The 72,089-nt window shown below is 40.1% G+C and overlaps 2 protein-coding genes across 3 annotated transcripts in view; one reads left to right on the top strand and one right to left on the bottom strand.

Moving 5' to 3' along the window:
• Positions 1–7,367: 7,367 nt before the first annotated feature.
• On the bottom strand, positions 7,368–60,185 carry igdcc3 (immunoglobulin superfamily, DCC subclass, member 3). The gene is made up of 14 exons (XM_068730832.1): positions 60,114–60,185; positions 54,777–55,082; positions 28,095–28,239; positions 27,852–27,982; positions 27,503–27,640; positions 24,933–25,091; positions 20,999–21,164; positions 11,771–12,018; positions 10,368–10,532; positions 9,955–10,143; positions 9,608–9,712; positions 9,016–9,151; positions 8,654–8,861; positions 7,368–7,493 (listed from the first exon to the last, which is right to left on the bottom strand). The coding sequence occupies exons 1-14, from the start codon at positions 60,178–60,180 to the stop codon at positions 7,368–7,370; spliced, it is 2,289 nt and encodes a 762-aa protein (XP_068586933.1). The 5' UTR covers positions 60,181–60,185.
• A 4,763-nt stretch (positions 60,186–64,948) lies between these two features.
• Positions 64,949–72,089, top strand: part of ano5b (anoctamin 5b) — a 22,969-nt gene continuing 15,828 nt past the window's right edge. Inside the window, exons 1-2 of one of the 2 annotated variants that reach the window (XM_068731097.1) lie at positions 64,949–65,231; positions 70,138–70,182. In XM_068731097.1, the coding sequence (XP_068587198.1) occupies positions 65,156–65,231; positions 70,138–70,182 (121 nt within the window). In that variant the 5' untranslated portion in view covers positions 64,949–65,155. The remainder of the gene's footprint in view (positions 65,232–70,137; positions 70,183–72,089) is intronic. The other variant, XM_068731098.1, reaches the window with a different exon arrangement.

Here is a 72,089-nt window from a genome sequence, read left to right on the forward strand (position 1 = left end):
CAATGAACCCTAAAACAATACAAACCACTAAAATGGTCTATTTTGCCTTTTTACACACATACATACACGCATACAGTACACACTGTATATGTGGATATATATACAGATATTATAACTTCAACACCTTGTTCTAGAGAGTGTAAAAACACAACTTTGTGGAAACATACAGTAGTGATCCCTGACAATACTCTGAGATATATGTTAACCTGAATTAAACTGTGGGAGAAACAGTAACAGCATACAGAGGCGGTGACCTCAGCAGATAGACCTAAAAAACAGACAGACACAGTGACTGACAGGCGGATGTGTGATCATGGGCTTGCTGTACAGATTTGTGCTCCCTTTGTTCCATCCAACTGGATCGATCAGTGGATCGAACGCAGGTAACACTACTAATGAGGCTTGTTTTGTCATTAACAAGTAGTCTACACAGCTGATAATGCATATGGTTTTTGGTTTCAGGTTGGCACCACAGTTGAACCCTGTAGGATTTTAAAATAATAATGAAACTGCATTGATAAAATATAAGTTTTACTCGTTTTGTAGTACCAGTAAAAGCAACTCTACTGAGAATAAAATGGCTTACAGTCTTTCCCTTCTCTTGCCCTTTGTTGCGGTTCACATATTCTACTGGAAAAGAAGACAGTGATTATTTCAGTATAAAATCAAGTAAATGTGTCTCAGGAACAGAAAAGACTGAGTGAATAAAAGCCCTTCTTGAAAAGACTTACTACAAGTAACTGGATCCTACGAGAAGACACAATTTCCAGCCAAAGTTAGTTACATTTTTGGTGATTTCACATTAGAGATTTCTGCATTTGTGTTTTAGCTGAAGTCATTGGTTTGAAGTCGGCAGCTGTAGATTTAAAAAAAACAACAACAACAACAACAACAGCTACACAGCCTTGTAGCTGTTGTACCAGCTGCTGTACCATTTTTAATCACCTCCTAACTGGAGATGGTGGAAAGATTCAATCCTTAGCTTGGCCAATTAAACAACATTCAACTGTCAGCTTTAATGATTAAAACTAATCTCACATCAGTTCCTGTTTTATGCATGAGTAAGATTCCTGATGAAAACCAGCAACACTGGGCAAGAGCAGGTCAAATATTATTACGCCTACATGCTTTCATATGGCAACAATATATTGGCATAATTTTCCCTTTAAGACTAAAGACTCTTGACTTCAAGAGTCAAGCTTCGACTGTGAATCACAAATGTAAATGTGGTGCTCTATACAGAGAGATTTTACAATGCATGTTTGCTTAAACTACAATGTTTGTACTGACAAGCTGTTATTGACTTTTTATGTTTGACGCTAACGTCACAGGACAGGTGTGGGGGGGTCGATCAGTAGAATCTACTCTTTTTCTTATTTTAGGGGCCAAATTACGTATGACCGAACGGCTTTAGAGCACGTTGGCGACATCAATACAGAACAAACATTCTCCTCAGGCAAAGATGGTTTGTGAAGGAAAATGAAAACAACTCGTCACTTTTAAAAGGTAACAGGACCTCACCCCGAGTCATTCATGTGAGGATGACTGGTGGGAACAGGATGATGATGAGGTGATCATCAGGCATCAGCGAGGGCAAGACAGATTTGTCAATGGAAAAAGGTCACTCAGCCTATTTTCATCAATAATACACCATAAAAACAGATTGACCGACAATGTGAGACGGGACCATCAATAGCACCATATTGAGATCACAACATTATTTTGCCGTTATTTGGCTAAATATCACAGTGCTACCATCACAAGTCCAATAAAGAATAACTAACACTTTTCATTTCAGCTTAAATAACAGGTTAGCTTTTTGTTTCTCATGCAGATCTACTGTAGGTTTCTCTCTGCCTACTACCTTTGAACACATCAGATTTAGTCTTTCTTGACAGAGGTATATAAAATATAATACTGATCTCAAACATTAAAGTACATTTACATTAAATCACAAATCACCATTTGACAAGAGTATAAATCACTTGGAAAATCCTTAAACTCAGCATTATTTGACATGTACAGTCATCGGGTCTCAGAGCAAAACACCCTGGAGATAAATGCATTGGAAATGTGATCAATTCACAATCATATCGAATGATCATTTGTGCCACAACGATCAACACCACATAATGTGAGGATATTTCAGGCAGAGGCTAGGAGCATCTGGATTTGGATTTTTGGAGAAACCAGAGTGAGAATATCCCAGGTTAGCCAAAACATCCTCGCCATTGAGATCAACCGTTGAGTTACAGCATTGTACTTACATCCATAACAGACACTATACAGAGACAATGTCAATCTAGCCTGTCCAATCTTGTCCTTCAGACTTTTTTCTGGTCACCTGTGTTCAGTTAATGCATAAGACAGAGAACTGCACAGACACATGTAGTCTTAACAGTTAGAACCATATACTGGCAATGTAAAATAAATCCTGCACATGCCCAGTCCAGGACGCCTTCTTTGTAAGAACCTGAGGAGAGTGAGTGGATTACAGCTGCAATGATTATTTACATTTGCTATCAGTGAATCAGCCTATTATTTTCTCAGTTAATCGATTATTAGTTTGGTCCATAAAGTGTCAGAAAAAAAGTGAGAAATAACGATTTTCTAAAGCTCAACACAACTTGTTTGAAACGTTTGTTTTGTCTAAAATTCCCAAAATAGTCAGTTTACCATCACATTTGATATAGAAATCTAAATGATAAGAAACAAATTCTAACAATTTAGCTGTTTGAAATGGGTAATTTTTGGCATTTGTGCTTGAAAAATGACTTAAATGTTGAATAGATTTTTCAGCCAATTGATTGAATAATTGTTTCAGCATTAGAATGAACAGAACTACAGAAGGTTTTTAGTTATCAGATTTCTATAGCGAGACACATTACCTTAGAAGTCGATCACTTCTAAGGTAATCCAGGCAGATTTGTGAAGGATTTAGAGGCTTTAACAGTAATCTTCCACTGAGAAAAAACTAAAGTTTCCTTGTGAATGTGATTTCCCTGAAGTTGTCACAGATTATTTTCCCACTGAAGTTATAACCTCATGTTAATGCATAATCTCTACATCCTTGTTTTCATCACCTTGTAGGACACGAAAAAAGCTGTTGAACTATTTTCTGAGAAATTGCCCCTTGTGTGATGTTTCTAGCAGAGTGGCCACGCAGGGGACACAATGTTAAATATTCATCATCCTGCCAACACTTTCTCTTATTTACATAAATGGCCAACAAAGAAGGCATCCCTGACAGCAAATGTGTCTGAACTGGGCACAAAGCAGAATTCAAAGATAGACCAAGTACGGCCTGCTGATGCACATTTAAGAGGATCAGAGAGTCCCTGAGCACACACTCTCCCTGTCCGAAGGTCAGGATTCTTGGAGAAAGAAAAAAGGAGGCTGGCTAACTGACAGGAGCAGAGTTTGGTGATATAGCACTTTCCAAAGCTGAAAAATATATCAGACAAAGGCCCCTTTTTTTCCACTAACTGTGTTAGCGAAGGGATCATCTGGTCCCTTCTGCTGATGGGAGTTACAGCACCAGTGAGTCAGCGAGAAGAGCTTTGAGGGCTCTGTTAAATCACACAGATTCTTATATTATACAGCAAAACGACAACCTGACCTATCAAAGGCTAATCACGTAAACATGATCGTCACTGCACCACATTATCAGTGAATCAGGTTAAACAGCATGGCACTAAAACCTGTCACATCCACGGGTGAGATGTGGACAATTTCCTGCAGTAGATTAACCCTAAATTACACCGAGGGAGGAAAGGAAGGAAAGAAGGAGGGGAGGGAAAAAAACACCACTTGTTTCCCTTGTGAAATGACTCTCAACAGTAAACACTGATTAGGCTGCAGCAGCCTGGAGAGAAATTATCCCACTGGTAGTTAATAAATATACAAGCAGGAGACATTTAGGTTCAAGCATTTGTTCTGCTATTTTGACAAGTACCAATATTGTAAAATGATATTAACACCAAAGTGTACAATTAAAAACAAAACATGGATGCAAGGAGAAAATCTGCATAAAATTACAGTGGACACTGTATAATGCAGGTTTGCAGAACTAACAAAGATGGAAGTTGATTCTCTGCTGTGGGGACAGAAACAACTCTCACATGGAATATTGTGGACACTCAGAAGATACAATACTGTGAATAGAGCCAAAATAATTGAAATATGCATTTAAAAAACTATTTTCAATTTCCTACATTTTCACTAGTCCTTATGCTGCATTCACGCAGTGTCAGCACAATGGGAAACACTGGTATACATGCAGTTATTCCGACTTCTGCAGTGTTCACGTGTTAGCCCAAGATGCTAACCCCAATGTTAGCCGTGTAGTCACACTATTTAGATCATAGTTTTGTTGTATGAAACCAGATGCATACAAGTAGTGTATAGCTACTTACAAATTAAAAGAATCAATTTCAATCAAAATGTGGGATACAAGTTTAAAAGTTGTTTGCTGACTTTGCAAAATGCAAAGTAACGTTTGTCACTCAAGTGAAGCAGCAGAGGTGTAGCGAAGGGATGGAATAAAGTAAACTATAAAACATATTTCTAATTTATTTGAACTTGATTTTTTGAAAAAGTAAAAGCTCTAGTTTGTTGATTCTTCTGTCTTGTTTTTGCTAAGTGGAAGATGCCAGACCTGTCAGAAATTTTAACTTAATATTTCAACAAGGGTTTTTTCCCCACTCTGCTCATAAAAACACTTTGAACGACGTCACATGAATGCAGCATAGTTGAGGTAACCACGATTCACACTCAGGTTTGGGAGACAGAAAGGCTAATCAATAAATTGTTTGCATATTAAGAGTTGTTACTGCCACCCACTTTCCGTTTCTTTACTTATGCATGGAACAGAGGATATAAAGTCAAACACCAGTGAGAAAAAAATAAAGTTAAAAGCTTGTGATATGAAAAAGAAACATATGATAACCAAAGTTACACATTCACATCCAGTAAAAACTAAGTATGAACTTGAACCCTTTTAATAGTTAGTGCATGAGATAAAGATCCTAAAAAGTTCTCCCTCCATTGTCGTGAACTGTCCCTTACTGTCTGTCCAGCATGTAGCGGCAATTGCAATATATACATTTAGATATGTGGGTGTATCCCTCTACTCCATTGTTCATACTCTGTATGTTTCCTTCATTAAGACCTGAGATCAAGGTTGAAAACAGGGTTGAGGTAGGTAACCATAATTCATCAGAGCAAGTCCTGTACAGTCTGTGACAACACAGAGCAGAGAGCTAGAGAGAGAAGCCCTGTGATAGTAGAGCCACCCAACGCCGTCTATCTCCCTCAGCCAGCTCTCTGTCTGACATAATAAACACGGTGTTCCTGAAGCACTTTAACTAGTCAGTGTTGACAGGAGGGAGAAGGCTGAGCAGCAGTTGTGGTTTTGGGAAGAGACTAACAATAGTCAACCATGATCAGCAACTGTAATGTCTCCTGGGCACCGTACGTCTGAAAGGCTACTACTTTGTTTTATAAAAGAGGCAGGTAATGTGATGTGAAATCAAAATCACTAAGAGCACTGTAGCAAAACATAACATCCAGAATGAGGTTAGAAATACACTGCAGTCAATTTAAATCAAAGGCATAGTTGAACAGAAACACGCTGTCTTGTTTTTTGAGAACATCAACACCACTGTTCCCAGTTTTTATGCTAAGCTAGGCCAACTGTCTGCTGACTGTAGCATCAGAAAGTGTGGAGAAACAGCTTGCCAAAGTTCACAATACCAGCACCTCTATAGCTCACTACTTACATATGCAATGACTCATTTGTTTAATTTAGGGGAAGTTATGTGCTGTGCTGAACATGCTAAGCTAGGCTTACTGCCTACCAGTTATAATGTAGTTTTATAGATAACACAGAGACACAAGATTGGTATCATCTGTCAGCTAAATAGTCAAAAAAGGGTACGTCCCAAAATTTCAAACTATTCCTTTAAGTCATTACACTTGGGACATTTTGATAAGATTTGTGCTTAATTTTCTTCAGTTTTTTACAAACATCACATATGTATGAAAACATCCCTTCAATCAATAAAACATATCTGCACACACAAATATACATAAAATTCAATAATAGTTCATTTTGATTTCCTCTTGTCCAATTGAACATAATGTATCACGTGTCATTGAGCGATAAATAGTCCTGAAAATATCATTAGAAATGCAGTGTATCTCTAACGCTCTATTCATTTAACTGAAGGAAAAAATAAGGTAAGGATCTTTTGTATTTAAAAAAAAGGCTTACAATGGAACAGCATAATTCATCCTCCTAACATACTGTAATTCATGCAACGTGTTATCAGTCTGTCAACTTGCATGAGGTACTGACATTGTATCTACAAACATCATATTCATCAACGGAGGGAAGCCAGGATTTCACAGAGGGGGGAAAAGAGGGTTTTTCATTATGCAATAAACAGACAAACAACAACAACAACAACAGCGACAACAATAACATTGTTATTTTGAGGTAGAACATTAACATCAGCATTTGGAAGTGCTTTATGTTGGATACTCGTTTTTTGTTCGTTTTGCTTCGACGAGAAGAAGAAGAAGAAGAAGAGAGACGATTCCTGACATCTGAGGTAGTGCGGCACCTGATCTTGTAATTTTCAAACCAATCAGTTCCTCCGCATGTAAAGTAATTGTGAGCACAGGGGAAGGTAAAGTCCCTAAAAGCTTCCCGCAAGACATTCATTCCGGCTGAGGTAGGTTTTTGTTGAATCGTAAGGTTGAAACAGCCAAGTCTAGTGCCTGTATGAAGGCCGAGAACTCATAAAAAATGTTGATATCACTGAAACAAAGTCCTGAGACAGAACACATCGAATCCCTGGACAAAGGCTGAGGTCTTCTGTGAGCGAGACGGTAGAATCATTGGTAGGTGAGAACAGGCAGCAGGAGTCTTTGACATCCACAGAAAAGTAGAGATAAGACCAATAACTTATAACCACTATGACATATAAGTGATAAAGATATATAAGTATATATATATATATATATATCTCTATAAACTTAAAAATAAATTCATCATTGTATAAGAAGGACATTCTGGGGAATCTATTCTGTGTGCTGCCCAACACCAGAACATTAACAAAATTGTATAAAAAAAAAAAAAAAAACTGGCCTGCCTGGCCGTCAGAAGAGAGCTCTCCCAGACCTCAAGCCAAAAACACTCCGATATACAGTCCTAGATTCTCTAGAACTTCTTAACTTACCAATAAAAAATCTTTGCACAAAAGGAAAAACTACTTTGAAAGGAAACACTTTTCAACCTGAGTGAGTGAAGAGTCTAAGTGGACACTGTGGACAGTGTCGAGTGAATTGGCCTTCATACACGATTAGCCTTGGTCCTGCTGACCCGCTCCAGCTGTAGGAGGTTCCTGGAACTGCGTCTCTCGCTCCACCGAAAACTTGTCCAGCGGTATCGTAGACAGCTGGGTGTCATTCAGCACGTAGGAGTCAGACTGAAAGCACATGCATAATTAAATAGGGTTACATAGAGTACATTTAAATCATTCATTGGACATTTTGGCCTACAGAGATAGATAGGAACATATGACATACAACAAAGGTCCCTGACCAGAAATCTGCCGTTGTACATGGCAGGATTCCCAGCCAGCAGGATGCCCCGCTTCTTTGTTTTGTGAAGAACAATGTTAGTGCAGTTAGGGCTTTTGTTTATTCTCTGAGTTACTGCTTTTCCTCTACGTAGTTTTTTTAGTGCTTTTATAAGACTATTATGTAGGCATTATAAACTGTAGCTGCAGCTCAGACCTTTACATTATGTTGAACATATTTTATCCTGTTTATTGTATTCTTGTTTTCTACTGTACTGTTATCTTGTGAATAATTTCCTTTCTCCGTTTTTGCCCAATTGTTTGGGTTATAATGGCTAAAAGAAAGAGAGACATTTAGAAGCTGCATTCAAAGAAAGCAAGGCAGGAAAAAAAACAAATCAGAAAGTAGATTAAGTTTTTTTTTAAAATTTAAATATATAAAGCCTGATATTTTCACTGCTGCAAAACTCAGTTTTCATCTTCTCATTCGCACTGTTAGTTTTTCTGATGGAATATGTACGTTTGTTGAGCTGTTTTTTATGCTTATTGAAAATAAATTTGGTAGGAGTGAGAATTAAAGTATTTAACACTTTTATAAAATACACTTATATTATAGCATGGGTTGTATTTTTGCAGGTCCAGGCCTCAATTCTATCGGTTACAATAACACTGCATTCACAAAAATAACGTCAGAACGTAGCAACATTGCTACGTGATCAGATGATCATACCTTTTCAAAAACTCAGACTAGAGAGCACTTCATTTGGAGTCAAAATTCAAAGTGTGTTCATCTGTGATGTTATTAATAAACTCTCAACAAGAAAAAAAAAGAAAAGGAAATTATGCTGTAAGCTGAGGTGGATATTTACAACAGAAAGTTTGGGTTGTAATTTTCCCGGAGACAGCTGAAGACAACAATTATATGTTAATCAATAAATACAACCCAAGCTGAAATAAACCTTTTTTCCCTTTAAAATATCTTTATCTATAACAATTTGTGTTAAAACATGTCACAGTTAACACATAAAGGATTCCAGTTAACTTAATTTCTTATGATCAGGACTCACCATGCATGTATCTTGTGTAGGTTGAGTGAAAAGTCTCTCCAGCTCGTTGCTGTCGGCCACTTTCGTCCTCGCTGCACTGCCATTGACCTCCATCTTTCTCCTGGCAGCCTCGTTCAGCCCAGAGGCCCCCTGGGAAGAGGAAGAGGATTCCAACACTGCGCTGTGCCCCGCCTGGGGGGTGGCCTGAACCGTCTTACACATCATTAACCTGGGGATTACATGAACACACACACATAAAACTCTTGTCAGCTGCACACACATGATAACCACATGACAATTACCTTCAACAAAAATTATTGGCAAGTTATTCCATTGGGACCTTTTGTTGCTGTTGGGCGTTTACACATCATGTTGGTACTGACCTGCCGCGGTAGCTGAAGACGAGGAAGAGCACACAGAAGATGATGCAGGTGACTCCGATGTGAATGCCGATTATGATGCCTGTAGTGGATGTTTTGCTCTGTTCATCTTTCACACAGTCGCACGGGGCGTCCAACACTGAGAAGATACAGAAAACCTCACAGTCAAACCACCACAACAGTTTGTTCAAACTGTTGGAGAGCAGAAGCTTTTATTTTAGTCACACCCAGGTTTCATCTTTCTAATGGTGTTCTAGAAAGTCCCAAACATTCCCACGCAGGACTTTAATTATACATTGAGTCAAACAGGTTATATGTTAAATCACTCAAATCATACTATATTAACACTAGTTCTAATATGTGGATTTCATAGATGTGTGCTTAGAAATGTAATATATTTGACAGTGCGGGCTTTTTGTGATGAATCAAACTCCAACACTATGTCAGGGAGCTGTGTATGTGTGTGACTATGATTGTCAGCTGGAAAGGATGACACATGTGACCCAGTGAGGTACATTAAACTTAGATGCACTGGTGGTGTTGTGGGACAGTGTGTAGCTGTGTGTGGCTCTATTTGGTTTTGTCAGACAATCACCAGATTTCTCCACCGCCTCCCGGAGTGAAACCAATCGCAGGGTGGCGTTGCCATCTCCATGTTCGTTGAATGCGAGAAGCTTTATCTCATAGACCAGTGTAGGATCTGGACAAAAAGACAGAAAAAGATGGTAAGATAATGAATGAAGCACAGCCCTCTTGAGGTCGGAGTGTGTTTTTAGTCCTAGTTCAATCTTCAGCACAGTTCTACAGAGAAATTGTGAGATGCATGTTTACAAGCCCAGATCACATTATCAATAACGACAATTAAGATTATAGAAACAGCTCACTCAGTTCAAAAAAGCTATGACACAATAAGTTGTAGTCCTAAAAAACTACACGTCTCACCCAGCTCAGTGATGTTGTACTGGGTGACGTTGCGAGGGAATGTGATGGGACCAGTGGACAGGGGTGAGTGGGCTCTTCTGTAATACAGTCTGAAGCCTTGATGTTGGCCCATCTTGGAGGAAGGTTCCCACCTTACTTGTATAACACTGCCGTTCACCACCTTGGTGTAGAGGGAAGGAGGTGCTGGCACTGCAACATAAAATACAGACTGTCAACCAAAGCTGTATAACAATATGATAGTAGCAGCACTCACAGCTTTTATTTTGCAGCTTGAGTTATGACACCTCATGTGCAGTAAATATCTTGCATGGTTTCACTCTCAGCGAGCACTGCAAAGCTCCACTGCAAACCTTTCAATCTATGTCTATTATTGGTGAAAAATGTGTTTGTGTGTTGTCGTGCTTCCAGCTCACCCTCCCCATGAGTGCTCTCGGTGACACTGTCCGATGGTTTGCTGGCCCCGTGGGATGTGTAGGCCTTGACGTAGAAGGTGTAACTGGTGGAGGGCTCCAGGTCCCTGATGACTTGCTGCAGCGTCACCTTACTGACGGCCTCCTCATACTCCATTTCTGCTGGGTCTGAAGAAGGAGGAAACATGGAGGAGGTAAAGGAGGATTTAGAATGAAATTAACAGGGAAAGAAAAGCAGGAGCATTAAAGTGATGGACTATGGGATCAAGAGAGGAAACAATAAATACAATCTGTTTCTGTCACTATTTTATGATTATTGCCCATTTCACTGGTTTTATCAGAGGAGCTCTGTTAGGGAAGAGCTAATCTAGTTAGAACTAAATGGTGATGGTTGGCTGAATTGCAGGGGTGGAGTGAGGAGATGAAGGTAGTAAATAGGGGGAGTTGGAAAGGACGTGTTAAAGCATTTTTATCGCTCTCAATCCGGAGACAACCAACCATAACCAATATCCACCTCCAGCCCTCAACCCGTTGGGCCATACCATCTTGGAGGGGTAATTACAGCAGATCCTATTGGTTGGCCCCCGGGGCCCTTAATTATCCATCTGATAGAACTACTGAGGAACAGCAGCTGGTGCTACGAGACCCTCGCCACACACAAAAACACAATCACACACACATCCATACACTTGCCCAAAACCGTAAACAAAAATACTGCATGAGCCTAAACAAGTATGCACATGTGCATGTATGGACACACACAGGGAGCATCGTATCAATAGTATACACATATGGATCTCAAGGTAAAATTTTGTTTTTTAAGTCCTTATTATAGCCGTCTGTATAGTGGAGTGGGGGGGACTTACACTCTTGCACTAAACACACACATTAAGTTGTTTGTTGGGAGGAATGCATTTACCTTCTGCTTTTTCCCAATACTGTAAGTAGCTTTGGACAAAAGCATCTGCCAAATGAAAGTCATGCAAATGTGATGGGAAACACTATAAAAGGTGCATTTATCATAGTTTCTATAATCTGCAACAGAGGCTGTCAACAGGTGTGTGTATATTTGTCTGTGGCCCGTTTCACCAAATTTGCAAGATGCAAAATGCGACTTGCAAAATTTGATCATTTACTTGGGGGTCATTTCGACCACTTCAATTGATCACAAGAAACACCACACTAAGCATGAAAGAGGTGACAATCCTTTGTGAAAAGGGATGCTGGCACCATTTGTGATCTGTATGTAAGCAGTGCTCGCAAATTATTTTCTGTGAATTGGGGCCCTCGCTGTCAATGTCACTGCCATCTATCTTCATCAGCTTTTTGACATAGTCGAATTGTATGGTGACTTATTTTTATGTAATCTAGTGCATATAACTACGTAGATCTTGAGTGCAACCCACCTGAAGTCCTGCGAATGTGGAGCACATAACCGATGATGTCCTGGGTGTTTTGAACAGGCTCCTTCCAGGACACCTGGATGTTGGTGGGTGAGAGGGCCTCGGCCTGCACATGGGTGGGCTCACCGGGCAGTCCATCAGCCCAGAGCACGGTGAGGCGAGCACTGGCCTGTGTGGAGCCAGCGCTGTTCTCAGCGATACACTGGTAGATAGCCTCGTCATCCTGGCTAATACCATATATCGTCAGTGTGCTGTGAGAGGAGCAGGAGAGGAGAGGTGCAAGAAAGAAAGAAAGAAAGAAAGAAAGAAAGAAAGAAAGGAAATTGTGAAGTTTAGTTTCTCGGACATATATACAGTATATATGAAACATGAGTTGACTGTATAAGACTGTATGTGAGAAATCTAAAGTACAAATCCAAAAGGTCGAATAGGTTGAATAGTTCTTTATTGAAAGTACTCGTCATTCAATTTTTCACTTCCCAAAGTAGTAGTAAGAAGTACTCAGTGTGTCACAATGTTACATTATTGTTGCAAAGCTAAATAATGATAATTGTTTCAGATTCTATTTCAACTATAAAGCACTTCATGCTTACCAGCACCAAAGTATAACTTAGAAGTGTATGTCTTATAGTATTGTATTATTGTGTTCTGTATATAGTATTACAGTAAACATTTCAATTCAAATTTATTTAGTTTAGCCCAAAATCAAAAATCACAAATTTGCCTCAGAGGGCTTTACCATCTGTACACATACAGCATCCTCTTCTTAGAACCCTCACATCAGTACAGGAAAAAAGAAAAAAAGGAAGAAACCTTAGGGAGAGCAACAAAGGAGGGATCCCTCTATCAGGGTGGACAGATGTGCAATAGATGTCATGTGTACAGAATGAACAACATAACAGACTTACGACACATTCAATGCATATGACAGAAATTATTCATCAAATCATTTGTGTTACTTTTGTTTTGTACTGTTGTTGCTGTTTTTGTTTCGTACTTGTGTTTTTTTATTTTGTGCATCTGACTGCAAAGTGACTGAACTGAGCACCAAGATTGTACAATAACAATAACAGCAGCAACAACAACAACAACAACAACAACATGTCACAGAGCAGAACAATTTGTAATCTGGAACTATATCTGCTCCAAAATAAACAAAAAAGATTACAATTTCAATGTTCAAGTTATGGTAGTTCATGTCAAATAGGCCACTCTCCATCATTTTGAAACCAATTATAGAAAAAAAAACCTAATGAAAATGAGTAACTGTTTTCACACTCATTCAAATGTGTTATGTACCTACTTTGGTGTATATGAGTTTAAATATGAAGCTAAACTTTCGAAAAATGGTCATATGCTAAGTGGAAAAATGCAAAACTGGAAATTTGTAGGTGGAAATACCCTATACCATTAGATTTCTCTAGAATTCAGGATAAATACAACTATATGTCTCAAGTTTCAGGAGATACAAGGTTTGTGTGCTTTATAAATGATCACATAGTGACATTATTCTCATCAGAAATTTGTCAAAATGTGTTTTACTAGTTTTTGAAATATTCTACTGACAGACACCAAAAATGTTTCCTCTTTGATGAAAATAACTATTTTATCTACTGTTAGTAGAGCTTCAAATTGTATTGTTTAGGTTTTTTCCCTTCACCCAGAAATGAATTACCTGTACTTGAATAAGGTTCTGAGTTCAGATGTGTGTGTTTGAGTAAGTAAAAGATAAAGCCACACATCACACACTACAGACAGCAGCAGTATGTACAAAAGATCCTCACTCATGCAAAGTGCTCACTTTCAAATTGAATCGTCTTTTGCTGGAGCTCTTGTTGGAGGATACATCTATTTCATTATTTAAAAAAAATGTAATTTGCCTGCATCAGTGAAACCTTTCATCTGTCCCTCGCAGTCCACCCATACATATGTACTTACCTCATCCCCATACCTATAGACAGACACACACACAGACAGACACACACACACACACACACACACACACACACACACACACACACACACACACACAACCTCCCACACTCAATGCCTTCACTCTATAGTCTTTATTTCAATTATCGCTCCTCACTATCATACCACCAATGCTCTTTGTCTATCTACTGCATCTCTGCTTCTTCTTCCCTCCCTCCTGACCTGTCTTCTGTTATAGAATAAATATAAGCATTGTGTGTGTATGTGTGTGCATGTTGAGTAGGTGTTATTAGACATGCATAATCCACTCTTATTTGTCCTAAGGCAAAAGGAAAAATAAAACATTTAACATGCAGTGGAAATGACAAAACATTTCTCCATGCCATATTCATACCAACGCCATTTTTTCTGTATTTAATGTATAATATGTGTGGGAGAATAGTGGAAACACGCATATAATGAATACCGTAGGAATGTGGAAGGGCTTAAATTGTAGCTTTGTTCCTTTTCTTTACTTCCAGCCCTAGGTCATGGCATTTCAACAGATCAGAAGCATCTTTCTACTAAAGGGAAAAAACCCCTCTGGCCTCTGGTTCTCATGCTTTACTGTAAGTTGAAACAAGAATTGAATGCCACAGGAGTTCAACATATCCTGCAACATCCCGCCTAATCTGTCACTTGCAGTTTGTAGAAACCTGTCGATCTGATTGTCATCTTTATTTGATTGACAGGTTGGATCCTAAATCAAAATGTATTGCGAAATGTCGGGACCATCCCATAAGGAAAAGTATGCCATTCATAGAAAGAACAACATGTCAGCCGTGTGCGGTGTGTATGTGGTCTGTCACTGGCGACCTTCTGGACCTGTGAAATGGGACATGAGGAAAGTGGCCTTTCAGCTCTGGACAGACAGCGCTGAAGTCATACAAGCCTCAGCGTGGTTTGTGAGGATGGATTTGTAAGAATAGGGGGGGTGCTCTTTTGGGTCAGCGGGCAGGATGGAGAAGTGAATCATTCCATTTCCTTTTCAAAATTGATGTACTGGGATACAATTACTGTACTTCTCTAATCTGGGTCAGAATAGGCTGCGAGGTTAAAGAGTTATTATTCTCTCTGGTCTGCCAGGTGGCTTCAATCTGGATAATAACCAGGTCAAAGAGGCCCTCTGTATTTTACCTTCTCCGAGCCAATCTTACCTCTGACCCCGGAGGTGGCAGCAGTCGCCAGCCCTCAGCTCGCTACTCAACCATCACATTTCTGACAGCCTTTCATATCAGCGATGGAGTGTTTGCCGACAGGCAGCCCTGACCAGACGCCACAGACGCAGCAAAGAGGTCCCCAGGGATGCACTACCCCGATGCCACCGGGCCTGGATGGGCTTCCTGAGTGTGTGAGGGGAATGCAGGGAAATTTCACAAGACGTTGCTTGTTTCCGAAGGCACAGTAGCATCCAACCGCATGTATGTTTACCCACATACACATGCATGAGCACACACACGTATCCATGCCTAGGTACTTACACGCAAACTGATCCTGCTGAACTTATGAAATTCTACACCTACTGACAAAACTTCCTTTCCAAATTCCAGGATAAAAGCTTTAGTGGTTTGAACATTTTAGACTCTAAAATGTTCAATTCGGATACTCTAAAATTTAAAGTATCCAAATATATGAAACATTTTGAGATTGATAGTGTTAATTCTGTGTTTTGGTATTACTTTGGTCTCATTTGGTGAGCAGATACTTTGGTGTTTTTGGACACTTTCTAGAAATAATTGGTCAAATGAGGAGCAGAGTGTCTCTGTTTGAAGTAGGTGTTACTTTTTTCCACTCTGCTGCAGAAGCTGGAAATGTAAACCACATTTCTTCCTGTACCAGGATATTTCTCAGGGAAGACCTGATGGATATTGTTTCGAATAATTTGTTTTAGATTGCATCACAATTATGTTGAATTAATGAAAGATGGACAGAAACAAAGCATACATTTGTTCAGGAAAATCCTTTGGATTGTCAATACTTTATCAAATGAAAAAAAATGTATTCTGCAAAGTAAAATATTGTAGTTATAAAGTTATTTGTCTGAACAAGCATTGTATTTCTAGAGAGGTCACAAAAAGACACGCAGTTCAACGGACCTCTCTCTTAACCTTACTTTAAAGACTTTTTCGATTGAATAGTTTGAACATTTACTTTTAGAATACATTACCATGCAACAGCAGAGCGAGGCCATCAAAGACCCACACAATGTGTTAGGAAAAAAGAAGGATGGAAAGTCTGAGTGAGAGTGAAGAATTTTGAGGTATTTGGCCTGAATTTGGGCAGTTTGCTTGTCTTACATGAGCTCCAAAGCCAAGCTGTCTTGTCCTGACAGGTTGACACCATCATTTACTCATCAGTTTAAGTTCATTTCACAGATTGATGGATAAGGTCGTGGGCCAGGGGAGTGGTTGACAGTGAGGCTTTGGGTCTGTTGTTCAGCTGTGTTTACTCTTCGTTGTCTCTGAGCAGCACCCCATCAAAAGCCAGCGTGGCCATTCCAGATCCAGCAAGAGCGCGAGGGGAAAAAAATATGGGGACAAAGAGTGAACAGGAGGAAGAGGTGGGGAGGGGGGAGGGGAGGAGCAATGAGCTGTCTGTGGCCTGAGAGGAGGGAAGGACCAAGGGATATGACTGATTACAGGCAGGGTCAGAGTTCAAGGCCAATGCCCAGGCCCCAGCTCTCTGTAATGGGGGCAGAAGGGGGATGTGGGGCACAGAGAGGGGCCGCACACAAGAAAGGCAGGTCTGGGTGAAAGAAAGAGAAGAAAAAAGAAAAAAAAAAGAAAACCCTTTGAAAGGATTCCACAACGAAATGTCCAGGTTTGTGTGGTTGCCTGTTCCTTCAGATGTTAGTCATTAATTATAAAACACACCACGGCACTCACACACACACACACACACACACACACACACACACACACACACACACGCACACACACACACACACACTCACACACACACTCACACACTTGAAGAATGTTCATTTCTTTACTATACAACTTAAATTATCTCTACACCAATGTAAAAAGGATCCTCGTTGTCTAAATAATTTAGAAAAAGAGAGTAAATTACAAAAAATTCTCATTGGATCTTTCTCTCCTATCTTCATTCGCCACAAGAGAGAATTACATTTTCCATTATTATCAGTTACAGTATCACTTTTAAAATGACACAGGTGGCATTTCAACTTCACGTTTATTAACCTGCCTGCTGTGAGATCACAGGTTGTACGTGTTGGATGATTACATGTGTTAGCTTTAGAGACTTAAGAGTGAAGCAAGTCTTTATAACTAATTAGCAACAGCTCTCACAGAGGCTTCAAATAGCCACAATAGCATGCTTTACAGGAGCCTTGTCAACAAGGGCCAAAAATGAATGCGGAAGCAATAATGTGTGTTTTTGTTCGCGCATGTGCGCAGGTGTGTGTATGAAGGGCTGTTGAGACACACAGCTTCACCCTGAGCATCAATGTCTGTTTACAGAAACGGCTAATCAGCTCCTCTCTAAAGTCATTGCATCTCATGCGGCATTTCACGGCCCTGTGTCTTCCTCGTGTGTGTTTGTGTATAACATGTGAGTGCAGACGAGGTGTAAAGGGCGCAACCCGTTTGTGAATTTTCATGTTTGATTATGCATGTGCACAAAATGAATGATGGCATGCACCGCAGGGCTACTTGTGCACATATTGGGCTCACTTGCTTTTTGATTAATGTGTGTGCATGCGTGTGTGTGAATGAAATGTACAATCGATTCCCCTTCCTTCCCTTGTCCGATTTGCTTTTGAAGGTCAGCGTCATGAGGGATGGCTGAGGGGAGAAACCTCAGCGTGTGTATATTTTTATGCAAACATACACACCACAAACACAAATTAAAATCTCTCTGCTATGCTGCACTGTATATACAAGCTCCCCTAATCCGACAGAGTATGTATATATATATATATGAGAATACAATTGTTGTGCTGCCCAGAGCTGTTGAATATAATTTGCAAATTATTATTTTGTTTTGGCTTGGTTCAGGAGGTAAATCATTTTCCTTCTTTTTCGGGACCTTCACTACACTAGAAAACACACCACGTGTTTTTTTTCTTTAAATTGTCCTTGTCATTATCAATACCACATTCCTAAATAAATTGTTTTAGCAGTCTTAACCGAACATCACAAGGACAGGTCACCAATCCCGGCCTGTGGTTTTCAGGTCCTGTGTTATCTCCATCTGACCTCACGGTTCTCCTGGGACTCATCACATTTTTAGGTTTGGAAAAAAAAATGTGCGAGAAGACCTGAGATGATTTTTCTATTAATCCATTAGTAGAACATTATATAATAGAAACAATTTTGATAATAAATTGTGATTTTTTTAAAGCAAAAATTGACTGGCTGGTACTGGCTTTGTAAATCTGACTATTTGTTGGTTTTCACTGTACTTCGATTACAGTAAACTACATAAATGTATGTTTTGGATTGTTAGTTGGACAAAACATGTCAACTCAGGCTTTAGGATATTGTGATACTTACATTTTATATATTTATAATACTAATAGATGATTACAATTTGTAATCGATTAATCACATTGTTTTGCACAGTTCAATAATTAATTCAAATGTAGTGTATTGCACACTTTTATTTTAAAAGTACTGCGATATGAACAACAAAATAAAGTGTGCTGACTTTATTTGAAACGTTCCACTGCTGTGCAACATGAATAAAATGTTCGCGCACGTTTCAGCAAAATGTCTGTCTTATGTTTTCATTACAGTCAGAGCATGTGAATGCAGCTCCCACTGTTCATCAATATTATGCACTGTAACTCTGAGGTAATTATGATTACCCAGTTAATTAATGCGTTAACACAATAATAACGTGTTAAGTTGCCCAGCACTAATTTATAAATATGAATCTATTAATAAATAAAACAAATCTATAGAATTGTAATTGTAATTGTAACAATTGTAATTGTTAGCACTTGTTACAAGCAAACACAATCCAGAGAGCAGTATCTGGCAAAACTAATCTGTGTTTATAAATATTTAGTAGAACACAGGGTTAGATAATAATAAAGTAATATTAAATAAGAGACTGCGATAATGAATTATACTGTAATGTGTTCTTACTCAACTCACAGTTCATCTACACAGTTTAAAAAGAGGCACATCAAGCTGCTCTCTTCTCTAAATGGCTGACTGCATTTCCTGGTCAACTAGCTGAGTTTATGAGATAATTAGCTAATGGTAGATCTCAAGCTGAGGCCTGCCTCCTTAACCAATCACAGAGCAGGCTTTGTGATGCATGAGATCCACATTAGAGCAGGTCTATAGCATACACTAATGGTGGTAAGTGAAAAATGCTGTGATTGTCTGACTATCCGCTCTATCTTTCGCCCTCTCTCCTCGTTTGCTCTTCCTGTCGACTCATCATTTGTCTTTTGACCACCCGTTCCTATTTCTTTTTTTTTTTTGTCCAAGTGTGGCCTCTTCCCTTTATTTCTTCCCTCTTCTCTTTCCCCCTTTGTTAGTCCGTCACTCCATCTTTCTTAAAAACATAAACTGGTGGAGGCAAGTGAGAGTGGAGCAGTGTGTGTGAACGATGGAGGGTTCTGCTCCCTTCACTCACTGCTACGGAGTGCAGGTATGGATTTTTTCAATAAATTCAATATTCACTTCATATTTCTCTTTTATGAAAAATTACAACATGCATGCATGGTTGGCAGCCAGGGTCAACTGGAAAAATTAAACTTTCTTTGCTGTATGGACACCACGCAGTACTAGCAACAGGCTGGACAAGTATTATTGATCCTTTTTTAAGTAATGCCTTGAAACCATGTGCTGGAAAACTGTTACTCATGAGATGTTATTAGCCATCATTCTGTAAAACTCACGCAGTTAAAAAGTAGGTCCAACATGTATTTACTCCTCTATATTATCTCTAAGATAGCCCTCCACTGACACAAACAGTACTGTAACACAGAAATCAGGTACTGTAACATGCAACCTTCAAACTGTGAGGTTCTGAGAATGGTAACGAGCAGAGCTGGTTGCTGGGTCCTCCTCCTCCTCATGACATTCCTGGAGACTGCCATGGGAAAGTCTCCAACATCCAGTCAATACGCTGCTCGCATACAAAGGCTCAAATAAATTGAGGCTCATGTCTTGGCAGGCGTGAATTCCAGCAGCTGCCGGGTTAGATGCAACAGAAACGCAGCGAAATTGAACATTTGATGATGCCAATGATCAGATTAAGGCAGTCGTTTAATACTGAAATCCATATTTCTTCTGTGAGCTGGTTCCAACTTTGTGAGGACACAGTGAGAGCCTGGGAGTCAAGGTTGGGAGGTGAATCTGGGCTGTGGTAATCACAGTTTGCATGATGTGACGGCCTCTACAATGGCTCTTTTTGAGATTATTTTCGTAATAATAAAATCACTGGACCACTTTCTGATATGTCACCCTTTATAAAAGGGTGTATAAGGCTATAACAGCAGGTTCAGAAATGATTTTTAGATCAGTTATAAAACTATGAATAAGAGAAACTTGTTGCCCAGGCTGTGTTTTAAACCTCTTTATTTGGTAACAATGTAGTTATAAATGTTGGTAATCTGTTAATTAACACTTGTGGAGTTTCACACTTTCTGTGAGCCATCAAGTGTACAGTTACACATGTTAATAAGCTTCTAAAACTTTTTTTTTTATTGGTCCATTAGAGGGTCTTGCTGATGAATTTAAGAGCTAAAAAGACTAGTGTCTTGTTGGAGGATTAACACCAGCCACAAGAAATATTCCCACCCTGGCAGCCCAAAAGCTACTCTTATTGATGGCTTATAAGCTATCTATTAAGTATAAATTATTTAATATCTACTAACAAAGCTTTTATATAAAGTGTGGCTCATTAGAAAGTTGGACCAGTCATCATCCTGTTGCATGTAGAATATATGCATGGACAATAGATTAGTGCATCAGATGTAAGCACTGCATAAGTCTCAAAAAAACATGATTCTAAGAACACTGGAAAGAAAAAAAAACAATTTCTCCTTAACTAAACAACACTACAGATTATGGTGTCAAAAAGGGGGCGTTGCTTAGATAAACAATACTTCTGACAGTGTCAACAAAAACATAAAAACCTTCACTATACGTATATTTAGTGCAGGGATATTGTTTTGTTTTGCTATTGTTATTTTTCCCACAATCTGACAAATCAGTAGGTATTCTTGTAAATATGAATTGATTTCCGCAAGATTACAAGGAAAAGTAATTTTCTCACCTGTTGTTGTTCCTGAGTTTGACGTGTCCCCAGGGCTCCAGAATCTGTCCGTTCTTCAGCCAGGTGAGCTGGGGCTCCGGCTCGCCCTGAGCCTGGCAGGTGAAGACCGCGTTGGTGCCGATGGGTCGAGCGATGGACTGCGGAGGTTGAACAAACTTTGCTGGAGCTGAAAGAGGAGGGAGACAGCGAGTCAGATAAGATGGCCTCGGTTTACAACCAAAAGGACGGTGTCAGATAAATAAGTGCTAGAGAAACAAACTGGAAGATTTGAGCAGAATCCAAAAGGTGCAAAACACAAAAAGGAATTGCAGAATGTACAAAAAAACCTGTAAGAAAACATTGAGAAAATTGAGGTTGACAAAAACACGAGAGAAAAGCAAGATAGAGCGAGAAAGAATGAGAAAGTGAAAGTAGAAGAGCCCACGGGGTATACAGGCAGCTGTCATATATTAAAAGTAGTGTACTGCATTATAGGTGTATTGTATAAATACTGTAGTAAATCTATAAATTACGGTTAATTAGCGGAATTAAAAGAGACACCAGATCAATGAATATAAAGGGAAATAAACAGAGAGAGGAGCCGAAAAGTGGAAGGAAGAGAGCAAGACAATCAACAACAGCATTACTTTGGGACTAAAACAAACAAGACATTTACATGAAAATAAAGTGATGCAGTTTATAGTTTCATAACACGTCGTCTCATCCCATGCTTCCAGCTATGGTCAATTAGTGGTAATAACTTATTCATATGAAATGATTCTTTCGGCAGAGAAGGTGCTTTCTTTAAATCACGGAGTAATTACTCTGCTGGAGTTTAATTTCTGGCTCTGTGTTTTTATTTGAGCTGACAGACAGAGAGGTATTGCACCATCTCCTCTGCACTCATTATTGTCCCAGCGGTTATCAGTGATTTGATAACCTGAATAATTTATGCCTATATTAACTAAGAACATTTTTATGGTAATTATAATATCTCAGAGACATCACTAGAGGGTCGAAAGCTGGAACAATATGTGTTATCATATTGCGTGTTTTTAAAAAGAAAATTCAGCTTTCCTACATTTATTCTGTGCCGATCCTTTAATAACTCATCATTACCTGGTGGGACTGAGCAACTGGAGTCAAATTGTAAAATTACGCCTTTAACACAGATGTTGGTTGGATTAAAACAACATTGAATTCTGTTGAGTGAGTTCTAACAGAGAGAAACCTGTATCAGTGAAAAACTCTTGTTCACAAAGAACCTAAAATAATTCTTGAGTGTTTCCGTTTCAGGTCAGATATATATATATATATATATATATATATATATATATATATATATATATATATATATATATATAGATCAATAATGCCCTTAAACATATATATAATACATACGTATTGTATATATGTTTAAGGGCATTATTGATCGTCCTACAATTGTAGTTGTTAGCTAAAGTTATTCAATCAGGACAAAATAGTGCATTTGTTGGGATACTATTTTCAGCTGCGTATTTGGTGCATTAGTGAGTATTCATTGTATATGCAATTGACTGAAAACAAACAGCAGTGTCAATGTTTTTGGTCAACAATGGAGGTCTATGGCACAGAGGAATAAACAGACAATACTTGTTACTAAGATCAATATATTGACGATCTTTTCAAGGGATTTATAAACAATGAGAAAACTATTGATTCACACCATCCTTATCCTTTAATGAAATGGCCACGTATAGCACTTCAAATACCTTTGTTTATTGCTTTTGTGATTCTTTTTCCAGTTTAATATTTTTCCCCCACTGTTCTGTCCTCCCTCTTGTTCCCAACCTAATAGACAAAATGTTGTCAGACACTATTTCAATGCAAGTATTTCCATTCTACCATTGGAAAAGCTAAGGGACTCATAGGGACTTGAATGGAGGCTGCTGACAGCGTGTGATGGTCCTTTCATTTATATCTCCCTCTTTTCCAGCTTCATTCTCTCTTTCACTCACACTCAATGTGTTCTTTAAAAGCTTTCTTAAAGGTGAAGGTCAGAGGGAGCTCGGGAAGTTATCGATTTACACCTGTAAGGGTGTGGGTTAGATCATCAGCACCATCCATCCATCTTGCTCTTGTTTTCCCCTTTGGGCTGTCACACTTTGACTCCTCCTCCGGTCTTTGTTTCTGAAGCTAATTGATTTGCTGTATCAGTGCATTTGTTTGATGTGTGATGGTTTCATAAGACCTCTGGTCTGCATTCATTAAGAGTTGGAATTCTTGACCGCTCTACTCCTTTTTTTAATTAACAGCCACTGACATCCTCTTATAAGGCCATACAGAAGTTTTGTTTTTTTTCTAACTGAACATCATTTATTTGGAGTTAAGAGTACGCCTTTGTTTCCACAAAACAATGACAAAACCCAAAGACATTGACACGTAATTAACAGCCATGGCTTTTCCTCTTTGTTCCTGCTAGGGTAGGGGATTGTCGCAGACTTGACAGGCAGATAAAATGAAATATTGATCAGGATCAATACTGCTATGGGCTGAAGAAAAGTGTGGTCTATCTGATCAATATGTGAGTGAGGCAGATGCTGGACGTTTCCTGTGACAATTAATGCACCGGGGGCCACCCACACTTGGCTGCATCCCATTGATCAAAATGCATCTCTCTGACCTATCATCAAACATTGTACTGGTTACAACACTCATGTGATGAAGAATGGACAAAGAGAATAATATGACAGAACAAAATAACATTAAAAAACACTTTCAGTGAGCAACTTTAAATAACAATACCAGTTGTGCATGTTACAGCCCATTGACTATAACTATATACGTAATTTATATAAATTACATAACATTACTGCATTTACTGACATTTTATATAGTTATGTTCCAGTATTAAAATATCCTAAATTCTTATATCAAAGATTCACTGGGTTGCAGCTTTGCCTTGTTGAGACATTGATAGCCACAAAGCCATCAACATCTTATATAGAGATTATCAGGTTTGTTCCCAAGAACAACTATTGGACTTGAAAAAATAAAGAGTAGCAAAAATTGCAACTATATTTGACTGTCTGCCTGTTACATGTTATTGATGATATTGTTTGTATATTTTGGCCACTGAGAATAAACTCAAAAGTGCTATTGAGATCACAACTTGCCATTTAATGTTAAGTCTGAAGGATAAACCAGCTTTTCATTTATTTTATTGTATGTGCCTGTCCTTATAGATATGAGAAAACACCACCACACTAAAGAGGCCAAAACAAATCCTCCCCTGTTGTACAATTTGTCATGCTGTGGCAGAATTGGATTTTAAAAAGTTTATGGGAATGACAGAGAAGTGTCCCTGTGGACGCTGTCCTCAGTGTCTCCAAACTAAACACATTCATTGTTGGCCCTATCTCTAAAAAGCAATTTGCCATAAAAGATGTAATCACTTGTGCTTCCGCAAATATACTATACTGTACATGATGTCGTGTCCATGTGGATGGGCCAACATTGGTAAAAACTCTCTTAAATAGTATTTACTTTACAGAAATTATACTTCTTAATGTGATGTTGTAGATTTTTTGAATTATATGCTATTTTTAACCAATACTGATGGCACACGGCACTGTGTTAAAACATACATTTTAGCATTTGTATTTTCATCTCCACCTGGCTGCCATAGTTGAGGATTTGAGTGACAATGCTGTGATTGATTAGTTATATGAGCTGTTTGTCACTATGAGGGGATCACTCACTCTTTCTCCTGTGCTAGTAGTGTTTCTTAATGCTTGGTGGGAAGGCGGTGAAGTTATCATATGGTAGTCAAGGTGCCTGCACAGATGTCCACCCACAGAATTCACAAGCTTTACCTTATCACCTGACCACAGCTGTATTTGTACGCTTTGAGTTTCCCTCCACTACTCCTACCTAACCTTTTGAAAATAGCACATTTTTTTTATCCAGAACTCACCTTGGACCACCAGACGGCCCTGAGCAGTCCTACGAACACGGGTCCCTGGTTTGTTAGCGGCACACACATAGACCCCTGAGTGCTGCACACCCACATCTGAGATCATCAGGTTCCCTGTGCCGAGGACCTGGATTCCCTCCACACCGATGGGACGGCCGTCTACTCGGAGAGAGAGAGAGAGAGAGAGAGAGAGAGAGAGAGAGAGAGAGAGAGAGAGCAGTTAAGAAGGATGGCAAAGAATTCATGTAGGGCAGCACACAAAAGGACCAGGTGTTCACCTGTACAGTATGTGTTCATGTTAAGTGGGGGTGAATGTGGTGAATGTTTTAGAGTTACGGTCAGAGCAGGCTTAAAAGACTAATTAAATGTACTGCACATTTACAGACACAATTTGACTGAGCAAGTGCTATTTGTAGACCTGCCGTAGGTCAAGGATGCAGCTTTCACAGTGAAAGTGTGTGATGTCTTATGACAAAGCTGCCAGTACAACAGACACAAGGGTAGTAAATAGAAGAAGGTAATTGACTTGTTTGTGACTGCTGCGTGTGCGGTGTTCATGCTGAAATTAGTTATCTTAACTGGGAGCTTGTTGTCAGAGTGGCATCCCAAAGAATACCTTCATCATCAGTTTTTTTTTTTTTTCTATTAATGTTTTTTATTGTAAGTGCAGCTTCTCTAATGGATGTTCAGTTAATTAAAGCTTTCACACTTTAGCAGCTATTTTCTTCATGCTTTTGTCCGTCAAAGCCTTGAAGTACATTTGCTTTCAAACCGTTACACAAGATATGTTCCAGCTGCCACTGGGGGACCAAAAACGTTAACTGCAACTTCTAATCTCCTATCTCCTTACACAATCCATAGCTGCCTAGTCTCTGCTCTCACTGTACTTACATGATAAGCTCACACTTTCCTGTGCTCCCTATCTGTAGTCTCTACCCCAACAATGACTCTAGTCTGCCTCTGATATTAGCTATGGGGCCAAGGGGGCATTTTAATCCCATCTATGACTTCCATCTGCAGCCTGTAAGCCTGGATGGTCCAGATTTGAAGTTTTAAAAATAAAAAGCCAGTCGGGAGGCAGGGAGATGGACACCTACATGCACAGGCAGGAGCTCCAGCCAGAGATACAAACCATATGGTCACTAGTCAACAGTGTTTTCTTAGGTGTACTTTCATATCTTTAATGCAAATAATAACACACAGTTGAACCTAACAAATTAACCACAAAGAGAATATAATATTGATATAAAATCAGTGTAAAGTTTATTTTTAAGTTTTGAGATGGTCTTTGTTCAGAGACTCTCTGTTTACTTGTCCTACACTTCAAAAGGCAATCATCACAGCAAACACACACTCCCTTCTAGATTTTTCCAACAAGATGATTAAAAAAGCCTTTGTCTGAAGATTTAACCTCTCTCCCAGCTTTCCGAGTGAAGTCAACAATTCAATTCAGCCATTCAATTAAGTAATCAGACGTAAGGGATCTTATGGTGATGGATTATGAAGAGGATAATATTTTTAATTAATCAAGACAAATTATTAAGATTAAATAAATCACTCCAACTTGCCTGCCAAGTGAATTTGTGTCTGTCATTGTGATGTGTTTTTATTGCTTTTATGCATTTTTCAATTATCATTAACTAACTTCTCAGTCTCGCAAGCTTTTGTCTTAACAAAAGCAGTCGTGTTCTTTTCTTGCCTATTTCTACTACATTTTGTTCTCTCTCTTGCCCCCCCCCCCATCAGTTTCTCTCCATCAGGCACTAATTAACTTAGTGTCAGAAAAGAAAGAGCACAGCAGCTAGCAGGCTGTGGTACTGTTGAATGAATAGCAGTAAACAAACTCTGACTGATGTGAAACTATACGATTAATTATGCATTTTAGCCTCCCTGCTGTAATCTAATACACACAAATCCCATTGTGTTAGCATTTCATTCTAGCGACATTGTGTAAAGCAATACCCTCAATCAGATTATGCCCAAGAGCTTGGGAGGGGCAGCAATTTACATTTGGAACAGCAAATTGGATTGGATAATAGGTAAAGAAAACAGATACCAAATTGAAAAAATGGTTACGACAGACTTTGAGTGATAGTCGAGAAAAAGTACACAAGCATGGCAGGAAGGGAGAAACTAATCGTATCTGTTTCAGCACCTCATAGCAATTACTCAGAGGCTCGCTGATGCTTCGATGGAGATTCAACTTCATGAGGAGATGAAGCATGCATCCATCAACATAGAGTCGAACATCATGTTTAGCCTCAAGGCCTAGTATACACAATAGATGCTCCACTGTATCAAATGTATTCTGTGCACACATTACATTACACAATGCAGGACAGATCAAAGCTGCGCTGCAAAGAACATACAAGCACACAAGGACAAAAAGCACATATGACCCCCACAAAATACTCAGATTTCACATGCATGGATGAACACTGCGATTTTACTTTGGCTCAGTGACACCTTATTCCTCAAATGCAAACACATATGTGCAGAAGGACAAATTTCATCTACATATATGCACCTTCTGGGGCCTTTTCTTTGATATGAATAGGAATTGTTCTCACCTAGTCTGCTCCAAGACACAATGGGCCGAGGGTATCCGGTGGCAACACACTCCAAGATGGCGGTTTGGTGAACAGTGAGGGTAAGGTTTTCTGGACCGACCACTATCATAGGCTCTTTGTAAACAGATGACTGAGAGCCTGAAGAAAAGCAGGGGAGAGGGGAGAATAAGATGGGAACGAGCATGATGGATGGCATCCTTTAATTGGATTTCTCCAGAGTGCATTAGCTCAATATGCTGATATCTCTTGAATCAGGCAGAGGAATAATAGGTATAGAAAATCTTGGAAATATGCTGGGTAGATAGCCTGCTCGTGGTATTTGGATGTAAAATAGATTAAATATAACAACCTGAAACAGAGAGGAGTGCTTCAGTGCTGTGTTTCACTCCTGCACTGTTATGGGCCACACAGCAGAACTTTCCACTGTCCTCCTCACGCACTCCTGTGATCTGTAGAACACCTGTAGGCAGAAGAGTGTACCTGCGAGACAGTAAAAAAGACACAAGACAGAAGGAGACAAATACGATGAGACCTGGTAAATGACCGATAAAGTGCTGCCATCTCTAATAAGTGTCATTTGGTTTGGTCCAACCTCTCGTCCTGGGTGTCCACCGGGCGGCTGTCTTTTTCCCAGCTGATGACAGGCTCTGGCAGACCATGGATCTGGCACTGAAATCTAGCAACACCGGACTCCTCAGCATGCACTGACTCTGGTTGGACATGGAAGTCTGCCATAGCTGTAGAGGGAGAGAGGGAGAGGGGGATATTAGGTCATCACAACACAGCTACAGAAAAACAAGCCTGGCTGCATACGGAAAATAACTATTTATGTAAGATCCATATATCTTCACTCTTTGATTTCATAAAAATAAACAACCTATCTATCAAATCAACAAATGAGAATGGAGAATTCCTCTGACATATTCATGTTGTCCTTTACCATCTACTCATTATGTCTGCAAGGGTAAAAGTAAAATAGATTCACAAGATGTGTAAAGTGCCAAAGTCACATACATGCATTCATTAACACACATTTAAAAAAACCTCAAGATTAGAGATGATGATTCATATGGTGTGAATACTGAAAAAAAACAAGATCAACGTAGAATTGCTGTATTTAGGACACAAGCACCATCTTGTTACAGTGCTTGAAATTAAGCACACACTGCTCTCTTTACTCATCACAGTACTAGACAGATAAATGTCTTTAGACAGGGCGATGAAGATGAGATGGAACAATACTGCCAGCTGTAAACTCCTCCTCTCTACTTCTCTGGAGAGAAATCATTTCTAAACAACTAAAGACACCAATGCCAAAAGTGTTCAACTGCTAGTCCCTGATGTAGTAATCTACCCTGGAACTACAGGAGCTGAGATTTGAAAGCCATAACATTGAAAGACCTTTCATTTTTGATTGAAGAAAGTTACTTGGTGACGGAAGAGATGTACAGTATATTTATTACAAACTAAACTATATAGCTGCTTTCACTTGGATTATTTGATTAATGTTGTTTTGATCCAACAGTTGTCCGAAATTCTACATTTCTTAGAAAACTTTCTTAAAACCTTCCCTACCAATGTCATCGTGAAGAAACACGATCAAGTTACAGGAGCATGTCTGCCATTTCTGCTCAAGAGAAGACATGACATATGTACTGTACATATAGATACAAAACTGTATCTGAGTCATCCGTTACTGAAGGTGATCTCTAAATATATAAAGTACAGAATATGCATGTAAATATGGATTTTCTGCTATATGTTGGCATTTAGTATGTAGGTCAGGCATGTTTTTAAAAATGCATGCTAACACAGACAAAGCAACACACACGTCGCCATATAGCAAAACCAGTATCAATAACCCTACAGAGAGCCTCACTCAGCTCCATTCACATATCTACTGCCGGTGCCAGCACACAAAAGCAGCATCGAAGGTGGAGCCAGCGACAAACTCAATTAGAGAGAGGCCCTCTACTTCCACAGTTCTCCCACCTTCTTCAACACAAGTGTACTCATTTAAATGTCAGCCATAATTAACTTGGACACAGGAGGACTTATCTGAAAACTGTTAGCATAACAAGAGGGACGGACCCCTTATTATTTCATAACCTCCTGCTCTTCCCAACCTGTAGCCTGCATTAATTCATTACTAACAGGATGAGCAGGAAGCAAGCGGCAACTACTCTGGAGGCTTATTCATGACTGAGACATGCTTGTTTGTTGTCTGCTTGTCTTTCCACAAATTTCTTTAGTATCGCCTGTTTGTGTCCCCTTGTCTTAATTTTGCAATGCAGATAGTGATTTCAGTCTGTTTGCAGGTATAATGACTGTTTCTGCATTTAATCTTTTTGTACATGCCACTCATAATTGGAAAGGGTTGATAGTACAGTTTAAAAGGTCAGCATTGAAATAAAACCAAAAGGCAAACATTGTTGTTCATGGACAAGAGACAGAGAGAGAGTGGGGGACACTTCATATGTGGCGGCACTTTAGACCAATGTGGCTCAGTGGTCCAGATCATTTCAATTTCAGAGCTAATGAGAAGTGTGGCATTCTCTAACACGACTTGACCTTCGATCTATGAACGGATATATAGAGCTCTGATGAAAATTTAAACATGCTAATTTAGTATTCTTCCAGTAGTGACAGCTCACTCTTCCTACGCTATGAGTTCTCTGTGAGAAGAGATAGCCCGGTCACTGTTTCCATTGTTTTGTCTCAAGATAAATAACACTCAAAAAATCTGACTGTTACTCAACCTGGCAGATTTCTTGGGGTCATATTTTTTCTTTGTCTATCTACTATGTGGCCACACTTAAACAGTTGTACATCTCACTGATGTAATACGGCCTAAGTCAGGGGCCCAACTGCAATTTTTCCACCTGGGACCCACAACCTTCTAGCCATAAAAACATTTTAGTCCAACCTCACGGTGAAGCATAGATGGCATGTCACAGAGAACATCAGCATTATTTTACCACCAAACCACAAATACAGCTATTCGCATGTTCAACAACAACTGTTACATCTATTATTGTATATTTCACTATTCACATGACAGAATATTGGCCCATAGGAACATTTTCATGGGTTCTCAATCAGCAATACTTTCTGTCTTGGCACGCTGTAATACGGAGCCTGGGGCAGAGACTGGCAGACTGTAGCACCAAATTAAAGCCTTAATTAAAAGCACCGTCACTGAGAAAGGTTAGGAGTGGACAAACAGCTTGGAATCCCTCAGAACTTAATACACAGAAAACAAGCAGCTCAGTGACTGGTGGGACCAAAAGACACTTTCTGGCTTGGACTACAGTCTCAAATTAAGATACACGCATGCAGAAACACTGCCGTTTGTACTGTCCATGTGTACTGGGAACACAGGAGACATGAAGAGGGAAACAAAATTGCACTTGAATGGAGAGGAACAAAGAAGTTTAATAGGAGGACCAGAGCCTATAAGAGCTTTCTTGTGCATCTTTGCCAAGTAGTCATGGTGTCCGCTGATCTGGCGGTTCTGTGTGTCCGCCTACTCAACCCCCAATAACGGGCCCCACCCTCGGCCATCATGCATAAAACATGGATTCTCTAAGAGGCCCACACCCCTGCAACCATCGACACACTCGTAGGATCGGACACAATCGGAGACATCACAATAGGGTTAGATACGCAGATAAACACATACAGAAGCAGAGAAAAGTGTTAACCGTCTGTGGTGGATGTAAAGGAAAACAGCCGTTCGTAATCTGCATTGTGCATTTGCCTTTTATTGTGTGCTAGGTTGCAGAATCAATCTAAAGTGATGTAGCTCAGCTTCAGCACATAAACAAATGCAAAAAGCTACTTCAACAGAAACAAGCAACTAAATCAATCTCCCCTCGATGCTGCAGGAAAAGACAGACACACATGTGGCACTCTCACTTATCCCAACACCCAGCCCTAACAGACATGTTCCTCTATTGTTTTTCACTCTTCCTTTGCTAAGTGTTGACAGTCACTCACACATGATTAAAGACTGGCCACTACCAGCATGACGCTGGTGGCTTAAATGGAGCAGGTCTAATTACTGCAATAAGGCAGACAATGGTTGGGGTGCATGCTAAAAAGAAATCCATACACAAGTGCGCAGGGAGGACATTGCTCCTTGAACATATGTCTGACGATTTCACTGTGACAACCATAGAAGAAGAATGAGTGAGGGAGTAATATGAGGGAAGGTCACCGACAGGAAATGTGAAGCGTGGTGATTTAGAAGGGTAGCTGTGCTGTAAATCAGGTCTTGTCAAAACTCTGGTCATCTCATGATAGCCAACAAGTGACGCTTGGCATTCAGGCAGTTCTGTTTCACTGCCTGAATGTTTCTTTCACAATTTAAGACCAAATAGTTCCATAAGGCCTCATAAACAGGAGGGAAATAAACATAACAATTGGTTTTAAAAGTTAAAATTCCACATGCTGAAAACTCACCAAGACACACAAAGGAAGCACTCCAAGTGCTCATCAACTGGTACTAATTATTGGGTTAGAGGGCCAATGACGAGCTGAAGGGTCAGTCGATATGGATGAATCTTCCATCTTTCAATTCCACACTACTGGTCATGTACAATTAATGTATACAGTAAAAAAATAAGATGCTGTCAGACTGCATCCAGAAGCTGCTCCAAACTAGTGTGAGTCAGTAAGAACTAAAAGGAATTTTATAAAAACAAAGATCAGAACAAATGCAAAACAGAAAAGATTTATAGAAATGTAAGGAGTTAATTTTTGGAATAGTTTTGGAAAGGAAATACAAACACATTTAGAAATAACATATTCGAAAATAAGATGATTAACAATTAAAAACATGTTGTATGAAGGATCTTTTGTTTGGGAGTATGAATAACATACCTATATTTTATTTTGTTTCTTTCTTTAATTTTAGAATCGTACAAAATATTTTCAGTGAAAATGGTAGGTTTAATAAACTAGGGCTTCAGCCTACACCTTCTCGGTCTGTATAAATTTGATTTGGTTTGTCACTATTTAAAAAATAATGACTTATTATTGGTTTATTATTTTTTTATGTGTATTTATTTAGAAAATGACCGCAATAAACCAAACTAATACTAATACAACAGATATTTAAGATTGTGAATTTTCTGTGGTTTTCCATGATCAACTCAGATCTATCTAATGAAGAAATGAAGATTAAATGGTGATTACTTGAATGACCCCTAGCTGCCTTATTTTTTTGCCTAATAGCCCCAAAGTAATGATCCATTTCTTTATTGCTCAGTTAAACACACACACACACACACACACACACACACACACACACACACACACACACACACACACACACACACACACACACAAATAGGCAACAGAGAATAATTAACAAGGTGATTAAAAGCCCAAACTGCTGTTTTCTGTTACGACACCTGCTGCAGTGACCAAATCTGATGAGACATTTCCATTACAGATGTGGTCACGTGTGAAGTTTCTTTCCTGTGCTGTGGATGATTCATTGATATGACAGAGGTAATGATGTTCGGGACATGCATCCTACAGCACCATTCAAACCTGCAGCTATGGTGTAAAGCTTCAGTGATGCTACAATGTCATCTCCATCCCTCACATCTCCCCTTGCCTCCAGGCCAGCCCACTCTGCCGTTCATTTCAACCGTTTGCTGTGCTCTTCATCGCACCCCTCGCTCCAACCCCAAGAGCCCTCTCAGGCCTGTGACATCATTAAGCACATGTTGTTCAAGCAGCGGTGATGACTGCCGTACCCACCCCACCCCCAACTCGGTAAACCAGTAAAATAGAAATGACGCCCATAAATAATGGAGATAGTGTACGGTGCTATTCCAGCGTGGAGAGCCCACACTTCAACAGCCTTTAAATAGGCATCCCTGAAATAGCAGGTCCCTGTGCTGGGACCCTAAAGATGGCATTTTAATGCAGATGTGATATTTTATTGGCTCCCTGCCCCACTAGGCCCCCCTCCACCCACATGCTGCGCCCAAGCCTGGGCACTCGTGCGATCAATCTGCTGGTTCGTGGTGCGTGAAGCTTATCACCTACGAAAGGAAGGGCTGCACGTGCAAGGGTTGCACTCTGTCTTCCCATGACACACATTAATTCCCCTTCTTTTAATGCTTTGGCACATCAACAACTTCCTGTGTCAGTACCTGCATGAGCCAAAGCATCAGTTAAGCTGCATATCTGCGATGCGCATTCAGCTGGGAGATGTAAGGATGTACCTGAGGACAGTAAGACTCAGGAACCAGACCTATTGATCATTTATATTAAAAGCTCTACAGACAATGTAATATACGGTATGTTATACAGCAGGAGGTTACAAGCAGGCTTTATTGCTATTTTTTTCTAGCAGTTCAGCTGTCATACCTTATGTTTTCTTTAATATCTGGCATTTGATCAGTCTTTACTCAACAGGCACATGTGGCAGTCCAATGCGAACTTTGCCTTTACATGACATGGATTGTCTATGCCTAAGTTCTAAGGCACTAGATGAAATGGCAGGTGATCATTAAAGTTATTACAACATCCTGATGAGGTCAGGAATCTGTATACCAAAATTCATTGCCAACCATCCAATAGCTGTTGAGATGCTTCACTAAAAAATAGAAACGTCTATCTCATGGTGGTACTAGAGGAAAGGTCCGGGGATCGCCAGAGTCATTATTTATTCTGGACCAGAGTGGTGGAACACATGACCAAGGGGCCGACAGACCCACATTGCTGTCCCCAGAGTCAGAGCACTAGTGTGACTAAAGACTGCCTGCATAATCACCTATATGGTTTTACAAATTATCAATATTGCATGGTGTGCCCTTCATCCAAATTTAGAGAAATGATGTTGATAGAATCTGACAGCACAGCATGAATCAAAGTCATAGAATGTAATCAAACACATATCAGAACACAGGTCAGCTAAATGTCAACCAAAGAACACATATATCTTGTCCACTTCAAACACCAACCTAGTTTTTCTTTTCATTATTTCACCTTTCCTTCACGTGTCTTTGGTGATTTCCACCTATTTGATTTCCTAAACTCACAGCTGAACATGACAGACTCCCATACTTGACCCTCTCACATTACAAAATCATTTTGACTGGAATTGAATTGCCTTTTCTGCTTGTGTTGTAAGCGTGTTAGCATTAGGCTTTCCTGTAGTGCAATTGTCTTTAGTCTGTTGTGTTGATCAATACTGTGGAGCTTGTGTGCAATACGTTAAATATAGTACGATTGATGGCTGCTATTAAGGCTCCCTGTAGAAGGTTGAGGGAGCAGCATTGCTACAACAGTTACCATTCACAATAATACATAACATTTATTCTCTGTTTAAATTAACCAAGGAAGTTAATAAGAGGCAATGATATGTACAAAATAGAAACCCCTGTTCATTGTAATGTAATCCAACATATTAGTTCTGTATTTAATACTACCTTTGTAAAGATGAGAAATCATGAACATCTACAGTTCCATGATCGTTGAGTGAAGTTAAGTCAATCTGCTGATGGAGTCGAAAGCTCCAGAACGGTTAAGTTGAAACTGTTTTGCTAACTTTATGTGTAAAATTTAATCCGTAAACACATTTTTGTAATCATTAGGCTGTACTGAATAGGAGCTGAATTAATTAGTAAATGTAATCTTAATTAATGAGTTAATCATATAGCAACTATTTTGATAATCAACTAATCACCTGATTTGTTTTAGAACTAATGGCACTCGTTACAGCTTCTAAATGTCTCCTAGGATATTTAAATAAATCTCTTTGGGTTTTGAACTGTTGGTTGGACAAAAAAAGCGATTTGATTATGTTAAATTGGACTTTTGATTAGCAGTATTATATAATATTGCTTTCGTAAACACTTTGGTGGCTTAATAACATTATAGGATTGTCTATATGCATAGGAGCCAAAGCAAACATTATTTTACTGCCCAATGTTGAACAAAAACTGAAAGAGCATAATGAAACAGTTTAAAATGTTTCATTGAAAATACAAAGTTATCTATCACTTGCCGTTATACACTATTAGCAAAGTAATTAAGGTAAGAAGATAACAGCTTTTGTTGTCAAAGAAAGAGAGTATGATGGGAAGGCACATTTCTCACTGTCTAGTTGTCCCCCCTGTCCCTCCTAACCTCTCCACTCCAGGGACAAAGCCTGGGCCTCCCCCGTTGGCCTGCTCTGTGCCTGTGCCTCCATCACACTTCATACTCCTGCGCCTCCTCCGCCCTCCACACCCCATCGTCCCTCAGGCCTCGGCTCCTCCCACTCCAGCACCCACAGCCCCTGCACTCCTGCTCTGCCCCTGTGGCCCCAAATCACAGCACTAAGCCTCCTACAGTCACTTCAGCATGCAGGTCCTAATTAAAGAGACCCATTAAAGCACAACAGATGCTGAAAATTAAGGGATTATTTAAATGATTCCCAGTTGCAGCTTGGGTAAGATTAGAAACAAGTGAGAGAGTGAGAAGGCTTCATCAGAAAAAGGAGGGTTAACATAACTGTCTAACCAGTTGATTGACCAGTTTGATTTGAAACTGCTCTTTGTTGGTGTCAACCTCGTTGGTATTGTCTCCTTTTAAAATAAATAAATATTATAATAAGTGTTTGTTCATGCAGAGATTCACAAGCAACGAAGAAGGGATTTGAAGCATGAGCAGAAAAAGAGCAGTCCTTTTGTAACATTTAAGGTCTAACTGGGTGTAAAACTGCATACTCATTAAACAACTTCAAACATTAACTCATGATAATCAGAGACGTGGCTCAAAAGGGTATCTTTTCTACTTTCAGAAGACGTCACTACTCTAGTTGCATATTTTGCACACTGTCTATCACAATCTTCCTTTCTCACATGCGGGTGGGCCCAGGACGTCCAGTCACTTCACCATCTAGTGTCTCATGGGGAGCACTTTTGCTGCACTGTAAGCGCTGTTAGCACTGTTAGCTGTGAGCCGCCGGCTCGCCAGAGCCATTGAGAGGCAATCGAAATGCTCCCAATCTCGAATCTTGCACCTTTCAGAAATAATTCTTAAATTCTTAAAACAACATGTAGCCTAATAGTTTTCCATTTCTGTATCCTAATTGTACACCGGAGGCACAATTTTGCTTCTGCTTTAGTAGAGCAGAGAGATAAAGGGGGTCTGAGGACAGACAGCTCAGTGAATTACTGTACTCTCCTACTACTGCAGCCTGGAATAATCGAATGAATTCAATCACCTCTTAACTTGCCCTCTTTTTAGTCTGTCCCTCTGTCAAATTACCACCTCATTAAAGTCCCATCAGCCAGACAATATTTTTGTCTTCAAGAGAGTTTAAAAAGCTGCATAATGATACTGGAGTTCTGTTCTGGCCTGTACAATCTGAGCCCGGTCTTCCTGTAATGAATTTAGCTAGTACACTGTGTACACTGGACTCATCTGGACAGAAAACATATTTTTATAAAGAGTACTAAAAGAAAGGCTCTTGGAAAATACAACAAGAACTGAAAGCTAAGTATACCAGAAGCCAATCTGTAAGTGGGTCAGGAATTGGGCACTCTATAGACTGCTGATTTCCTAACTTTTCTCTACTCTTTAACTTGCTAGGTAGTGGAGAATAACTCTAAATCATTTTCTCTTGAGCATTTCAGGGAGCATTAAGCTCTCCTTAAGGGTCTGTGCTCAAATTGGTATAGTAGAAGAAGAAATTCACTTTATTAGCACATGCCCTCTTAGACACACTCACTCACACTCATACTACTCTTAGCAAAACAACCTAGTTTTTGTCAATTTTTAAATCAGGCTCTAACAAAAAACATCACTCTCCAAGCGTATATTACAAAGAGGAATGCTTCTTAAAAAGATATTCTGTCACTCCTCTTTTTCACACCTGATTGTTGCAGGAAAGAGGCCTTCACAGTGCCATTCTCTACTTGCCCAGAGGCCACATATCTAATTAATATCGCCAATACCTCAGCATGCAACCGCCTGCTTTTGAATTCAAATGATGCCTCTCCCATCATCCAACCAGTATATATGAGCTCATATCCATATGAATTATGGGCTGTCTCTTCTTTAGCTCATTTACTGTATGCCTTCTGCACAAAAGCAAAACCCTGCAACTGCTTTATCCCTGTCCTGTGTTGTCGCTTCTTGGTGTTGATGAGTTTGAAATATTTGTAAACGTTTGAGAGACATCTGGGGTAAGGTAACATTTATATTCAAATGGAAATGCCATTTAATTCTTCTTTGCCTCGTCTCCGCCTCCTGTTTTGTGAAGAAAGAAATAAGTGAGGCCCGCAGATAGCAGTGGCTCTGAATAACAACCTGGATAGACATTTGGCATCACAATTCTCCTCAGTCCAACACTCATTACTTCCCCCTCATTAGAGGACAACTGTTGGGTAGTGAGGCCAGTCTGAGGAGGCCAAGATGAATCTCTCTCAAAAAGTCTTCCTTTGTGCTGTTCCTTGATCATATATTGCTGGTGGAAAGAACATAAATCTAGAGAAATTTCTAAGATTAATTTACCGCAATGTGTGTGTGTGTGTGTGTTGCTTTCTGAGAGCGTAGCATGCCGTGTTAACTATGCATCTGACAGTGATTTGAGGGGGGCTGGCCTGAACCAGGGGTAGATGGATGACCCCACATCTGGCACTCCCACGGGACATCTGAAAGACGCAGGGCGGGACCGGCCCATGCGCTCCACTGCATCTCACAGCACCCTGAAAACGGTGCTCCCCAAATGGCTGAAAACAGCTTTGTAAATCCCCCCCCCCCCCCCCCCCCCCCCCCCAACACACAGCTCAAGAGAAGCAAGCCTCTGGCAGTTGTAAGATCCATAGTGCCTCAGCTGCGTGGTCCCCATTGGGCATTTATCTGGGTCCTGTTGGTTTCCAAACGCTCAAATCAGTTTCCAAAAATGCAATCCTGTCAAAATTCACACAAACAAATTGATCAACATAGTGAGAATTGTATGTCCATAATCTCCAGTTGTCCATTTAATATAAATTTCCCATCTGGGGCTAAGCAGTATGGCCCATTTTCTTTTTCCAAAGTCATTGCAAGCAAACACAAGGCATTCTCATCTACTCCCAATGTTTGTATGTTCTTTTGTATATTCTTTGCTGAGATTTGACCCACAAATGTCTTTCCACTTATTATATAGCTGATAGTGGATATGATAAGACCTAAGGCTACCCATAACTAACTACCCAACACTACATTGTCTTACAATGACAAATTTCCACTTCCACTTCCCAGGACAAGAACTGCCTCAGGTAAAGTTATGCTACATCACTCAAGAACAGGAAGAGAGAACATACAAATTATATTGAATTCTGGTATGAACTGACAGCAAAAATGGTTGGGTTTCTGTAACATGTTAGCAAAGTAAATGCTATGCTGAGATGACAATGGCTGTATTATTGTATCAACAACAATCACTGGCTAGCTCACTCATCTGGCTCCATATGTTGAATCCCAGATAGTCTTGGTTCATACAAATCCTGAGACTATTTCTCTTGAAATGTCTATGCTGGTGTGAGTTTCTCAACCAACAACTTCCTCGACCTACAAAGCTAAATATTGCTAACTTATCACTTACGACTGGCGCTGTCCCTACTAGCTTTAAAACTGGTGTGTTAAACCTCAACTTAAGAAACCACAACTTGATCCAGGGTCTCAGTTGTGTCTCAGCAACTTTTGGCTCACATATTAAACAGTTATCTTTTTTATCCTTTTTAATCTTTCAGGGCTTGTCACTCACTCCACTGATACTGCACTAAATAAAGTGATAAATGATCTTCTGCTTCTTATTGATTCAAATTCCACCTACGTGCTTATATTACTGGATCTCAATGTGGCTTTTGACACCATAGATCATTGTATACTCCTAGACCAACTAGAAAATCAATATGGCACTTCTATAATTTCCACTGCTACGCTTATGATACTCAGCTGTATTTGCCTGATAAGGGCAACATTGCTAAATTTAGGTATTTCCTGTCCATGGCTAATGCAGAGACCATAATTTACATCCATGGTTCATCCAGACTTGATTATTGCTGTTGTTTAAGCTTCCTTCCTTTGGCTCCCCATCTATGTTGGTTCAGACTTTCACGTGCCTCTGATCACTTACAAATTGTAAATACGCTAAAATGCTATATATTAAATCTAAGCTTATAACTCATATTTGTCCATACTTTAATATTGCAATGTTGGTCTATTCTGTACATATGACATCTACTGTATGTATGTCTGTCCTGGAAGAGTGTTCCCTCCTCTTCCTGAGGTTTCTTCCATATATTTTCCTGTTAAAGTTTGCTGAAGTTCCTTATCTGAATCAAGTGGCTAGAGACGGAGGGTGTCGTATACTGTACAGATTGTAAAACACCCTCAAGTAAATTTGCGATATTGGGCTTTATAAATAAAATTAAATTGACAACAGGCATTATCCAAAACGTTTTGAATTAACCAATATAGATAAATGTATCTCTCAGCCCTGAGCCTAAGCAGCGTCACAAAAGCCTGAGCCACATATGGCACTAATTGTCTCTTCGCTAGGCTCTGCCCCCGCTGCTGTTCCGACAAGCTGTCAGAGCTACCATAGAGGCTAAACTGTGACTAAAGCCAAGTTCACACTACACAACTTTCAAAGTTGTCATATCGCTGTTCTGTTCACACAACACAACCTGACGTCTTGCAATCAGGAGTCTTCACATTACATGACACATTACCATGTGCGAGATGGGATATTTTCATTCCAAAATGGACTTCCACCAGAAACAAACGCTCCAAATTATTTGTGGGCTTGGGTCCAAGAAATCCGCGATACTTTGCTTGTAGTCATGCTTGGAAATGTTGTCGTATGCAACACATACAGCAAAGCTCCTATCCCTTCAAACCACGTCTCGCACTTTAATTTGGCTGTAGCTCCCTGGCAGACAGTTCCAGATATTTAGCATGCTAGATATCTGAAATGGGTCTGGGAGGCACCAGCGAGACTCGCAAATCATGTCTTTGGACAATTCAAACATTAAACACTAAAGTTCTGGTGTGCCAACAAGGATTCGCCTCTGATCTGGGGATTTTGTACAGAAGCTCCAAAAACTGTCTTGGAGCTGAAAATCAAGGCTAAAGTCCTGTTGTGTGATCTTGGCAAAACTGCACTCCCTGAATAAATATAATAAAACAGAAAAGCGATGTCAGAGAGAAGTAGACAGAATGGTCAACAATTTGCGTTTGTAGGATCAATCCAAGATATTAAACTGATTCAGCAGCGAACACAGGTTAAGATAGAAGCTAAAGGCTACATTTACAGATCACAGTGTAAAAGAGAACCACCACATCATCTGGCAATCAAGAAAGACAATGCTCCTGTAAAGCCAGGTAGCTCTTTATTCACTGTTACAATCATTAAAAAGCAAAAGCAGCATGTTTATGCATTCAGTATGCCTTCATTAGCTGGCGTTGCATAGATTTAGGACGTTAAAGATGTGTGAATGTACTCTGCTAATGTTAGCTTTATAATGTATCAATTTTACTTTTTAGAAAGATATGGGAAATACACTAGTACTTGTATCGCGCTTTTCTAGTCCTACGACCACTCAAAGAGCTTTAACACTACATGTCATTCACCCATTCACACCCATTCATACACTGGCAGGGGCTCCTATGCAAGGTGCCACCTGCCCATCAGAACTAACTAGCATTCACATGGGAGCACATCGGCATTAAGCCGGGGATCTAATAGAAGATCCTCTGATAGAAGGACAACACAATCTACCATTGAGCCACAGTCGCCCTGATATGCATCCTTCCACCCTCTCAAGGTAACGAGTATCACTATTACAGGTTTAACCATGACTAGCTCAAAATCCACAAAACCAGCCTGAAAACGAAGAAAAATCGGAAACGATTTCACAAGGATCTATGGAGCAGAGCCGGATAATTGATTAGTATGATTGGTTGGTCTGTGTTTGAGGGCGGGACTTAGTGATGGGTCAATACCCATATGCAATGTATATGTGTATATCCTCAAATCTTCTTTGGCAGTGTTTCAGGTGTCACTGAATAAAAATAGTCATCTCGCTGCACTTCTCTGCTTATCCATATTTAGCAAGCCTTCCCTTATTTTAGATTTTTCCTCTTCTGCCTTTTCTATTTTTTTTCAACTTCTAGCTTTACTTTCTCACTGAAACCCAATCTTTAATCAGAGTGGAGAGGTAATTATGGTGTTTAAAACAAAATCTTTCGAATTATTAAATAATAATTAGCTTTAACATAGGACTTAAAAGTAGTAGTAATAATCTGACCATCTGCCATATTTACTTTACCACATAAAAGTGTATCTGTGAGTGGAGGATGGGAATGTGTAGAAATAAACAAAAAATCTAAACGTACTGTACATGCTGTAGAGGGGAATGACTGCAGTCATAAACCAGCATGGTTCACACTGGTTATCCATTGAAAACCTCAAGTTGGAGTGACGACATCAGGCTCAGTCATTTCTAAGAAGTGAACCCTTGTTACTTGGATACCAGCCCTGGGACACACTGTCACCTTTACGCTCAGCTTCAAACACGGGGATACATTTATTCACGCATGATGGCTTATACATGGCAAAGGTAGAAAGACATGCATGCACTTATAGACATGAACAAAAATTTGTTTCTCTCTCTCACTCAGACACAAACACACACACTTACACACAGACACACACACGTACAATCACTCACATCCCTCCCTGCTCCATCAGCTCAACTGACAGCAGTAATGAGTTTCTTCTCTGCGTAAGCCAACTGGCACCCACTCAAGGGAATTTTTCAGGCTGAATTGCGGCCATTAATCACAATCCCGGGCAACATAGTGCCATCACGTGTGTGGAAAACAGAGATGTGTGGGGGGCAATGGGACAAAAACATAGGAAAGGAGGAGCTTGTAGCTGTCACAAAGACTAGGGTGGACTGATGACGAAGGAATGAGAAAGACCGTAAATAGTGCTTCATAAACAAATCGTTTGGTTTGGTAAATCGCCTTGCTCTTGTTGAGAGCCAGTCTGTGCCTCATACTGGGCTAAATGGGGGATGAAGACAGGAAGTAAAAAAAGCCCAGATGCTCTATTCTGTTAATATGAGCTCAATTATTGGGAGATGCTGTGACATCAATCATGATAAACAAGATAGGTGGCACGTCCTTCTGCCAACCACCGCATGCCTTTAGGAACTTGTAGCATCACAGACACACATTCTCACGTACACGAGAAAGAAATGTTGTGTGTGCTGAAGACTCAAACTTAAATGCGCAACATGGTGCAAAGAGAGAAGCTGTGGAATAAAACCTGAACCAGGGCGGCTACAGTGAGAGCAGCTCTTTAAGAGCATGGAGGATTTAGGATAATGACAAAGAGAGTGGCAGCCGTTAATGTAATAGAGAATTGGCATTGCCTCGCTTTGTGACGTCAAGATATTGTCACCACGACATCCTCGAGTTGAGACAGCTGGAACCTCAAAGTCTGCCCCCTATTATTGTCTTTTCACTTTCTATTCCCTCCCTCTTTCTCTCCATTCAGACTGCCAGCTGACTGTGGTCACCAGGGATATTACTGCCCCTCGTCGATCCGAGGAACCCAGCCCCCCACTCCAAACTGGCTAATCCCAATGAATTCATGCTAATATGCAGTCAGTAACCCATAGTTGGTTTTGTAGGCACATGTGCGACTCTGCTACCACGCCCACTGCACAGAGCCTAGTTCACATCAATTCAGCAGGAAAAATAACCACACAGGAAGAGGAGCAGATGAGGAGAAGGAGGAAAGGCAAGTGCAGGCCCTGTCATAACCACTTAGCGTTACAAGACAGTGGGTGAGAAATGAAAGCCCTTTGTCTCTGCCTCTACCTATACAGTGTGTGTGCAAACAAAGACTGTGCAGATACTGTATTCATAACAAGGGCATATCTGTTCTATCAGATAATGAAATACCATTTTCAAGACTTGTGTAAACAAAGAGCTGCTACGGATTTACATAAATTGAAAAAAATGTTTTTTTTCTACAGAAAAAGAAATCCTAAGGCTAGGGCTTATATACAATGGAATAAAATACAGGCTTTGTCTTTGTAGTGTTTGTATTTCTACTATAAAATAAAAGTCCTGTCAATTAATCAGAATTTTCAATTTGTGCTTGATTAAACAGATTAATTGTGGTTCCAAGCAGCTCGAAACATGCATTTGGGATTACTTCTTAATATATATATTTTGATTAGGTGTGATAGTTTGCATAGCAATTGGTCTCATTGCTAATTATTTTCTGGGTGAATATTTTTGTCTCAGGCATGTATGATTTGTATAAGGCAAAGAAAAGTAGCGGACACTAAATGATTATTGTTTTTTATTTCAATTAAGCGTTTCCCTAACTGAAATAAACACACAGGATATTTTAAGGCTGTCCTTCACTCACATATCAATGTGTCTTTACTCTGCAATCAGATATGATGTGAAATAATGTCCTGAAAACACAGAGGTTGACAAAGAACACACAAGCAGCTTGCAGAGGTGGCTCTCTGACTGTCATGCTCTCCTCTGGTCTATTCCCTGCAGTGGATGGGTGGAGCACTAGCATGAACTGTCACATATCACTGGGCTCTTCCAACCTGCCATCAGCCAGCTAACCCTCTAAAACTGTCTTCCCACTCACAAATAATGCCTCTGCTGGCAAATGGAGAGGGCTATTACACTACTAGCATCATGTTTCATCTTTTCACGCTGAGGCAATGAAATGGTCCGCCTTACGACTTGCTAACACATGACATGAAACCACTTCTTTAAAGGGAAAAAAAACTGAGATACATTCATAAAGATGATTAAAGACTACAGTTGGACAGATGATACAAATTATTTATGTGATGATAAAATAAACACATCTCATTCTCGGGTACTGAGAGAGTTGAAATATCTGTTACGATGGAACCTTAAATTGCTACTACATCACTTGAGGTGGGAATTAAATAAAATGTTTCACGGTGCATTCAGGGAGAAAAATGGGCCTCAGTAACATGTCTATGTGTTGAGGGAATGCACACTTCACATTAGTTACTGTTTTTTGCTAGCAGCAGGTATCTACAGTCATTGACCATGAGCCCATGCAAGAGTGGGCACATGTCAGTGCATTTATTTGATGTTAAGCATAGGTAATGTGCATGTTACAGTGAAGAGTTATGAGTGTGGGGTCAGGGGAGCAGCTTTCCGGCATGTTCTAACGGCAGAGGCGTGCTTCTTCAAGCCAAGCGAGCCCGCCGCTGTTGCTTTGCATCTTGCTGCCTGTCGAAAGCTGCCCTAGAAACAAAGCTGCCGGAGGTCAGGAGGTCACAGCACAGCATCAGAATGGAATGTTCCTTCCTGGTTCAAGGTCCAGCCTCCAGAGCCAGAGGGGCCCAGAGATCATTTGAGACCACCGACACATGCTCCATCTATTTTTCTCCCCACCTCTCTCACTTTCATCTACCCCTACACGGTTTACTGATGGACGCTTATTTTGCCGTGGCCTACTTGCTCTGCCGCTCCAATCACTCAAATTAAGGCGGCTAAGTCACCTACACTACATTGTGATTGAGTTAACTCCACTATTACAGAAAGACTCCAATAAAGCGATTAGAGGTGTAAATATACTATATGTTGTATCATGTTGCATCACACAGTACCTTTGAATCAATGCACTATTTCTTGCTGCAATTATATTTATCTATCAATTAATCTGGTGATTATTTTCTTGATTAATAAATTACCCTTTTGCTTACAATTTGCTAGAGCCCAAGATGACATCTTTAAATGTCTTGTTTTGTCCAACCGACAGACCAACACTTAAAGACAATCAGTTTACCATGACATCAAACAAGTTGAGAAGCTGGAATAAGAGATTATTTAGACATGTTCCTCGGATCGACTATCAAAATAATTGATTGTCACTGCAGGCTTTCTTCATAAACGTGGGTTGCTGTGCAACATCTGGTTGCTCCTTTACTATTTTAAAGCATTGCTTTTGTCCGTTATATGCTGATGAGAAACCACTCTTTGCATCATTCTTATTTCACAAAAATCATACATTTACAGCACTGAATGTTCTAATAATTTGTATTAATAGATGGAAATACAAGACTCTTGATCATTAGATTCCCAAAAGTGATAAATGCTAAAAACAAAACTACAGCCGTTGCAAACAGGTTGTCAGGATGAAATTGACCATTCAAGAAATGTTTCACCCTACGCCAGCAGCAACCTCTTCTAATTGGTTCCAGTGGAATTCATTTCATCCCCGTTGACCGACTCCACACACACGGGAGCCTGACAGGCTTTTAACCCCAAACACGTCAGGTGCTTCGTTCCTATGTGACAACTGGAGAAACAAGAGTATGGATTGTTTTTTACTTTCTTTGTTGATCCCAATGAGTTTATGTTTTTACAAAAAAATCCCTTATTTTAGAATTTGTTTGTGAAGATGATTACAAAGCATGCACACAAACATATAGATCCTAAATCCATTCAATCATTTCTCCCACAAACTCTCAGAGTAATCATACTCGCCCTTCCTCATTATTCCCTTTGCAGATATCGGTTAGCCTGCAGTGAAAGTGAAAAACAAGTCTTCCAACACAATGCTGCTAAAATAATAGCTTCAATGCAGAACTATAGCATTAGAATTGTGTGAGGAAACAATTGAAATATTGCCACAGGTTTCCTCAAGCCAAGTGCAAACTTCAAAACAGTCACTTTGTGATTTTTTGAATGAAACACATTTGAAAAAAACAGCAGTAATAGAGGTAAAGAATGTAATTGTTTTATGGGGCTGACTTTTATTCAAGCGACTAACTGATAAGCCTCTGCGGAAAAAACGAAAACACATGACAGACAAATAAATGTCCTTTAGTGAGTGAAAATGTGCTTATTTTGCTCTTGTTGTTCTAGGCTGCTGCGTTGCTTGTTTGGGAAAGGGCAGAGTTAGAGCTGTGACGGTGTGGCAGGTTTGGGCCACCTTCTTTCACTGCCAAAGCCAAGGTCACTGCCACTGCCCTGGGGCCAGCAGACAGGGGGATGGGTCCCCACTGGGGAATGAGCAGGAGGCTGAGCTGTGGAGGAGGGGAAACGTACTCCGAGGAGAATAAAAAAAAAGGGGAGGGGTATTCTGCCCTAGTGCACACAAAAAGGTCACCGTTTCCCAGATAAACCCCCCTCCCTGTTGTCCAGCCCCTCATGACCTCTGACCCCTCTATTTCTGAGTCAATGCTGAAACAGAGGGAGAAGAAGGAGGAGGGAGGGTGCAAGGGGAAACACACCCACCCAGAGTCAGCAGTGACAAAAGGGGGCCTCAGCCACAGCTAGCTGAGTCGGTCAGGAGAACAAACGCCCAGGCCACCAACACAAAGCAGAGCCACCAGAGGCTGCACATCTCCACAGCCTCTGCCTGTTCCCAGCCACTCCACTGCCCCGCATTTCACAACTAACAATACGCTCAGAGAGGTACCCCAACACACACAAACACACAGGCTAGAGAGGGGAGAGGTGGCCGAGGCCCAAAGGAGAGCCGCTGCCTGCCCATCACTGACTGGCCTTTGTCTCCAGCTCTTCTGCTTACTTACCACCACAGAAAGATTTCCTGATCCCTGCTTTGACAAAGTGGAAAACTGGACTGAGGGGCCCTATGTGTGTGTGTGTGTGTGTGTGTGTGTGTGTGTGTGAAGAACTGAGGAGGAAATAATGTTATAATATAACACTTTTGTTTACTATTATCTCTACGACTAATACCTCCACCTCCCGTCTGTCTTTGTCCTTATTACACATTTCACACATGCCAAAGAAAATGTCTGCCAAAGGATAAGACAGGAAGAGGGAGTTTTGGTGTTTTTATTGGTGGATGGTGCAGACCCTATAAAGCTTTTTAACGGCCCAATCTGGCCATAAAGGCGCTGTTAAGTGTAGTGAAGCGCGGTGATGGGGCAGTAGCGAGAGCTAGCCAGGCCCCTGGTGAAGCCTGGACTCACAGGAACACCAACATACACACTTAGTACACATCAACATATCCTTGTGCTTCCCTCCTTACGAGAACCCTCTGTTGACAAAATTGATTTTCTGGTGTTGCCTAACCTAAACCTAAACCTAAACCACATCCTCATTATTGATCAACACTATATTACAGTTCAAACCCTAAAATAGGACCTTAAAGAAGTTGGGACCAAACACCACTTTTGCCTTCACTTTGGAGGACAGATATTCAAACACACTCTTCCAAGGTTCCAGGTGAGCTAAAGATAACGAAACTCACACATGCTGGTTTGAAAACACAGGAAACATCACTAACACATACTTGGTAAAGACAAAACATCATACTGGATTTATCCAACTCAAAACAAGTCAATGCAAGACCGCTGTGTATAGATTGTAAAGCCAGACTCCAGCATCCCGAGACTGGCCTGACCCTCCAACCTTTGGCCCAGCCTCAGCTCTCTCTCTCACCTTTCCCCTCTATTACTAAGGAATTCCTCCCATGAGCCTTAAAAGCAGGCAGAAGGAACTTTAGGCCCCCTTTTGATTTGTTTGTTTGAGTATAGCTAGGGTGGTCCAGAGACATCCGGAGACCAACACAGACCGCATTACTTTGCCCAACACACACGCACAGACGCAGTCAGATCCACACATTCATTGACAGACACACAGACAAACACACACATGCTACACAAACTTTAAACGAGGGTGAAATCTCAACACTGAACTTGAATTTCAACTGAGACCTGATCTTAGTTGAAGCTGATCCTTGTGTAGTGAAACGGTAAAAATGTTGTGTTTATTTTGATTTTATCACACTGTCAAAAAACACATGTGCCACTCAACATCAATACGATGACTTGTTAGCGTTGAAAGAATCGTTCTCAAAGTTAACACTGCTTAGTATGACAATGAAATATATAAAAAGAAATCGTCTGAATGGGCATTATCTGGATGATCAGCTACAGTGTACACAGCTGATGAGAGCAGCTGCTGGAGGGAGCAGCCTACTGACATAAAATGCATTTGAATTTGTTTTGGATCAGAAATAAATGTGTCTTCTAAATCTCTACGAATCAAATGTTGGAACATTTTAAAAATGAATTAAACCAATTAAAAAATTACTGCAATTCACGATGTTGATGACTGAATGTCTCTCTTTTTCTCACATAACATGTGAGAAGTGATTCATGTTCTAATATTTATGATTCTGTGGGTTTAATGCATCTAAAATTTATTTGCAGTTGGTGCAAACTTATTTTGTATGCCCTGACTTGTATGTGTTTTTGTGCATGTGCAGGCATTTGGTACACAGATGTGTGTTTTCACTTTGACTGTGTAAAAAGCATGTTGCTACCAATCTGTTCTTTTAAAGCTCTCGATAAACAAACATATAACATGATTACAGTTGCTATTATATCACTCTGAGAAAGACATGAGCAGGATTAAAGCCATGTCAAACATGAAGACAGTGCGCCTAGAGGAATAAGCAAAATGCTATTTTGAGCGGTTCAATATTTTCATCACCCAGTTGTTTCACCATCTTCAGTGTTCCTTCCACTGTGTAATGTCTTTATTTGCCAAGTGATGTTGTTTTCACAGGTAGATATTTTTAGTGCTTAAAGGGTGCCCTCTTCCCACAGCAGCTCATCCCTCATATCATGAGGCAGCTCCCTCTAACAGAAGACGGTTATAGCTCTCCATGCATGTCTGTGCTCTGTGCATGGCTGGAGTCCTGTCAGCGTAGCTCAAAATGTAAGCACACTAGCAACCATTTTACTCTTGATTTTGTTGTATTAGCTGTTCATTCCTGACATTTAGAGATAGAGAAGGATTAAAAAAAATAAAATTCTTGCAAAGCAGGTGAAGGTGCATGTGCTTTTTGATTCCAACCATGCAGCATTATCAACACTGTTCTAAAATTTAAATAGTAGTTAATGCATTGTATAGAAAATTGTTTGGTAATAAATTAGAAAAGTTACTACAACAGTCTGGAATGGTTTGGAAACTAATACAAATTTTAAATTGCATCTCACTGTTCCCCACTGTAACAAGATAGAGTGAACTAAGACAATAAGGCATGCTATGAGCAGTATGGGATCCCTTGGAGATTTTCCGCTGCTTCAAGGTCAATGATGTGTCATCTTCAGCTATAATAGGGATTCGTCCTGCCCCTTCTCCACAGGAGGGTTGTACAGCTTAAGCATTTGTCAATGTAAATATTCAGAGTTGGCATCAGGGATGTTCAGTATTGCTGTGTTTATGCAGCTCCCTGAGAAAAGCAACCCATAGAGGACAAACAGCATCTTTATAGGCATGGGAGAGAAAGGGAGAGGGAGACAATGACACTGGCAGTTGTTTACCCTATAACAGAGTATAGGACAAGGACCCGCTTAAAACCACTTCTAAAAGGCTGGTTGCTACTCTATAACAAGTAATAAAATATCTTACACACTGTAGCCAATTCTTAATTAACTCAAATACAGCATGCATATCAGGCAAAGAGATCTGAGTGTTTCGTCTGCAGGTGTACCGTAATGAACCCATTTTGGGTGTAACTACACAGCAGGGGTCAGAGCTCTCATCCCTTCTGCCTACCTAATCGGTGCAGAAAAAAAAAGAAGAGAAGATCCCTTTCTTCATCAATCCTTCTGACACATTGGCGGACAGATGGAGGGGCGCTGACCACACAGCAGGAGGGAACATTCTGGTTTAACATCAGCCGCATACCTGCCTAAAGGAAGGAACAGGGCAGTCATAGGCCATGTCTGTAGGCACTACTACTACTAACATGTGATGTTTTCAAGCCAGGATGATCATTGAGAGGAATGATATCAGCGAGAGGAATACAACGATGACTCTATATTTGCTTTGTGGCAATGCCATATGCCTTTTCTTCCAAAACTGTGATAAATGAAGTTACTAATGCTGCAATGTCAATAATGCAGTAGGTCTGCTGCATGAACTAATCTTGATTTTGCAAGGATGAAAAGAAAACACTACGAGGCTTCATGTTTAAATGTCAAAGCGTATATGGCATTTAGTTGGCTAATCTATATGACAGAGAGATGACTTGCTTCGTGGCAAGCGAGCAGAGAAGAGCAAGGTTGGGGGGGGGGGGGGGCAGATCGAGGGCGGGGTTTGGCAGACAAAGGGAGCTACAAGGAGATGTGGGGATAGCGCTTCAGCATTCACCCAGACAGGAGGCCATGAAAGGGGTAGGGACAGGAAGGTCGCAGGGTGATGGAGAGCCACCGCCGACCCTCCAAACACATGCACACGTACAAACACTCTGACATCCACTAACCGGAGCTCCCCATAAATCACTCTCAATAAATGGTGTCTGAATCGGAGTAGCTGCTAGTGACAATCCAGCCACGAAGATTTTAAATGTAGCATATTGCAACTTCTCATCTTCTGCCACAGCTACACGTGTAGTATCGGACTCTGCCCGGTCGACATCACACTTTATATAGAAGTATAAATTTACATTTATACCGCTGAAAGGAGTTAAATTTACGCAAGTGCGAGGCATGGGTATAAACTGAGACACTTTTACAGGCATCCTGTGTCTTCTCCTATCTCATTCTTTACAACCCTCTGGGTTCTTCTTTTTTTATTAAAGTCTCATTCAAGAGCCTACCATTATAAAGGCAGTTAAATTCACCATGACCATTTCAGAATTAAACAAGGTGGAAATGATCATCCAGCAGCCAAGGGCTTTATATCTATTACCGAAGTAGTCAATAAAATAAATTATACGGAAAATGCCCAGTTATGGAACTTGCATTAATTGCATTTTTTTTTTTTTTAACTATTTGTGTTTTCACTCTCCTCATGTTGGCCCTGACTTTGCCATTTCTAAGCCCACTTCATATATTTTCGAATGGTCCCTGAGGTCAATTGCAGTCTCCACATATGGACAGGACTAGGGGAAAAAAATTCTGAACAAAGCTTCAACTCTTTCCAATTAATTCCAGACAAACAGACAAAAGCAAGTCATTTCAATTGATCCTAAAAGCTATTTTGTAACAGGGGGGCTTTTGTGGTGTGTTGCCTGGTGACGCGGGTTTGATGTGGGGGAGGGGCAGTAGCCCCGTCCAGGCCCACTGTACCAGGTTTGTCATTCATCCAAATGATGAAAAGCTTCCTGAACGTAAGCTAATGAGGAGGTCCTAGAGAAACTGAGGAAAGAGAGAGAGAGAGAGAGAGAGAGAGAGAGAGAGAGAGAGAGAGAGAGAGAAACCGACCATCAAAGAGATAACATTTAGGAGGAAAAAAAGAGTTTCCTGGACCGACCGCCGATTTAGAGGGGCGACGGGGAGTCCGTCCTATACCAGCCCCCGACAGTGAGCTCGCACAAATGGTTGTCAAGCAAATAAAAAGTGAAATTTATGGAGGGAGGTAGTGTAGAGGGTAAGATGGAAGCTTTATCCACTGGGAGGGCTATAAAGAGTCTTCAGTAATCACACCACCCATTGCATCACAGTGGTACAAGTCAGAGCTGTTGTAAGAGGGACTATAACACAGCAAATTACCTCAAAAACACAAAGAAAGCATCAACATTAACAAACACTTGAAACAGAAAAAGAAACAAACACTACTCAGTGATCTTTGTAATGAGAGCACTAACTAGTTTTGGGCCATTTCTCTTCATAAACAAAATGACACAGACCGGCGATTGTCAAAATCCCTGTAGAATATACTTCGCATCAAAGATTAAGCTCCTTTCAGACCTTATATTGAAGACCAAAAACATAATAGTCTGACAAATTGAGGCTTGATCAACAGGGGAACACTTCTGTACTGAACCATCGCCTGCAGGAACCTAGAGGCTGAGGTGTGAAAGAAGCTGGGTAATGAAGGACGATTACCATTTTTTTTCTGAATGTACAGTTAAAAAATCATCTATAAACCCTTTCAAAGACTGCAGGTAAGAAATCTGTTATGCCTACTAATGAACGGTGGAAATATGTTACTTTACTGTGACACAACAGGGAAAATACAAGACTGGCAGTCAACTACCACAACTAATGGTGCAAAGAAAGCCTCTTCAATATGACTTAAAAAAGAAGTGGGACATTTTTCATACAATGCAATGCAATGAAAACAAAAAGACATGGTCAAATTCACAGAGAAAAAACAACATTATTGTTTTATGGCGAATCTTCCAAAATACAAAAGGTATTAGTGAGTAATGATGGGTAACAGAAGTTTGTATCTTGCGAGTCCCTTTGAAGGTTCCCTGGAGGATTATTTTCACAGTGACGGCTTCTTGCTTCCTTGATAGAAGTGAGACTCCATTAAGGAGGGAAAGACTATAATTACAGCAGAGCCTCTACTCATTCAATGTCTCATCCTCAAAGACTGCTCAATACAACCCAAAAGGTCAGTGGTCAGAATGTGACTTTCAGTAATGCTTCAGTGCCTTCCCAATCAATAAGAGACAACAGGAAAAGCTGAAAAGGATCTGCAGAAGAGCAAAGCACCGACAAAACAGATTATTTTCACCATGAATGATTTCAAACTTGAACCACCAAGTCCAAGGTGTGCTCCAGGTCAGGTTCATTCACCAAGATTAAATCTGTATTCGCATCACAGCCTTTCAGAAACAGATGAGTGATGCAGGATTGCTCTAGGCTTGCATAATTCTTGGCTAAGTGAAGAGAGAACTGGAGGGCTGGATGACTCCACTGCATCCCAACTCTGTACTTTACAAATTTACACTAAGCAATGCAATCAACAAATACATTTTCAAAATTCAGAGCATGACATACTCGAATCACACTAATTTGCAACCCTGTTTCCTTATTGAAGAGACACTCACTATACTACTTAAATTGTTTCCTTGAACATTTCAAGGAAATACACCTCGAACGTCAAATGAATAACATGTGATTGCTATCAGATATTGAAGTCATAAATAATACACTGTACATTGCTGCAGTACAAATCAAAAGTCGATTCTTTTCTCTGTGTTCATAAATCTATGGATTTTCATCTTCCTCATGCTTTCTTACCACTATGTCGAAGCAATTCTGTGAAATTAAAATTAGGGGGACAATACTGAAGACTTTTTCCTGAAGCACAATAAAAAAAAAATGCAATTAAATAGCTGCTAAAATCTGACCTTTGAAAAGGAAGGGGAGGCCTTGAAAGGTTGCATGTGTTTGACAGCGCCAGCCACTGAGCTAGAGTGACTTTTCCCTTTGGCCAGTGAGACATCCATGCTAACCTCCCTATCCTGCTGAGTGGAAAAGCTGTATTGGCCACAACAGCACAGCAGTGTGCTGTCTACACACAGCCCGGGAATCAACAGGCTTCTGCGAGCCTTTGTCCGTCTCTGTTTTACAGAGTATATATAACAGAGCCTTCAAAAAGTCTTAACTCAACACAGCGTCTAACATTACAGTATCACTAAAGCTGCTGCTGCAACATCTCAGCGTGTCCACAGAGGAATGTGCACATCCTTGATGCCTTTGATTTAAAGTAAGTTGAGACATGCACTGTATATATGTGTGAGAGCAAAGAGAAGAGAGGCGTACAGACAGTCAGCTTGACTATAATATGATGCAAATGTAAATGAACTATGGCAACAATGCTGAGAACTTAATGTTGAACTAGAGTGACTTCAAATAAGAGATTTGGTGGTCAAGCCAGAGAAGATAAATGTGGATGCCTCCACCAGTGAGTGGGCTGCTTATTGCACTCTTACAAAGCAGCTTGGAGACTCTCAGCATGAGCGCTTGTTAATGCTAAACTCAAAAGCTTGAATTTCTAAGCAGCACTGTAGATGAGCATCGGAAAGTTCATTAAACTCTAAGAATGATATACAAATGTTCAAGTGACTCCACACCCATAAATTAAGTAAATTTACAGCACAGCAATACCTTGATGACTGGCACTGGATGGAAATGTGACGTAATGTCGGAAACGTAATGTTTGAATTACATTGTTTTTTTTGTAGGGAACACAGATCACAACTTCATCAAACTTATGTAAGTAGTTGCAGAGTCTGCTTGTCTCATATCTGCATTGCTCAATTATGATTTTAATTATGAATTAATACCCATTTGTGATATTTCTTTTAAGGAGAGTTGTATGAAAGATGGATACCACTGTCATGTGTGAATGTAGGCAATCAAACTAAACGTAAAGAACTTGAAATGCATCCCCCCCTCAAGCACATACAGTCCTTACAACTGTCATACATCTTACATCACATCAAAAGACAAAAGAAGAGACTTACTGGCTGCCTGAATACGAGCCTTGCGGCTCACCACCAGCCCAAAAGAATTCTGGGCCATACACTCGTAGTCGCCCTCGTCAGATGATCCATGGGCTTTGGTCTTCTGGAAGTGAGCGATCAGGAGTGAGCCATTGATGAAGGTGGCGTGATGCTGATCCTGAGTTAAAAGCAGACCGTTGTGCCTCCACTGTGTCGTAATTGGGGGGATGCCGTCCACCTGGCAGTGGAGCATGAGCGGCTGCTCCTGTACAGCAATGATGTCACTGGGCTCCAGTGTGAAGGAGAGCTCCGCTTCGCACATCACACCTGAAGAGAGAGACACACACACACACACACACACACACACACACACACATATATGATAAATATATAGTTGAGCGTGAAAGTTCATTCTTGACCTTGCAAACAAGAGGGGCCAAACAAGGTCCTTTTAATGTAATAGGTTTTCTCAGTTGTCATGGTAAAACTCCATTCATGCTTGAGAAAATGATAGTGAGTGGACACTGAGTAAATCTTTAGCGAAGCCAACCATGAACCACAACACTGAAGCTGTATTTACTCATCCATTCAATCCTTTTCCATCCCTAACTTCCATATCATACCTACTCACTAGCCAGGGTCACGGACTGCAAAAGTTATGGCTTAAACATTCATTTCCACATCAACCCTCACACTCAAACAAACAAGAAGAATGCGCCTTATGTCATTTCACCGATAGCAGCTCCCAAGGCCTTGCAGCTCACGAATCAAAAGCCCTGACTGAGCTACCTTCAGGGTACAGTCCCAAGGGAATTCATAGAATTGAATGCACCAAATGAGCATATGTACTCTGGTACTATACACACACACACACACACACACACACACACACACACACACACACACACACACACACACACACACACACACACACAGAGCCTTGTATTGGCTGCACCAGTCAACCGATGGCAACAACTTTGTCACCGTAATAGCTGTGATTTTTTTCACTACTCAACACAAAATAATATGTGACTAAACTTATTTGTCGTGATGTTTCCCACTTTATAGTTACGTGAGGGGACCGGATTTTTTTTGTGCAGTTTCTGAGGGTAAAAAAGGGGGGAGCGGGAGAACAATAAATAAAGGATGTAAACAGCCTGACCTGACTTGGTACAATAAAAGAGGAGCTTAGCGGGCTCTCTTGGTATCATGTTTCAGCTGCTGATGGACTAAGCACTACCAGTCTCTGCCCCAGGCCCTGGAATCTGGTGGGAGGGGGGCTAGGGGAGGGCAGTGGGGGGGGGGGGGCAAAGCACAAGGGTCAAAACAGAGAACCTCCGACTTCATCCCTCAAATTCCAGCCGAGAAATACTTCCCCTTAGGTGCAGACAAGGAATTCATTGACACACTCCTCCATGAAGATCACATATAGGGTATAATGCAAAGAAACATTTCCTCTTCCTCTCTTCTTGCTCTCCTCTTTTTATGTGACCCCCCTCCCTCGCCCCTTTTTTTTCACTCAACACGCACGGAAAGTAAATGGCCATGGGACCGGAGAGACATCAGTGCTACTACTTGTGAAAAACAAGGGGGTAGTGGTGGAGAAATATTTAACCCTTAGCTGGCAGGCAGTGATCCCACTGCCGGGGCTGCTGCTCTCCAAAACCTGATGCTGGCCACATGAGCTCCATCTCTTTTGGTCCAACAAAGATCACATGTTTTCACATGAGAGGCCGCCAGCAAAGGAGAGAATAGCATTGAAAGAGCCTGCAGGCACACATCAAGTCAGTCACACTTCATGTTTTGATCAAAATATGGATAATTCACAAATAAAGTATTATACACTGAGCAAAATGCTTCTGGACAAATTTGAAGATGTAACACACATGAGAGTGTTTTACATCAGATCAGATTGACAGATATATTGGAGGCTTTGTATTTACAGCTTTCAAAGCTGTCAAATGGCATTAGTCGATGTTATCCGGCCATGCAGCAAACACGATGATAACAGTTGGGTGTTCAATGTGTTAAAACGGCATTGATTTGGAGTTGATTAAACAACTTTATTGATGTTGTATATACTTCCTCGTTACTTCAATTAGGCTAATCAGTTTCTTCCATTAGCTTGAACAATGTAAAAGTTCTTGGCTCTCTGGCTTTCCTAATGAATAAAGTATGTTTCTAGAGTGACTGGCTAATGTAATGCTGGGTAGAAGGTTACAAACAACATTGTGAAAAAGGGTTAGAGAAAGTCTGTTTGGATACAGTGCTGAATCATCTGACAGACCCAATGAGACAAAAGGAGATAAGCGAGGCCAAAAGAAACCAGAGATAGGTGGATTTTGCGCTTTGTGTGGTGTAGGTTAAAGCCACCTGTGAATGCTGAGCATCCAGAGGGTGAGCAGAGAGGAAAGCACAGCTGTGGAAACTGGTGGCAAGAACACAGCCTATCCACAGAAACACATGTTCACAGACACAAGTCTTTTCAGGCGTGGATTTTCATGGTTAGATAAGGAGACTTACAGACACACACCCACACACACACACACATCGTAGTGGAAAGAGACACTAGCAAGTCGGATTACTGGGTGAGACCAGAGACAAGTGTTGGCTAAGTGTGGCTCATGCTCTGGCTTACTATTGACAGATAAGTGTGGCTGGCTGGCACAAAGGTTTACTGCTGCAACAGTAAAGTGAGGATCACACACCAGCTACTGACAGACAGATGGAGTCACGAGTACCACTGATAAAGCTACAAGAGCTTAGGACACACCACAGGCTTCTTGCAAGAAAACTGTTTGGCGGCATCATATCATATGATGCCCCTATGGATTTTTTTTTTTTTAATTGATTAGATTTAGTATAAGTATCAATGCTACACAACATATCGGAATAGTACACTGATATAGGTAGTTCGTATTGCTAAGTGACTTGCTTTCTCCGCTTGCTCTCTCGGCATCCATCTGTTGCACCTCACTTTTAAATATTCACCATAACAATAAATGCAACCTATTTCTAAATAACCAATTTAATTTGCTATGACAGACTGCTGCAGATTGCATAATGTTAGGTTTGTTTGAAATGTGGAAAAATGTATTCTACTCGACAAGAATTGTCAATGTATCCTCCATTAATCTCACTGAACTGGAGATGGAGAGCTGAGGCTGCATTTCTACTTAGAAAAAAAAATGTTGCATGTCAACTATATTTCACAAGTGGTGAGTATTAAACAGAAATAGACTTACAAAATTATTAAATATCACTATAAAAGGTGCCTGCAACCATGCACAGCAAAAGTCATATATTTGCATTTAGATCAAGTATATGTGCACGGATGAAACAGCAGAGTATAGATCATGCATGCAGCATTGATTGTATTCTCATCTATAGGCTTCTGCTTGATAAATTATTAATCAATTCCCTTCATTTCTAGCTTCCTTAGATTTCTAGCTTCCTTAATTCTCGTGAGCATGTAGTTTCAAGAAGGCTGGTATTCACTTGTTATAATAACAGCAGCTCAGCGATGATGCACAGAAATGACAGTCATATAGGTAGTACAAATGCTGAGAAATAGTCCATGTGTTGGCATGGTAGATGTAGCGCAGCTGTTGCGCAATTCATCTCTCAATGTATTGTATAATCTTGTCTCACAGTATTCATCTGCAGTATATTTCTGTAGGCAAATTAACTATACTGCAAGCTTTGGATTATGAATGTGTTTCTAAATACTTCAATGAGCAGGAACATAAACAGATTATGAAAGTTCTGAGTGTTTTTCTCTTACATTGATTTAACATTGATATGGTCTTTTTTTCTGAAGCTTGAAAGACACAAGCTATCTCAGTCAGTCCATTCGAAGCAGACACACTTGCCTTTTGATACACTCAAATTTGAATATCATGAGATCTTCTGATTTTGCTTTAGAGTTTCAGCTCTTCGTGCCATGAGAGATCTAATGCAAATATTCCTCTTATTACTTCTTATCAACTCTGCTTGAAATGCCATAAAAAGTGCCTTCATCTTAACTGAATCTAATCTCTGAGGCAGACTCAAAAAGAGCTTCATTTCTTTAATGGGATGGTTAGATTGGAACCACATCCATCACAGAGCTGTGTTTTCTGACGTTTTTGTTCCCAGTCCCCTGACTGAACATATTATGAACCACTGTATACTGGCCTTTATGATTTTAGTCGAGGCCATTGTGGGTCCCTGTGTGGTATGCTTTGCAAATACTCAATAGTCTATCCTGCCTTTGAATTAAGGGGCCTCACAAAGAGAGAGAAACTGTCTATCATAGTGAACAAAGGGGCAAAAAAAGAAAATTTGAAAAGGAGGAGAGGGACAGTCTTGACATTTAATCTGTACAAATATTCTCCCCAGCTGGCAATAACCACAGTCTTTTAATTTATCCTCAGAGAAATAACCGCTGTCATTTCAACCAGCCACAGGGTGGTGTGCTGTAAGGACTCCCCAATCAAGAGCGTCATCACTTTAAAAGTCCCTTGATATGAAAAAAAACCCCATCTACTTCTTAAAGTATCACTTTGTAAAGTTATTTTGAAGAGTTAATTATTTTGTATTTAAAGTCAAAAGACTCAAAAGACAATAAGCATAAAACTACAATGTCTTAATATCTGGTTCATTTAAGTACCATTAAAGCATTTGTAATAGAGCTTAAAAATGCTTAATGTAATAGTGCTGCATTTGTAATATTGAGACCATGTGATTAACAATAACACTGAAAGTGGCTCTAACTCTGCAGCCGTGTCGTTACATACTGGGACACCTGATTAAAAGACAGTCATGGGGACAACTACAGCAGAAAAATAAGCACATTCTGCAGAGTTCGCAGCTCTTGTATCGCAAAAATGTGACCACCTCAATGCACCAACTGGACACCTTTCAGCAAACCATTCTTTACATTATTGTAAACGTGCTCCCATCAACATTGATAACAAGCTAAAAACTCTACTGACTGTGTTGCACGTGGCTACCATGTATTATTATGGTGCCCATAAGCCACCTACTTGATATATTGAGCATATGAAGTGATGGCGAAACAACACCAATAGCCTGCTGCAACATTTAAAGTTTAACTTTGAATACACTACCAAGTATAACTTTGAATACACTACCAAGTATCCGCAGTGCACACGACTCCGGTACCAGTCTTCAGTCCACATTTGTCATTTACAGAGAGGGGCCAAGTTCAGGGTTACTGGTCAGCAGCGCGTATCGCTTCTTGTAGCATGCAGCAGGCTCCGGAGAGCAGCACCCTAACAGCGGTTATCCTGCACACCGCTATCACACCCTGCAGCGCGATACTCTCCACTCCGGTAATGAGATAATGCCACTTACCGATTAAAGCGTTTAGGAGTATTCCCCAAAAGCACGGAACAAGGCGGCGGCGCCTTGTGGATGCCATTTGAACACTTCTAGAAAATATTCCAGCACTTGCAGAAGACAACGTGCAGGTGAAAAGACGGGAGGGTTAAAAAAAACACACACACAGATATCCAGCTTCAGCTACTACATGTTCCGACCTACAGTGCTACAGTTTGGTGGCTCGCTGGGGTCGAACACGCTTTCGCCATTTTAGCCATCTATCAGGAATATGTCAGCATCCCGCTCTCTCTCTCCTCCTCACCCACTCTGCTGTATCCCAAAGACAGCCTCTCTCTCGCTCTCTCTCTCTCTCTCTCTCTCTCTCTCACTCTCACACACACACACACACACACACACACACACACACACACACACACACACACACACACACACGCTGAATCTGCTCTCGGAACAAAAGAGCCGACTGCTGACTGCTTCGCTCCAAAACGCATGAGAAACCTGCACAAACTGCATGATTTCTGCACGTCAATGAAACAGATACAACTAGTAGCCCACTATATCTACACACAAAGGTAGAAATCACAATACTACTAACGATAGTAATAGTACATCATACTAATAAATAAGGATGTGAATTTCATGATGCCCATAAAAACAGAAATGTTCTGTAATATTAGGGTACTGATAATGTTTCTAACAACAAACCGGATAAATAAGCGGACTATGGCCGCAAAAATCGTTCTTCTGTTATTGGTTGCACTTATGTACACAACATGTATGATGAAACAAATGATTTAACCATTTTGACCACAGTGACCACATGGCAGCTGTTTTTTGAGAAGCAGACTTAGTTTTTATAATGACAATAAAAACAATGTAACAAAATACTGTTAATTGGATGTGTTTTATTGTTATGGTTCGACACGTGAATCTGATATGATAAATAAACAAGGGGGACCTCGAGCACTCAGTTGCAACAAAGCAGCGGTAGTTTAGCTGTACTCGATTTCCCCCTTGTGGACGAAATGTGTACTTTGAATCTAAATTAAAAAATGTATATGTATAAGCTTTATATTCATATTTGGAGTGTCTATTTGCACCCGGGTGAGAATAGGTTAGATTTGAGCAACAAGCTTGGTTAGGTTTAAGAACTACAGTTCGCATTGGGTATAGGGGGCTGAAAGCATCTGGCATATTTGGCAATTGTGTCCAGTGTCACATATATGATGTAATGTATGATAAACTAATCCAACATCCAAGTGGATTTTCTAGTGCACCTGTGTGGTATCACCTATGGATATCACACATACAATATATACTGCCATAACCTACTCTAAATGTTTAACTTCTTCTCTGTGATCGGATTTATTTATAGACTAGTGCAATTAGGTCTGCTACTAACGATTATTTTCATCATCGATTCGTCCGCTGATTATTTTTTAAATTATTGATTCACCGTTTAACGTCAAGTTTCTAAAAGATCAGAAAAACTGGCCAACCCAGTTCCACGGAGTCCGAGGTGATGTCCTCAAATGTCTTGTTTTGTCCAGTCCAATCCCTAAATATTTGCTGTAACTGTTTAAATTGGAGAACAATAACAACGTAAATATGGGATTATACCGGTGGTGCTTTCATTTAAAGCCAATGGTTGAGCATAATGTGTTATAATCAGGATACAATAAATAAATAAATTATTAATTAACTATTGACACTCAGCTGTGCCTGTTTAGTTGGACTCGAGTCCCCCTAGTGGACTAAACATGTACTTCAGGCCCATCAACATTTTACACTATATCCAGTCTAATGTGAGATAATTTACTCGCGTTTATCTATGGCTACCTTTTCACAATAGAGGGACTCTCGTTTCATTTCCCTTATGTAACGTTAACTTTACCTGTATGATGTGATATCATGCAACCTACTGTATATGGAAAACTGCTGTTACATTGAAAACAAACACCTCAACTGACTGGACGACCAAAATAACCACTGAATCCACTGAAATAATGTGCACCAAAGGACCAGTAAGAATATCTTTATCTATATTTACATATATTGATAAAGATAACTGAGAGAGAGAGAGAGAGAGAGAGAGAGAGAGAGAGAGAGAGAGGGAGAGAGAGAGAGATAATATTACAACATTCCCTCTTTAAAATAAGTTATCCAAAACGCCGTCATTGAACAAATCGACTAAGAAGCTATTATGGTACAAGTCGTATAACATTAACCACTAAAACCATTAACTAACATGTTAGTTTGTTTAGCTAGCGGGACGGCCATTATTTAGAAGTAGCTCTATCATAACTGGCTCCGATATTAAAGATGAAGCACATTCACACTGCAGTGTTTCAACATGTTTATTTCATTGCTAAAACCTGCCTTTAATGAAAGCCTTTAAAAGTGTAGTTTTGACCTGTTAGTGGTGCTGCTGAAGTCAGAGGATCACCATGATTTATCCTCTGAGAGACATGTTGAGATGTCTCATTCTGTGTCAGACTAATGGACCAGACCCACACAGCGACGGGTGAAGCAAAGGGGCAGTTTTAAAAGATTTTACCACACTTAACTGTTTCTAAAGATCAGCGCCATGTGACGGAAGTGGTATTTAAGTACACTGCATTTAGGCTATGTACTGCCCAAGGCACTTTACTTCAGTGTTTCCATGTCATGCTACTTCATACCTCTAGGCCTACTCCACTACATTTCAGATTAAAACTGTACGCCTACTTGTTTACTTTGCTACATGTAACTAACAGCTTTTACAGCTTTTACATAAAACACCGTATGAATGTTTACGCACTGTGTAAAACCAGTTGTTTTTTTAAAAAAGTAGTGTCTAGTTGTCTCTTAGCAGTTGTGAAAATTAACCTAGATTTTACAAATATAAACACAAGAAAGTTCCTTGTTTGGCTGCCTACTGGACTACACTACTTAACCGCATATGAATAAGTAAAAATGAGCTCCATCTTGACCATCTACAGCAGTGAAAGTCTGGTTACACAGGAGTCTCTTCAATCTAAAAGTGTCTGGGGTCATGTAATAATTTAACACTGAGGAGCCAATTTCTATATGATGAGAACGTTTACTTATGATATTTGGCTCATAATACATCAGTACCTTCACGTAAGGGTTCAGAATGTGAAGATTTGTAATTCCATTTGTTTACATATTTCTACTGTTTTGTTTAGTTAAGGATTTGAGTAATTCTTCCATGCCTGACAGTGAAGCATTAGAAAATAGAGTGAATTTTCATGTTTACATTTTTGCAATAGTCTTCACTACTAGTTTATTATCAGGGAGTCGGGGATATGTTGCCAAGGCCTCCATTAAGTCATAAAGAGAGCTCCAGTATCATCTGAAAAACAGCAGAGTGTTTTTAGCTGAAGACAGTGTACACCAATTAAGGCCATCATTGGTATTTGTTTATGCTGCTGAATGAGGAATTTCAAACCAGAAAGGCCAAGCGTCCCATTAACCTCTGGTTGTTGGTACAGTGTGGTTTGTGGGTTGTTGAGCTGGTCTGTGCAAACCTAAAGCTGTTCTGAGAGAAAGATTATGCTGATGGTGATACTGTTGATTTCTAAAAGAAAAGAATATAATCTGAAACGTTAAATTGCAGTGTAACAAACATGAAATAGATATAATAAGATGAACAATATGGAATAAAACACAATAACACTATACCATGATTTAATGAGTTCATTGATACATTTTTGAGGCTGCAGTTTGTGATGTGGTCGTAGTCGACCGTTGCATACTCTAAGGCTCATGCAACCATCGCCATTTACTTTAGGAGAGACAAAACGATTCCCACACCTTTTTACCCAAGTGCAGTGAACACCTGGAAAGCTGCAAGATAAGATACTTCATTCTTTATACCACTTTCTCAAAAAGCCACAATTCATAAAGGGGCTTGTAACTAATGTCTTTATTAGTTGATAAATCATCTATGCTTTTTTGATCACTTAGGCCTATAAGCCATTGATATGGGGACAATTTAGGTTGCCAGATTGTGAACAATCCGTTGGTGATTAGTCATGAATAGTTCAGTCATTAATGCTCATCAGCTTCTCACTTCTCAATAAGTCATCACGTCTGCAGGTATAAATATTAATATGTCATCTTAAAGGGTAATAAACTATACATTTTGCTTTGGCGGTTTCTCCCTGCGGTTTTGTCTTTACTTGCTCAGACAAAAAGACAAAAAATCGAGGAGGAAAAGATAAACACCAACATGAAAGATTTTTCAAAACCTGGCAACCCACTTATAATCTACAAAGTATCACTTAATTAAGTGGTACCAATATCCCTTTGTGAAAATGATAAAATTAGATATAGTTTACTTTCCTGGCACACAGTGGGCTATTTAATTTAACTATTATGTTAAATGCATGTGTGCAATATTGGAAATAGCCACAAGATGTCCCCATGCTATGGAAGACTCAATGTCAGCTCCTCGTGTTTGACTTGAAGATGTCAGGTGACCTCCTCCTGCTGCTGTTTTACCCTTACCACATCAACAAGATTAACAACTCACATGCTTTTCTTTCTATATATGCTACATAGGTTTAAACATTCTTTACTTTCCTCTCTCTCTCTCCTTCTCCTTCTCTCTCTCTCTCTCTCTCTCTCTCTCTCTCTCTCTCTCTCTCGCTCTCTCTCTCTCTCTCCCTCCTTCTCTCTCTCTCTCTCTCTCTCTCTCTCTCTCTCTCTCACATACACACATACACACATGTACACACATACACACACACACACACACACACACACACACACACACACACACACCATTTTGCCGACGGAAAAAACCCCCGTGCCACTCCCCTTTATGAGTGCCTGGTCTTCTCGGGTAGCGCCAGGGAGCCCAGCAGGGCACAGTTTCTGTGAGGATCGGTCATAATTTAGATATGATTCATATTCCATCCAATAATCTGAATCGGACTCATTGATTTCAGTGTGTGGTCAGCCGATGTCGTCATCGACGCTCATCCTCTCACTGCCTTTGCCCACTTTCGAGAGAAGGTGAAGCCTTTAGAATAACACCGCTGGCCGCTATGAGACGAATAACGGGAAAGGCGAAGGATGAAACTTTGATCGAGCTGCAGAGCGCGACGGATTCACAGACTGGAGGTAATTAAATACAGATGCATTCATTAACCTTCAACAGCGAGGAGGAGGTTTCTATTTTACGCCACATGTTTAATATATGTCCAAAAGGCTGTCTTACTTCTACTGATTGTACTGTAGTAGCTATGGCTAGTCTCTGGCAAAGAAACAGCCTGGTGTTAGAAGAAATAATCCTTATCATCACATGACTCGGTGGGAAGATCCTTATCCCAACTGATAATGTAATTAAAATAAACCCTTGACGAACATGGGCTACCCTCATGTCATGTAGCAAAGCATGTCAGTTTAACATCTGACTGGCACTCAATTACATATACTTGTGTTACTTGGCATGTGCGTTTTGGCCACAGCTCAATTAAATTACTTTTTTTAAGGTATGCTGTTTATATTTCTTACAGTTGTGTATGTGGTGTCAGTTTGGCACCTGTTCACATGACTGAGGCTGTGTGCAAGTACATCATGCATGAACAGAAAGAGGGAGAGATTAATTGGAGTCATATCTACTGTCAAATCCCAGTGAAGTATTGCAGAACGATAAATCCACTATTAAAAAAAACCACATCTCTGCACACAGAAGAGTTTATTGTAGCTGACTTATGAGAGGTTTTACAGCAAGTTAACAGCGATCCCATGACAAGCCTTGGAGGAAAACAGATCACAAGCAGAAATGCTTGCTATTTGTGTTTAGTCTTTTTTTCGCAGGAATGACACTTAAAAGTGGAAAGTCATTCTCAAAGGCAGATTTCAGGCAATATCTCGGCCCAAGAAGCATCTTCATCTCCATGTTTGTTCATTGTAAATTCATTTAAGTTGACAAACGGGCAAAATGATCCAAAGTGATGAAGCATGTGAGTAAACAAATCCATATCTAATTGGATTGCTTCCTCTGAGATAGTCAGGCTTAACTGATTCTTTTTTAAACAGCAAGCCACTTTCATAAATGTAATGTATATATAAGATATTATTTGTTATAGAGTAATCTCTGGGGACAGAAAATGAGTTAAGATAAATAGTTTCCACTTCCATGAAGCTCCATATGTCCTGGTATTGGATAGCTGTGGTCTGTTAAGTGCTGCATTATGTCTCTCATAGCTCCAACAGCATGACAGTTAGTGAAGCTGACATTTTGCTGTAGTAAATTTCTTAAGCAACAGATCTGTCAAAACGAGGAAAACCGAGAGTTTGCACTTACATTAGCAAAAAGACTATTTAGTCTGTGTTAGTGAACATATTTGAAATGTCACACATCTACAGTTAAATGGAAAGATAATTGAGTGTTGACAAAGAGAGAAGGCCACTTGTGGTTAAAAACTGATACATAACATCATTTTACATAATGTGAGGCTCACTTAAAAATTCTAATTGACCATGCAGGAATCCCAAAACTTGTTTTACCTCAGAGGAAATAGATTAGTCTTATGTACAGTAGAGGCTTTGAGAAGATATGCTAAATCCTTCATTTGATGTCCTGAATCCCTGTTTATATCATCCATGTCTCTTCTCTCAGGGACTAACATTTCTATTGTGAACCTGTTGTATCCTCTCGTTGACATTTTTAACTCCGTATTTAAATGTGCAGAAGTAAACTCTCATCATGTTCCAAACCTCAGTAGCTGAAGCACCGATGTCTGTTGAAGTCCAGTAAATGGGCCATGTCAGGAGTCATTATGGTTTCCAACAGAAACATGTCTGGTGCGCTCGTGATAAGAGCAGTGCTGCGTTTTACTGAAGATGACTCAGAGAATGAGAGACTAAAGTTTGCCTTCACTCCTGAAATGTAACTGTTTTTTTGAATAATTACTTGTCTTAATGGACGATCAAGTACAGAATAAGTCCAAATGCCTATTTGAGCATTATTAAAAGTGCACCTTGGAACTTTATAAGCAATTGATACATCAAGATGTAGTTACATCACTGTTATGAAAGTGATCAGAATATACTGATTGTCTGTAATATAGGGAAATAATTCAAGCAATGTCAAGCTTCTTACATGTTTTATTATCTGCTTTGAGTGTACTGGTTACTGTAAGAAAGACACAAAAAACAAACACTTGAAACTATTATTCTGTACGCCTGATGACTTCATTTAGAAATGCAACTCAGTATTTATTTTAGAGTTATTTTTAAAAGATATTTTTACATGATAAAAAGGTGTCAGCTTAACTGTTATTAAAGGGAAAAAACAACCTGTATCTCACTCGAATGATAACCGTCAGTAGCATTTATAACACTGCGTCACTGAAAGATCATCAAGGGAATTGAAAAATAGAGATAATTTATTCCCCAGCATTCACATTAAATCAACATGTGTTGAGGGAATATAACGATATCCAAATAAGACCTTTTCCACTTATCAATCCCACACTCTTTATTGTGTTAATCAGCAAATTGTTAATGAAGACACGTGCCTGTTTATCAAGGGTTAGCAGCAGGTTAATAGACTCCTCTTGCTCTGCAAAGGCTTTGTTCAGGTTCTTATCATGGCAGACCTTCAGCCACATGTGAAAGAAGATGTCTGTCCTCACCTCGGTATATATATATATATATATACACACACACACACACACACACACACACACACAGGTGTTATGAGTGCATTGCCTTGTTCACAGCTATCTAAACACTGATTTACAGACAGGCATGACTGACGCCCTACTACTGAACCCTACTGGATGATGTACTGTCACATTACATACAATGACACGGCAGGTACTTGGTGCCATCTTTATTCCTTTTAATTGGACTCAAAGCTCATGTGTAGCGGGTTGCCAGTTTTTTGTCACCTACCAGGGACAGTTAGCCAATAATTCATAACTAAGTGCTCCTAATAGTAACTGCTCATATTTGAAGGTGATCATTAAGGTGGTCTCACTCTGCTCTCTGCAGTCATGTCAGATGAAGTCATTTTCCAGTCAGAGTTGAAACAGAGCCAAAGAGTTGCTATGGAAACAGGCCTCGTAATTGAATTACCCCCTTTGATGGAGGCACGATAATAAATAAGACAAGGAAAGCAACCAAGACTTCCTCTCAACAAACTAGAGGACAACTACAGTAGAGACATTGTTTTGGCTATTTTGTTTGAGATCCCAATGATATTTTTCAAGCTTTTTTTTTTTTTTTAGATTTAAGTCAAATGTCGTGGTCTAAGTTTAGAGCATGGCTTCCACATGACTCCCCTATGCTTTGGCCCATTTGCCTGGCCTTTGAGTACATGTACGTGAAATATTTAGATGAGGGGAAACAAACACTCCCATGGGCCATTAAAGTATGTTTTATGAGCTGTTAATAGAACAGTTGCACCTGTGGGAACTGTATTTGTCACTTAGTACAATATTTCTTAATACATATTAATAACAGGATTATAAGGCAAATGATAATACAGAAACAAGCATACTTACTTGCCCTGTTGCCATCTCACACATCTTCATCATCATCATCATCATATCAAAACCAAACAATCAGGCCAAAGGTTGCATGTCATGCAAGCAAGAGAGCAATTTTCTGTGTCCTCATCTGAGTTGACAAGTACTCCTTGGCATTTTTTTTCTCACAAATATGCCTTCATAAAATATGTTTATGTTATGTTGTGTCTTATGTAGATAATACGTTATCCTATCTACGCTGCACATGACCTCTTGTATAAGAGTTTGTGGTGTTGTTGCACTTCTCAAGCTTTCCGGGAATTGTCAGGAAATCTCCCCTTTGGGATGATAATATCCTGATGATAAAGAAAGGAAATTACTGTTTCTCATCACAAGTCTGATGCAAACACAGAGACCCAACTCACACTTCAAACACACTATACAAAAATAGAAAAGAGGATATTTTAGTTACTTTGTCAATATTTTTCACTCCTTACTGTCACGATTCATAGGGTTTATATGTGCCATTAGTTTGTATTATTTGGTCTTAATCTAACAGCACAATTCACATTTGACTGGAGTAGTTTATGGATCATTCCTTTTGTATGTTAGCTGTTCGACAGGAAATGTGGAGCGAGAGATAGAGAGGATGTCTTGTCGTAGCAGACCTTGACCCGGTTTGAGCTCAGGATGTTGTGGTTTCACTGTATCGTTGTACGCACCACGCCTGCTAGACTATAAGGACTATATCACTCAGAAGTTTTGGTAAGAAATTTAACATTTCAGTCTTGTGCTGTACCATTTCATATGTCCCCTTACCTAATTGCTAATCATCAAGACAGGCACTCAGCTTGTCTGAGGCTGTGTATGGTGGATGACTTTGACTGTGACCCATAGACCAGAGTACTAACCTGCATCACATCAATATTTCATACACAGCCACACGCTATTCACCTGGCACTAACAAAACTCATGCTTAAAGGGAAGTTGCAGGGCAATCTGTGACATGTCTGTATCACTTCCCTTGAGAAAAGTTTCACGTTGTCACAATGCGGAGTTGCGGTTAGTTAGTCTGCACTCGTTGCAAAACAATGATCTGAGGTGTATCTGCTTGAAAGGAGTAAGCAGGGCGGTCTAGCTGAGTGCCACCCTCGTGGGAGAGCAACACAAGACATGTTAATGGTGCTTTTTTTCAGAGAGGAGACACCCACACAGCCTGTTTGAGTCATAGTAAAAAAAAACAATTGTTTTTGTTATTACCCATCGCGTCATTTTCAGGTTATTATCACTGTTTGTTCAGATGCTGTGCCGCAGATGGAAGCCCTGGTCTGATCGTCACAAGAGATTAACTGTTCTAATTAGCTTTGATGTTGTTTATTGTCTCTGCAGTGCCTAGAGAAAGTAAGCCCTGGGCACTGTCTTCCACTGTGAGGCTCTTTGATGGATCTGCAGTCAATCAGAACTTCAGCAGTTTGCAAGCATGCATATTCACCTCTCCGAACCTACAGTTTAACACTAACCTGTGTCTATCTGTCTGTCCGTTAAAGATGGCCTTGCAGTGTTGACCGCATTCAGGATAAACCTGCACACAGGTACGGGCAGATCATAGGCTTTATGTGACGCCTGTCTGTCCGTCCTCTCATCATCAACTCTGCAATCTCTCTTTTAATCCATTCGCTCTTTCATCGTGCCATACGTTCCTCAGTAATGGAGCATCCTTCTGTTTCTGTTCTGTTCATTTTGCACTGCTTTCCGGTTTGTCTGCTGATCAGACCCAGATGTCTGCGTGTCTGTGTGCTCGTTCAGCCTCCATCTCAGCTTCTGACTGTATCTGCAGAGCCTGGCTCCTGGTAGCTAAAGTTGCTGTGTCCTGTGTACATAGCTGTGTCCTACATATATATAGTCCTGTCTGGTTATTTGGTCTATAAACAGTTACTTACAGTAATTGACTTCCCAGAAAAAAAGAACATTATATTTATAATATATCACAGTATAAGGTTACATATACCATTACAGAGAATTGTATCCACATCGCCCACTCCCACTGTCAGTCATACAACGATTTTTTTAGATTTTCCTCAACTTAAGTAAAGATAGCCACACTACACAACACCAATACTCCATAACAAGTTGAGCTTCAAGCAAGCTTAAGAAAAAGTAAAATAAAATACTTTATATTGTATCTTAAGTAAAAGTACTCAGGCAACAGAATGGCCCTTGTTAGAGTGCTTAATCAGCCCATATTGTTTGATTTGTGTTACTGATGTACTAATGTGTAGTTTAACATACAACTAGCATTATATTTTGTAAGTGGGTCATATTATATATGTACAACTTCGATCTTTAATGTAAATTATAACTTTATATGTCACATAAAACTACTGAAATGTAGTAGAAGTATAAAAGTATAAAAAAATGGAAGTATTCAAGTAAAGTACAAGTACCTCAGCAGCATCCTTGAGTACTTCAGTAAACTACTTTATTACTTCCACCACTGCTGGTGTACATGTGCTTATAGCCCACCAAGTGTCTGAACTCAACTGTAAGTTTATCTTAGTTTCTTGATATAAACTAATACGCATTATGTATTGTGCATATGTGTGTGTGTGTGTGTGTGTGTGTGTGTGTGTGTGTGGGTGAGTGGGATATTGTCTCACAGCCGTCGGACAAATACTAGATCCCGTATGTCGGTTCACATTTAGAGATGCAGGTTCCCTTTCATAACATTTGTTTTGATGACTCACGTTGGGATTCACTGAAGGAGGGCCGCTCTCTCCTGCCAGTTACACATGCTGCCATGTCAAATGAAACCGTGGAGCACTAAATGTGCGTCACCCCTGGGGGCTACGCATGAGAGGCGGATTTCTTGCTCAGAGGCCATCGCCGTCATCGGCAATGCAGACTTCATCAGGTTGTAGTGAATTAGGATTTGCCGTGATTCTGCTGGGGAATAGTGGATTTACTTGTGTCAGGAGCGAATACAAAGCCCTTTTCTCTCTGCATGATCAGCACATACCTCTGAAAACTAATATATTGATACGAGTGACCTCTTATCCTGATATACTGGCCACTGATTGCTTTAAGGCCTGAGAGTGAAGCTTGACCTACACCAGTCAGCATATCTCAGCCTCTGCTGCTTCAATTGTGACAATTCTTTCTATAACCTGCCTCTTGTGAGTCCCCCATCTTTACAGAAGTTAAAAAAACCCAGTGTCCATCACATTCATAAGATTCTATGAGTTGAAATCCATATAAAAAGAAGTAAAACATCTCTACCCATAGTAAGACACCAAATCAAAATGAAAGAGAAAGAGATACATCTTGTTTGGCTTTGGCATTAGCTTATGGCTTTCATATCAGTGAGCAATGCTCTGCAGCAGCTGACCATTTGGGATTCTAGTTCCTTCGTAGGTTGTGGTTAAAAGTGTCACTTGATTTAGAGCTCACAAGAGGTTACTGGCATATTTTTCACTTGGCATTCTGCTGGTGGGCATGTTTA

This window comes from Cebidichthys violaceus, unplaced genomic scaffold (assembly GCF_023349555.1).
Source record: "Cebidichthys violaceus isolate CVI_PGR_0920_01 unplaced genomic scaffold, fCebVio1.0.p SCAF_5, whole genome shotgun sequence".
Taxonomy (NCBI): domain Eukaryota; kingdom Metazoa; phylum Chordata; class Actinopteri; order Perciformes; family Stichaeidae; genus Cebidichthys; species Cebidichthys violaceus.

Coding starts and splice junctions, on each gene's coding strand:
- igdcc3 (XM_068730832.1), bottom strand. CDS start 60,180: ATGGCATCCACAAGGCGCCGCCGCCTTGTTCCGTGCTTTTGGGGAATA. Junction 9,713..9,954: donor GTACAACATCACTGAGCTGG/GTGAGACGTGTA, acceptor CTTTTTGTCCAG/ATCCTACACTGGTCTATGAG. Junction 7,494..8,653: donor CTACACAAGATACATGCATG/GTGAGTCCTGAT, acceptor ATGTGCTTTCAG/TCTGACTCCTACGTGCTGAA.